This window comes from Phoenix dactylifera, chromosome 3, assembly GCF_051530095.1.
Source record: "Phoenix dactylifera cultivar Ajwa chromosome 3, Ajwa_hap1_PhDact_Kaust_v1.1, whole genome shotgun sequence".
Classification (NCBI taxonomy): Eukaryota; Viridiplantae; Streptophyta; class Magnoliopsida; order Arecales; family Arecaceae; genus Phoenix; species Phoenix dactylifera.
In genome coordinates this window covers 17,509,259-17,581,347 of record NC_143192.1, presented here as the reverse complement: position 1 = coordinate 17,581,347, position 72,089 = coordinate 17,509,259, and the positions used below count along the sequence as shown (strand labels likewise).

The 72,089-nt window shown below is 41.0% G+C and overlaps 2 protein-coding genes, 1 long non-coding RNA gene and 2 pseudogenes across 5 annotated transcripts; all 5 read left to right on the top strand.

Annotated features, from left to right (window-relative positions):
- Positions 1-23,804: 23,804 nt before the first annotated feature.
- LOC149767954 (BURP domain-containing protein 6 pseudogene) lies at positions 23,805-27,060 on the top strand (annotated as a pseudogene). Of its 2 annotated transcripts, XR_016400066.1 has the most exons (3): positions 23,805-25,396; positions 25,491-25,587; positions 26,149-27,060. The product of XR_016400066.1 is annotated as a BURP domain-containing protein 6 pseudogene, transcript variant X1 (transcript). The 2 variants fall into 2 exon arrangements; XR_016400067.1 differs by lacking the exon at positions 23,805-25,396 and having other exon boundaries at positions 25,430-25,587.
- Positions 27,061-31,944: 4,884 nt separating this feature from the next.
- Positions 31,945-34,272, top strand: LOC149767953 (uncharacterized). Its single transcript, XM_089929500.1, has one exon. The coding sequence runs from the start codon at positions 32,100-32,102 to the stop codon at positions 34,083-34,085; it is 1,986 nt and encodes a 661-aa protein (XP_089785626.1). The 5' UTR covers positions 31,945-32,099; the 3' UTR covers positions 34,086-34,272.
- Positions 34,273-37,680: 3,408 nt separating this feature from the next.
- Positions 37,681-39,751, top strand: LOC149767952 (uncharacterized). The gene is made up of 3 exons (XR_016399793.1): positions 37,681-38,437; positions 39,328-39,504; positions 39,578-39,751. It is a non-coding gene; the product is annotated as an uncharacterized LOC149767952 (long non-coding RNA).
- A 706-nt stretch (positions 39,752-40,457) lies between these two features.
- On the top strand, positions 40,458-42,322 carry LOC149767951 (putative protein S-acyltransferase 16; the record flags this gene model as incomplete). The annotated part of the gene is made up of 4 exons (XM_089929887.1): positions 40,458-40,481; positions 40,586-40,684; positions 40,765-40,860; positions 42,123-42,322. Coding segments are annotated over 4 exons (330 nt in total), but the record flags the coding sequence as incomplete, so codon positions are not given.
- Positions 42,323-55,602: 13,280 nt separating this feature from the next.
- Positions 55,603-57,178, top strand: LOC103699936 (BURP domain-containing protein 6 pseudogene; annotated as a pseudogene).
- The last annotated feature ends 14,911 nt before the right edge of the window (positions 57,179-72,089 follow it).

Here is a 72,089-nt window from a genome sequence, read left to right as displayed (position 1 = left end):
TGCGCGAAAGGGTTCCCCCTCAGGGATAGGAATCTCGTACTCCCTAAATAATAATGTGAAGACCATGCCGTAGGGTAGGGTGAGCCTAGGTCTGTCTAGTGGCTCACACATGTATCGATATATGAGTTTGGGGAAGTTGATTGGGGTGTCATGAAGCATATAGAATATGAGAGCTAGGTCTCTCTCAGATACAAAGTCAAATCTCCCGGTCTTAGGGAAGATGGACCTAGACAATATACTCAAGAGGATCCGCATCTCAATCGGTAGTGAGCTAGCGGATACCTCGTCTATGGGTGACTGGGGTGGATGCCCTAGAACGGCCGTAAGGGCCTCAACCCTGTCCTCAGGGTGTGTGGGAGCCACCCCTACTAGTGGAAGGTGGAGGATGTGGGCAATAAGATCCTCCGTAACGAACAGAGGGACACCGGCTACTGTGCCCTCGATACCCCCATCTCCCCGATGGACGGTACCGTAGAACTCTCTAATGAGCCCTGGATATGTGGGGAGATCTAAGGTGAGGAAGTACTCTAATCCCTGGGCCCTGAGTCTATCACCTATAGTGAACCCTTCCCGGGAGAGATAGTCGAAGTCGACATATCTCCCGGTGGTGACGGCCTTCCCGGCTAATGGCCTCGCGGGAACCGCCCTAGGCGGGGAACGAGCCGGAGGTTGTGGCCTCGCGGGATTGTGCCGAGCCTTGGAGTGCCGCTCGGGACCGGCCTCGGGTCGGGACCTCTTCCGGACTACGGTCTTACGCGGCATAATGACCTAAAATGGGAGGAAAACCTAATGAACGGTGAAGAACCGACGGGAAAGTCTTGGGGACGACCGGGGACGACCTAGAAAGGGAGGAAAACCCTAGGGGACGGTGAAGGGTCGACGGAAAAAGCCTTGTGGACGACCTAGGAGTCGGCTCTAGGGCTTGTGAACAGTGGCGGCTTGAGAAAGAAGTGTTTTCGAAACGACAAAGTTAGGGTTAAAAAGTCGGATCCCGACTGCGAGTCGACTCCACTGAGTCGCGAGTCGACTCGACCTCGAGTCGACTCCAGAATATGCGCGAGTCGACTCTCCTTATGCGCCTGTAGACCTCGAGTCGACTCCCGACTATATGTGAGTCGACTCCCCCTCAGCTGCCATCTCTGCGAGTCGACTCCCGCAAATGCGCGAGTCGACTCTCCCTCAGGAGCCGACTCTGAAACTTACTCGAGTCGTCTCTAACTTTGGCACGCACCTAAAAATCATGCTACATTCGTGCCAAATGAGGGAAAAACACTAAAGTATGATCTGATTTGATGATCAGTGAAAAGAAACTCTATTTTAACCACAATCTAATCATCAAAATCAATGAATCTAGTGGAAACTACCACTAGGATGGATCAATCACTCCTAATCCCCTCCTAAGCACACTAAACCTCTCTTCACTTAGGGGTTTTGTAAAAATATCTGCTAATTGATCATCAGTACAAACAAATTGGAGTGTCACATCACCATTCAATACATGATCTCTTATGAAATGATGTCTTATCTCAATGTGTTTAGTTCTTGAATGCTGAATTGGATTTTTAGTTAGATTAATGGCACTTGTATTATCACAATTAATGGAAATTTTATCTTGTTTAATGCCATAATCTTCTAGTTGTTGTTTAATCCACAAGATTTGAGCACAACAACTCCCGGCTGCAACATATTCAGCTTCAGCAGTAGACAATGCAACCGAGTTTTGTTTCTTGCTAAACCATGAGATAAGGTTTTCTCCTAGAAACTGACAAGACCCGCTGGTACTTTTTCTATCAAGCTTACATCCAGCGAAGTCTGAATCTGTGTATCCTATTAAGTTTAGGCTAAATTCTTTAGAGTACCATAATCTTATATTCATAGTTCCTATTAAGTATTTAAAAATTCTCTTAACTGCAACTAGATGTGATTCTTTAGGATTAGCCTGATATCTAGCACACATGCAAACGCTAAACATAATATCAGGTCTACTTGCAGTAAGATACAATAAGGATCCTATCATACCTCTATACAGTTTCTGATCTACAGATTTACCTGATTCATCTTGGTCTAATTTGCATGATGAGCTCATGGGGGTGCTGATTGACTTGTTTCCCTCCATATCAAACTTCTTGAGCATCTCCTTGATATATTTGGCTTGATTGATGAAGATGCCTCCTTCAGACTGTTTGATTTGAAGCCCGAGGAAGTAGTTCAGCTCTTCCATCATGCTCATCTCAAATTCACTCTGCATTAAATCAGCAAATTCTTCGCAGAGGCGATTGTTAGTAGCACCGAAAATGATATCATCAACATAAATCTGTACTAATAACATATCTTTGTTTTGCTTTTTCAGAAACAGTGTTGTATCTACATTTTCCCTAGAGAATTTATGTTCTAATAGGAATTTGCTAAGCCTCTCATACCATGCTCTAGGTGCTTGTTTTAAACCATAAAGTGCTTTGTTCAGTTTATATACATGATTAGGGTATTGATGATTTTCAAAACCAGGAGGTTGTTCTACATATACCTCCTCATTAATATACCCATTTAAAAATGCACTTTTTACATCCATTTGAAATAGTTTGAAGTCCTTAGAGCATGCATACGCTAATAATAATCTAATGGCCTCAAGTCTAGCTACTGGAGCAAAGGTTTCATCAAAATCTATACCTTCTTCTTGATTATAACCCTTTGCTACTAGTCTAGCCTTATTCCTTATAATAATTCCATTTTCATCAAATTTATTTTTATAAATCCATTTAGTACCTATAATTGGATATTCAGAAGGTCTCTCTACTAGATTCCATACCTTATTTCTAGTAAATTGGTTTAATTCTTCTTGCATTGCATTTATCCAATTTACATCATTTTCGGCTTCTTCTCTATGTTTGGGCTCAAAGTGTGAGACAAAAGCTAGATGGTTATTTAGATTTCTAAGGGATGCTCTAGTCCTAACCGGTTGAGATGGATCATCTAGAATTAGTTCCTTAGGATGCTCGTGAGCATACCTCCAAGCTTTAGTTAGCCCATGATCCGGGGGGGGGAGCGAAGGAAGGGGAGGAGGGAAAAGGGAAGAAGAGTCTCCTGCATTTCCATTTCTTTTTTTATATATAAAGTCTATTTTGTTTTTTTCATTTTTTTTTTATATTTTAGTAAGAGTAAGTTGACTTTTTAAATATCCTACAACACTAGGTTAAAGCAGTCTTTTCAACTCTAGCATTACTGGGCGAAGTATGGGACAAAGGCTATTCAAAAAAATTGTACACAAGCTTTTTTTAGGATATTTACTAGGGCTCCGTCAAGCTAAGTATACGAGCTCCTAGAGATTTGAGACTTAAAGCAGCTAGCTAGTTAGGAAAGCAGCATTAATACACCTTCAGATGAAGAAGGTTCCTCTTGAATTCAGCTAACAAAAAGAGGAACTCACTTCACTAAAGTCGACGGTTTCAATCAACTCGTCAGTCAGAGGTATAATGAAGCTAGTAGTCTATCTAGTAAGAGAATCAATAAAATGAAGTACTTGCTAGCCAGAAAGCCGATAGGGAAAGCCACAAACATACGCCTTTGGATAACTAATGCTTGCTCCACAATAGCCTCTTGGCTTGATGATGCTCCTTCACTCAACTTTTGATTATCATCTTGTAATGCCATTTCATCTATCTTTTCTTCAAGAATTTCAACATCATCATCAAAATTAACTTTCTTACTAGAGGAAAAATCACTAGAGTCATCAAATACAACATGTATAGATTCTTGTATAACTAACGTTCTTTTATTAAAGACTCTATAGGCTTTACTAGTTGTAGAATAACCTAAGAATATTCCCTCATCAGATTTAGAGTCAAATTTACATAGATTATCTTTCCCATTATTATGAACAAAACACCTACATCCAAAAACATGAAGGTAATTGACTTTTGGTTTTCTGTTTTTCCAAAGTTCATAAGGTGTTTTCTTTATGATGGGTCTCAATAGAACTCTATTTAATATATGACAAGAGGTATTAATGGCTTCTCCCCAAAAGTACTTAGGGAGGTTACTTTCACATAACATAGTTCTAGCCATTTCCTCTAGAGTTCTATTTTTCCTCTCCACAACTCCATTTTGTTGTGGTGTCCTAGGTGCAGAAAAATTATGGGTTATCCCCTTTTTACTACAAAACTCATCAAATGACAGATTTTCGAATTCGGTACCATGGTCACTTCTAATAGCTATTACAGAGGTATCTCTAGCATTGGTTACTTCTTTATAGAATTTCTTAAAAACAGAAAATGCTTGATCCTTATGTGCTAGGAACATGACCCATGTGTACCTAGAATAATCATCTACAATAACTAGACCATATTTATTTCCACCTAGGCTTGTTGTTCTAATTGGTCCGAATAGGTCCATGTGTAATAATTCTAGAGGTCTAGAGGTAGAGACACATTTTATGGATTTAAATGAGTTCCTAGATTGTTTGCCAAATTGACATGCTTCATATATTTTGTTCTTTTCAAATTTTAATTTTGGCAAACCTATCACGGAATCTCTTTTAACTAGTTTAGTTATTGTGTCCATGCTTGCATGACCTAACTTGCGGTGCCATAACCAACTAGCATCATTATCTTTAGTTTCATTAACAACTAAACATTGGTTATGTTTTGCAAGATCTTCAAGGTCTACAACATATACATTTCCACGTCTAATTCCTTTAAAAACTAAACTATTGTCATTAGGGTTTGTTATAATGCATAGTGATGGTTTAAACATAACATCATACCCTTTATCACATAGTTGACTAATGCTTAATAAGTTATGCTTTAGACCATCAACATATCTAACATTATCAATAAAAGTAGAAGGGGTGATTTGAACTTTACCAATACCAATGATGTGACCTTGGTTGTTGTCTCCAAAAGTCACAGCACCTCCCTTCTTAGCTTTAAGGGTGAAAAATTGATCCTTGTCACCCGTCATGTGCCTTGAGCAGCCACTATCCAAATACCAGCAGTTTTTGTTGACCTTGGCTGCAAGACACTCCTACACAAGCAGATTATATAATTTTAGGTATCCAAGTTTTCTTGGGTCCTTCATGGTTAGTCATGTTGGTTCCTTTTGGAACCCATACCCTTTTAATTTTCCTTTTTGTTTTACCTTTCCTAAAATTACACACATTTGCTTTATGACCTATAGTTCCACAACAAAAGCAGGTTATTTTCTTAGTTTTACTTTCCCCAGCTTTAACAAAGAAGTTACTAAGAAGTTTTTGTTTATTTCTTGGTTTATACCCTAAACCCGCTTTATTAAATACTGCTCGTTGACTATTGAGTATCATATTTAACTTTTCAGAACTACATGTAAATTTTTCAACCAAAGGTTTGTATTTGTTAAGTTCTTTGGTTAGTGTTTGATTTTCTGCCTTTAGATCATTTAGTTCTTTTGTGAGATCCTTGGTTAAGATTTGTTTATGGTTTTTAAGTTCTGAAAGTTCCTTAGTTAGTTTTTCATTATCCTTAGTTAAGGTATTAGTCTTTTGAGTTAAAAGTTGGTTGCTTGTCTTAAGGTCTATATTTTCTTTGGTGATTAAATCCTTATCCTTAACTAATGAATCATACTTACGGATATAAGTTTGGTTAGTTACTTTTAATTCTCTGTTTTTAACATTTATAGCCTTATATTCAATCATTAGTTCATTAAAAGCATCATAAAGCTCATCAAAAGTAAAATCTAAAGGTGATTCGAGCGTTACCTCATTTTCATTGGCCATGAAGCAGAAATTGGCCTTTTCCTCTTGTTTCTCATCCGATGAAGAGGATGATGAGTCCGAGTCGGATAGTGTCGTGACAAGAGCCTTCTTCTTCTTGTACTTGCTCCTCTTCTTCAGTAAAGGGCACTCAGCTCTTATGTGACCCGACTTCTTGCATTCGTAACACCCAATCCCCTCATTTTTCCTTTTCTTACCTTTGTCCTTGCGGTAGGAATTTGAGGGGCCTCTCCTTTGATGTTAGAACTTCTTATGGTTGATGAATTTTCTGAATTTGCGCACAAGAAGTGCCTCACCATCATCTTCCTCATGTTCTTCTTCTTCACTGCTGCTACTGCAAGATAAGTCCTTGTTAGATGAAGTAGATTTTAGAGCTATTACCTTTTTCTTATGGGAGGACTCTTCCTCGTTGTGTTGTTTCATGGTTAGCTCGTGCGTCATTAGGGATCCAAGAAGCTCCTCAAGTGGTAACTTGTTCAAGTCCTTGGCTTCTTGGATTGCCGTCACTTTAGCTTCCCATGACCTTGGTAGACACCGAAGGATTTTCCTGACAAGCTCACTATTAGTATAGTTCTTGCCAAGGCTTTTTAGGCCATTGACAATATCAGTAAACCTAGTGAACATGCATGTGATTGTTTCATTAGAATCCATTTTAAATAGTTCATATTTATGAACCAAAATATTTATTTTGGATTCTTTGACTTGATTCGTGCCCTCATGGGTCACTTCAAGTCTGTCCCAAATCTCTTTTGCAGAATTGCAAGTTGAGACCCTATTGAATTCATTTCTATCTAAGGCACAATAAAGCACATTCATAGCTTTAGAATTTAGTTGTGCCTTTCTCATGTCATGTTCATCCCAATCCTTTTCTAGTTTGGGTACCGTGACACCTTCTACATATATGGATGGGATGTATGGGCCATTTACTATAATGGTCCACATCTCATAGTCTTGGGCTTGGATGAATATTCTCATCCTAGCCTTCCAATATGAGTAGTCGGATCCATTAAAGAATGGGGGTCTTTGGGTGGACTGACCCTCAATGTGAGAAGATCCAAATGGAGTTGTCATTTCGATCTTTTACTCTTGGGTGGAAGAGTTTAGGCTCTGATACCACTTGTTGCCCAGATAGACAACCCAAGAGGGGGGGGGTGAATTGGGTTTTAAAATAATTTAGCTATTTAAAATGTTGTGAAGGACTAATTAAAACTATTGCAAGTTGTTTAATTAAATGATATGTGCTGTGAGTGATATGAGAGGAAGAAGAAGAGAGACAATCAATCACAAACACCAAGTTTTATAGTGGTTCGGAGCTAACCCTTGCTCCTACGTCCACTCCCCAAGTCTCACTTGGGAATTCACTATAACCCCTTTGGATTACAGCCGGTTGTTTTCCAAGCTCACAACCAAACTTGTTGTTTTACGAGCTCACAACGAACTCGGTCGGTTTTTCCAGGCTCACCGACTAGAACCACCCCGATTGTTTTCTCGGGATCACAATCGAACCCTTACACACGTTGGTTTTACACTCGGCTCACCAACCAACCTCAATACCCTTGATTCAATCCCCCGATTAAACCAAGCAGATACAAGTTGTAAATAAAATAGACAAACAGAAAACTAAGCTTCTCAAAAGTAGATGGAAAACAATATAATCTGAAAAGAGTTTAGAAGCCCTCAAACGCTTTTAAGTTGGAGAAGAGGAATGGCTTCTTAAACTTCGGGTCTCCTCTTGAATGTGTAGTCGACTTGAATGCAGGAGGAGGATTCTTTAATTGCTGGGAAGATGTAGGTGGATGCAGTTAATGCAGCTCTTCCCACTTGTTTCGTTGAAGAACAGGTTGCAGAGATTGAATGCTTGAATACTTGGAGTGGAATGGTTGTTCTCTGCTTTGCTACAGTCTTCTGTGGCTATTTAAACCAACCCCTACGGAAACTAGCCGTTAGACACCTTTTTTCTGCCTGTTCTGCACACTCTGCACAGCCTGACAATGTGTCCGTTGGTGGGTTGGAGTCGACTCGCGCGATCAGGAGTCGACTCGTCTGTAGTGGGAGTCGACTCATACTTTTCCGGAGTCGACTCGGCAACTGTTCCAGATTTGAATTAAAGTTGCCTTCGCTACTGGGAGTCGACTCGTCTTGACCCAGAGTCGACTCGCCAACTTCTGGAGCTGACTTGGCTTTCTCGGAGTCGGCTCATCCCATGGAGTCCGTGGATTTATTTTTGAATTTGGTCCACTCGAGTCGACTCGTCAATCCTGGGAGTCGGCTCGGCGCTCAGAGCCCAAACTCCCTATCTTCTGTCTTTTTGGCTCGTCCAGTCTTGGAGTCGACTCGAACTTCCTCGGAGTCGACTCGAACTTCCTCGGAGTCGACTCGAACTTCCTCGGAGTCGACTCGGCTCTCAGTTTCCGAAACTTGATCTTCTGCCTTTTTGATGTGAAGCTGCCTTGGAGTCGACTCTAGCTGTCTGGGAGTCGACTCGAATCTCAGAGGCAGTAACTTGGTCTTCTGTCTTCTTTGTGGTCGCGGAGTCTCGGAGTCGACTCGCGTATTGCGGGAGTCGACTCGAATCTCAGAGTCCGAAAAATGCTTTCTGTCTTTTTCCTTGTGTTCCTCTGAGAGTCGACTCTCACTATCTTTGGAGTCGACTTGCCAACCATCGGAGTCGACTCGCGTTCCACTGGAGTCGACTCCAATCTCAGACCCGAAAACTGCTCTCTGACTTTTCTGCCTGTGACTCCTTGGAGTCGACTCATACTTCTCCGGAGTCGACTCGGTAAACATTGGAGTCGACTCGCGCACTTCGGGAGTCGACTCGCTGACAGGTTTTGAATTGAAGCTTTCTGTTCGTCTGTCTGTTCTCAGTCGGAGTCGACTCGTACCGATCCGGAGTCGACTCGAGCCCGTGCCAGTGAACTTGATACGCTTGGAGTCGACTCGTGATACTCTGGAGTCGACTCGAGTCTCAGACTTTGGTTCAAGCTGACTTCTTAACTTATCCAAAATACTATGAACCAAGTCTAGAGACACTTAGAGAAGATTTTCACTGAAAACACTTAATTGAATTCATTAGTAAACAAGAAATATACTCAAATGCTTTGAGCTCATCAAAATCAAATAGGGTTTTAATCAATCACTCCACACTAATGTAAGCTTTTGAAAACTTATTAATGGAAACAACATCTTTAGATTTAGAAATTAATTTTTGGTTGTTTTCTTAGTTAACATGCATAGCAAATTTTGACCTTTCAGAAGATAATCTAAGTAAGCCAATGGCAAGGTCTTTTGAGATTAAGTACATACTAGCATGAGTTGATTTTATATGCCAAAGATGGTTTCTTTAATCTTGGTATTCATAGTGCATATATTCAAAGGCATACCAAGTACACATTTTTATATCTATGATCGATAAACAATAATTACATGGATAAAAACTCTCAATCAAGCATATAGAGAATTCATAGAGTTATTCTTAATAAATTGATTAATCATTTAGCAACTTATCCAATAGTGAGTAAAGCATACTATAAAATGAAGTGATTTGATTATATTTCCAAAAGTATTTTTTATATCACAAAATTGATCAATACTTGTAATTTATATTGTAATCAAATACTAAAGCAAAAATAATGATGAGATGCAAGGGTTACTGATTTCATTATTATTATTATTATTTTAATTACTTTTCATAAGTATATTTTAAGTTTCATTTTTTGACGTGTGTCTAGAACACCCATTTGTATGAAAGTTCTATTTGTTCTATGGGTATCTTGGCACACCTACATCTACATCCTCATATTTTTATTTTGGGTACCCAAGCTTGCTTGGGTCCTTGAGAGTTAGGACATATAGTTCCTTTTGGAACCCAAATTTGTTTAATTATAATAACTTTACCACTTGATTTAATTATGTTAGAACGATAGGTAAAGTTGTTATGCCCATTCTTTTCATGTTTGAAATAAGTTATCTTATTTAATGGTTTGCTTGGTGAATTGATAACCTTTTTCTCTAGAGATTTATTGTTAAGTAAAGGTGTCAAGCCAAGTTTTGATTTATCATAAGCAACATATTGACTTTCAAACATCATTTTTAATCTTTCTGAACTTACAGTGAATTTGTTAATAAAAGATTTTAATTGGTTAATTTCTTTACTTAAGTTTTGATTTTCTTTAATTAAACTTTGATTTTTTTGAATCAATTGTTCTAAATTTAACCTTAAGCTTTCAGAATTTAGTTTATCTTGTATTTCATCACTAGAATTTCTTTCTTTTGAAATTTTCAGATTTAGTTTCTTAAGATTTTTATTCTTTATAGCTAATTTTCTACATTTACCATACAAATCATGAAAAGCATTTAATAATTCATCATAAGGAAATTCTTCTTGAAAATCATTTGATGTAAAGGTAGATTCAGATTTTACCTTATCTTCTTGTGTCATGAAGCACAAGTTAGTTACCTCTTGTAGTTCTTTGGAGCTAATATCATCATTGTTGTTCCTAGCTTTCATTTTCTTGTTTGACTCTCCCTTGGTCAAGGCTTTCTTCCTTTTTATCTCTTTTTTTCTTTCATCTAGCTTCCTCTTCTTCTTTATCTTTAGGAAGCTTTTGAATTTTTTTGTTGTTCTTTCTTCCTCGAGTCGACTCGGGTTTACTTGGAGTCGACTCGACTAACTTGAGAGTCGACTCGAGATCTTCGAAAGACGTCTCGCTCTCAGAGGCCTAAAAGATGATTCTCTGTCTTTTGAACTGTTCTGCCTCGGAGTCGACTCGAGCCTTGTTGGAGTCGACTCGGCTAATTTGGGAGTCGACTCTGAAATACTTGGAGTCGACTCGTTCACAGGATCTTTAAAACTGAGTCTCTGCCTTTCAGACTGCTTTCCTCTAGGAGTCGACTTGGACAAACTGGGAGTCGACTCGACTGAGGTGGGAGATTCAACACCTTTTTCTGCAGTCTCATTGTTAGTATGTAATTGAAGCACATGTGAGCTAATCTGAGATTCATCATAAATATTTTCTAAAGTATCCCAGATCTCCTTAGCAGATAAGCATGCAGAAATCTTATGAAATATAGATTCATGGATAGCACAATATAGAATATTCATAGCATTAGCATTCAATTGTGCTAAGTCTTTTTCATTGACAGCTTGAGAGAGTGTGTGAGGGTCATTTATAATGATATTCCATATTTTATAATTTTGTGATTGAACAAAAATTTTCATTCTAACTTTCCATTGAATATAGTAAGTTCCATCAAAAGGTGGAGGTCTGTTTATGGAAAGTCCCTCGGCAAATAATGTATTATGTGGGGTTGTCATAATCTTTAGCTCTAGTCGGTTAAGACTATAATTAATAGAAGAGCACCTGCTCTGATACCACTTGTTGCCCAAGGTGACAACCCAAGAGGGGGGGTGAATTGGGTCTTTTAAAACTTTTCAACTACTTTTAATCTTTTAGAGTTAATTAAGCTAAGTTGTATGGATGCATAGTGGAATTTAAACTTAGCAAGAGTATGATTCTAATCTAATCAACTAATAACCAGCGGACTCAATAAAAGATTAGTCTAAGTTTGCCCAAGTATGCAATTCAATACAATGAGTCTTAATGCAGTTATATTGAATGAGACTTGATTAAGTAAATTGAATATGCTTGCAACTAAAGGATGCGCGGAGAAGAGTTAAGCAAGCAATTTATCTAAGTAAGTAAGTCAGTGAGGAAGTTAGATAACAAAGAGCATCACAGACACAACAAAAGTATAGTGGTTCGGTGCATCCCAGCACCTACATCCACTCCCCAAGACCTCTTGGGAATTTCACTATAATCCCTCAGATTACAACCGGTTGTTTTACAAGCTCACAACCCAACTTGTTGTTTTGCGAGATCACAACGAACTCGGTCGGTTTTCACAGGCTCACCGACTAGAACCAACCGATTGTTTTTCCGGGTTCACAATCAAACCCAGTTGGTTTTTCCAAAGGCTCACCAACCACAACCTTACAACGATTGTTTTCCGGGCTCACAATCAACCCAGTTGGTTTTTCCAAAGGCTCACCAACCACAACCTTACAACGTGGTTTTCCCTTTGGCTCACCAACAAACCTTAACCCTTTGATTCAATCCCTTGATTGAATCAAGTTACAAGATATTAGAACAAGAGTTTAAATCAAATACAAGCTTCTCAAATAAGCAAATATAGCAAATATAAACAAGTAAAGTAAAGAGAAGAAGCCCTCAACCAAATTTGTAGATGAAGGAACTCGGCTTCTTCTTTACTTGACCCTCTTCTGATTTTGCACGAAGTAGAGGATCACCGAGGCAGCACACAGTTGGAGAAGAAGCTTTGGGATTCACTTGGATGCTTTTCTTCTCTCTCTTTTACTTTGAATGGCCCTTTTGTGCTTTTGGGAGATTTCTCTTGTAATCTCTTTGAAATCTCTTTCCTAAATGTTCTCTCCCACTTCCATACTTCTCCCCTAGCTCTCCTCTTGATTTTATAGCTTTAGATGGCGTGGAAACAAAAATCTAGCCATTAGAGACAAAAATAGAGCCGTTGGAGTCAAGAAAAAACTAGCCGTTATGCCTCCCAGCGTGCTAGAGTCGACTCGGCTGAAGCAGGAGTCGACTCGGCTGAAGCAGGAGTCGACTTGGCTGAAATAGGAGTCGACTCGTGAATAGTAGTCTGCCGGCACTGTAGCTGGGAGTCGACTCCGCACTGTAGCGCTGAAGTTGGAGTCGACTCGAGCACTGTAGCGCTGAAAAACAACTCTCTGTCTTTTTGCCTGTTCTCAGTCGGAGTCGACTCGTAGAATCCCGGAGTCGACTCGAGCACTGTTCCTTGAAACTCCAGAGTGCCAGAGTCGACTCTGAACTTCCAGGAGTCGACTCGAGGACTATTCTTTTGAATCTTTCTTTGAATTTGCTCCTCCAATTTGAATCCTTTGAACTTGAAACTTGGGACAATGAAGTATAGCTTTCTTCCAACTCTTCTTGAGAGCTTTTGAGGCCTTCTTGTGTTTATCCAACTTGCTATGTTCCTTGCAAAACAAATTATCTTTCTTCTTGCAACACACACATTAGTATTTATACTTCAAGATTTTGTGATCATTAAAATCAATCTTTAAATCAATCTTTGGGTCATCAAGCCTTTAGAATATTTTATGCTGATGCCTTATACTATATGCAACAATCAAGAGATTTTTTTTTAATGTTTTATAACATGACATTAAATTTCATTGAATAGGTGATCAAGCAAATTATTTATTTTTTTTAAATTTTATGAGTTGAAGTTTGAAATTTGAATTCTGAAATTTGAAATTTGAAATTTTAGGTTTTTTCTTTTTTTTTGAATAATCACCCTTGATCTTTTCTTAAAGTTTTTTTTCTTAAATTTTCAATTAGCAACAAAGGTTAATGAGATATGATAACAATAAAATTCTAATTCTAAAAAAAAATAAATACAGAAAATTCAAAACAGAAAGCAGCAAGGTTTCGTATTAATCTAATGGTTTTAAAAGTTTCAGAATGTCAATCAGACCGTTTAGATGAAAGAAACACAGGTCCTGCACCTGACGACCAAATTTGAGTTCAATCCGAGTTTGATGCAGACTGTGCAGGGAATAAAAAAACAACAGTAAAGAATTTTTTTTTTTTGTTTTCGTAAGAAAAAGACTAACTACTAAAGTACTAATTAAATCTAAAATTATACTAATAAATCAGCCATTTTCCGGCAACGGCGCCAAAAACTTGACGCGCTCGCAAAATTGCTTTCGCGAAACTAATCTCCCAAGTATAGGAGAATCGCACAAGTAGTAAATTCTCGGAAGTCCGAGATCGAATCCTCAGGGAACGAAATATATATGAGATTATTTAGTATAATTTCAGATTAATTAATTCAATAAATTTGTGGACTAAGATGATGTTTTGCAAATAGGAAATAAATCAGTAAACAGAGAATTGAAGTTTGGAATCCCCTTTGATGATAATATTTTCAACAATTAAATTCTGCGATTCTTGATTAAAGATCAATCAGATAGAATAGTTCTAATCATGGAGTATATAATTTAAAAACATGAATTCAAGATCTAAGTATTTATCGTGCCGATACGTCTACGATAAATCAAACATCGAAACAATCCATGAATCAAGAAATATAAACCATAAAAGATCTATCTCATTAAATAAGCATGCAAGAATCAAAAACATATTAATAGATGTAAATCAAAGAGATCAATTGTTCAAAATTTACTTGAAAGAAAATAAGACATCAAAGGTTCCTCCATCACCCTTCACAAGATATCAGCCCTCCATTAAAATATAAGCCTTTCCCTCTCTTTTTCTTTTCTTTTCGGAAGAACAGGGCATCCCCTGTTTCTTCCTTCCTCTTTTTTTTTTCTTTCCTTCAATAGCCGGCTGAGGCTCTATTTTTCGAATGAGGGATGAGATCCCCCTCCAGCCGAGAGAGGTTCCTTCATATAGATCCCCAGAGCTCCTCCACCAGCGATGGATTTCCTCATGGCACGTGGAGAGGACGGACGGATGGGATGAATCCCGGAAGAAGAGGATGGATGCGGACTCTAAAAAGGGAGGAAGGCTGATCTCAGGAGGCAGCTGAGATACGGGATGCTGGGATGCGTTGCAGAGGGAGGAATGTGGACGAGATGCTTCAACTGGGATGCATGGATGGATGAACTCGGACGGGAGCTGGGATACGGGATACTGAAATCGGGAGATGCCGGGATCTTCGGACGCAGATGTGGCTGGAACGTGGAAGGGGCAGATGGATGCGGAGATGAGATCGCAAAATGCTAGAAAAGGCTGGATGAGGCTGTGGATGCGGGATCTTCGCGGATTGCCCGCGGATGCTGGGAGCTGATCACAGAAGCTGGGATCTCGGGAGAGCTGGAACGAGGATGCTCGGTGGTAGCTTGGGAGATCTGAACCGTGGATGGCTTGCGGAAGAAGCTCCATGGATGATGGATGGCTGGACTTGTGCACCGGAGCTGGGATGCGGACGCTGAGATCACAGACGCATGGATGGGCTCGCGGATGCCGTTGATCACTCGTGGGAGGATGGGTTGCACGCTGGATGTGGCTGCACCTAGTCGGCTAATGCTCCTTCTAGTGTGCAACTGGGACTGACCCCATGTGGTTGGCTGGTCACCTGTGGTGATGCATATTTTTGGACCCGATGCAAAATTTAACTTTGATTTACGATCACCTGCACCCTACAAAAATATAATATTAATACAGCACTTCTATCATTATTTGTTAGCAATAATACTAATTTAAGTGATGTGTAGATTGCACTTTTGTGCTCTCATCACTACTCATGCAAAGTTGACCTGCAGATGTGCAATTGCTCTTGTAGCGAGTGGCGAATCTTCCGCATGCTATGTAAGCATGCTTGTGCATGCATCGAGAAGGCTGGCAGATCATTATACTAATTCATTGACAATTGCTTCCAAGATGAATTGTATAGAGTAACATATGCCGAAGCAATCAGTCCAATTTCTGATATGGAGAAGCCCCAAAGTGCCTCTGAAGAGATTCACATTCTACCCCCTATCAGAAAGACACATTCCGGCATGTCTAAAAAGAAGAGAAGACCTTCGCAAGTGGAGTCAGTACGTGATATGAAATATGGACAATGCAGGAAGCTTGGGCACAACAGAAGGACTTGTAATGAGGTCATCAACTAAAGAATATGGAGATTATGAAGAATGTATCGAGATACCAAACTTGTATTTTTATCTTAGTCACAGCATATTAACTGGGAATCTCTTGTATTGATGTTAATGAAGTGCAATATGATATTGTATATGTTGATTTTTGGTTAGATTTTGATTTTGGTATTTGAAACTGGCATGCAGTTAAAAAATTGTTGAAAACATTTAATGATACACAGTTACCTGGTGAATATATATTGACACCTATTTAATCAACAGTTGGCACACCAGTTCACACCATCTCTCACATTTACAATCCTATGGCACGAAAAGGCACATAGTTGTAGTTGCCGTAGAAAAATATATATTGACGCCTAAAATCCTGTTTCCTGGCTTGCCTGCGACTTTAGCTGCTCTCTGAAATTATCTGAGGCTCTTAAGGGGTCGATTCCCTAAGTATTAGAGTCGACTCGATTTGTCTAGAGGTCGACTCGTGCCTGCATGAGGTCGACACTTAGGCTTAGCTGAGGTAAAGGCTGCTCTCTATTTTTGCTCTGTCCCACTTAAGGGGTTGACTCACCTTTCATCGGGGTCGACTCGAACTGTCCAGAGGTCGACTTGAAACTCCGTGAGTCAACACTTAGGCTTCGCTGATTTCGGCTACTCACTGTCTTTGCTCTGTGCCACTTAAGGGGTCGACTCGCCATTCACCGGGGTCGACTCGAACTGTCCTGAGGTCAACTCGAAACTCCATGAGGTCGACACTTAGGCTTCGCTAATTTCGGCTGCTCTCTATCTTTTCTCTGTGCCACTTAAGGGGTCGATTCGCTTTTCACTGGGGTCGACTCGAAATGCCAGAGTTCGACTTGAAACAGCATGGGGTCGACTCTAAGGCTCGCTTGTTTTCCGCTGCTTTCTGTCTTTGTCGTCAGATGCTTCTGGGGTCGACTCATGTATAAATAGGGTCGACTCGTGTTTCTCTCGAACACAATTAAGTTGTTCTGTGAATCTAGTTAAGTTGTCTGGGAACACAGTTAACTTATCTGGAAACACAGTTAACTTTTATGGGAACACAATTAAGTCGTCTGCGAACACAGTTAATAGAACTGTGCACATAGTTAAATGTTCTTCTAAAATTTGTTGTGGAAGTGGTTTGGATGAGTTACTAAAAGGAAAAATACGCTCAATCATGTTTGGGACATTCCAAAATCAAGCAATAAACACCTAATTTTGATGAATAGGAAGTTTGGGAAGGCATGAACACCATTACTCTACCCCGGAACATAGTTAGTTCAACTGTGCACACAGTAAGATATACTCTGCACACAGTTAAGTCGTCTACGAATATAGTTAATAAAACTGTGCACACAGTTAAATGTTCTTCTAAAATTTGTTGTGGAAATGGTTTGGATGAGTTACTAAAAGGGAGTAGATGCTCAATCATGTTTGAAGCATCCCAAAATCAAGCAGTAAATACCTAATTTTGATGAATAGAAAGTTTGGGAAGACATGAACACCGTTATTCTACCCTAGAATACAGTTAGTTCAACTGTGCACATAATAAGATATCCTCTGCTCACAGTTAACTCATCTGCGAATACAGTTAACTCGTCTGCGAACACAATTAATAGAACTGTGCACACAGTTAAATGTTCTTCTAAAATTTGTTGTGGAAGTGGTTTGGATGAGTTACTAAAAGGGAGTAGACGCTCAATCATGTTTGGAACATGCCAAAATCAAGCAGTAAAGACCTATTTTTGATAAATAGAAGGTTTGGGAAGACATGAACACCGTTACTCTACCTCGGAACATAGTTAGTTCAACTGTGCACACAGAAAGATATCCTCTGTACACAGTTAAGTCATCTGCGAACACAGTTAACTTGTCTGCAAATACAGTTAATAGAACTGTGCACACAATTAAATGTTCTTCTAAAATTTGTTGTGGAGGTGGTTTGGATGAGTTACTAAAAGGTAAAATACGCTCAATCATGTGTGGGACATCCCAAAATCAAGTAGTAAACACCTAATTTTGATGAATAAAAGGTTTGGGAAGTAACGAACACCGTTACTCTACCCCGAAACACAGTTAGTTCAACTGTGCACACGGTAAGATATTCTCTACACACAATTAAGTCATCTGTGAACACAGTTAACTCGTCTACGAACACAGTTAAATGTTCTTCTAAAATTTGTTGTGGAAGTGGTTTGGATGAGTTACTAAAGGGAAGTAGACGCTCAACCATGTTTGGAACATCCCAAAATCAAGCAGTAAACACCTAATTTTGATGACTAGGAAGTTTGGAAAGACATGAACACCGTTATTCTATCCTGGAACACAATTAGTTCAACTGTGCACACAGTAAGATATACTCTGCACACAGTTAAGTCGTTTGCGAACACAGTTAATAGAACTATGCACACAGTTAAATGTTCTTTTAAAATTTGTGGTAGAAGTGGTTTGGATGAGTTACTAAAAAGGAGTAGATGCTCAATCATGTTTGGGACATCCCAAAATCAAGCAGTAAACACCTAATTTTGATGAATAGAATATTTGGGAAGACATGAACACCGTTACTCTACCCCGAAACATAGTTAGTTCGACTGTGCACATAGTAAGATATACTCTGCACACAGTTAAGTCGTCTGCGAACACAATTAATAGAAATGTGCACACAGTTAAATGTTCTTTTAAAATTTGTTGTGGAAGTGGTTTTGATTTCTTAGAAGCTAAAGGTTTTACCATAGGTCTTAAGCTCAAAGCCATGGGGTGGGAAACCCTATGTTTCCTTAACATTTCAACCTACCCGAACTTGTTCGTGAATTCTATGCCAATCTGAAAACCAGAATTGCTAGCATTGAAAGTGTGGTAAACGGAACTCGGATTCTTCTAAACTCGGAAACCCTAAGAAGTCTTGTGAACATGCCAACCTCTGGTTCAACCCAAGATTATTTAGGACATAGAGAGTTGGGCCTTCAATTCCTTCTAGGTAGAGAAAATGTAAGTCAAATTGAGGATATTTTGGCCAACCGACTTAGTGTTAAAAATCAACTATTACATCACATTGTTAGCCGAATCCTCTTTCCCAAAACTGGTAGGTTTGATTTTGTTTCCGAAAGAGATATCCTTGTTATGCTCCACATTCTAAACACTAGCCCCCTAAGCTTACCTCACCTCATGATTAGACACATGGTAGAGTCTGCTTCTAGAGCTAAGGCATCCTTGCCGTATGGAATGATCTTAACCTTAGTCTTTGAGGAGTTTGGTGTAAATCTTGAAGGGGAGTCATCTACAACTCTTTCACGTTGGGATACTTACAATGACCGGTCTCTACATCGAATGGGTTTTCGTAAGAAAGACGGTCAATAGATAAGAAAAAATGAAGCAAAGACCACTGCAGAACATAGAGAAGAGGAGCCACCTGTAGAAAATGAAGAATCTTTTGATCCTCCCACTAAAGAACCAATTCCCCAACCTTAGCAGTCTACTGAGATTAGACTTAGTACTGAACAGTTTAGAGCACTAAGGGAAGATATTCTGTAAGAGTTAAGAAATTATAGGGATGTAGCTTCTACAGACTTGGTACCTTCCATCGCGACCATCTCTCAATTAGTCGCAGATATGAGGGCAGAATTGGTCAGTCTTCGATGTCTTGTTCAAGGACAATATCAGAGATTTGTGGACATAGAAGAGGAAACAAGAAAGCTTCAATAATCTGTCAGAAAGGACATCGAGAAACTGAATGAAAATGCAGAGGAAGTATGCAACAAACTTCTACAAGGACTTTATAAGAACAGTCAGACTGTAACTCAACTGAACAAGTCCTATCTCCAGTCTAATTCTGAAGTTGCACACTATCTCGAGAAAGTTTTTGAGGTACTAAGTCTTCTATTGGGGAGATAGCTAGGACCTTCTTCCAATTTCACAGCCCCTTGATTTCTTGTATCTTTAGAATCTTAGGATTTTTGTGTTGAAATCTTTAATAGATCTTAAGGACTCTCATTGTAATCTCTTTTTGTAATCTCTACAAGTGCAATGAAAAGTTCTATTTTTTTCCAGCATCGCTTGTCTCACTTATATTTCTTTGTTGGTACTTGTGTATTTGTAAGAAGGAGAAGATTGCTAAAAAAGGAAAAAAAATAATCTTAATTAAAATTTAAAACTTAATTAAGCTTATATTACGGAGTCGACCGCAAGTTGCCAGAGTGAAAGAAAACAAGAGCTATGAACAGCAGACGAGTTGACCCAAGGTACTCAAGAGTCGACTCTAGCTATTGTGGGGTCGATCTCATGCAGACACGAGTCGACCCCAGAAGCATCTCAGGGCAAATACAGAAATCAGCTGAAAACAATCGAGCTGTAGAGACGGCCCCTCGATCATTCGAGTCGACCTTCGGAGTCTTAGAGTCGACCCCAGTGAATGGCGAGTCGACCCCTTAAGTGGCACAGAGCAAAGATAGAGAGCAGCCAAAATCAGCCAAGCCTAAGTGCCGACCTCACGCAGACAGGAGTCGACTTCTGGACAGCTCGAGTCGACCCCAATACTAAGGGAGTCGACCCCTTAAGAGTCTTAGAGAAATTCAGAGAGTAGCTAAAGTCGTTGGTGTCCAAAGTCGACTCCGACATATATCAAGTCGACTCACTGCGAACACGAGTCGACCCCTGAATTTAGGAGTCGACCCCAGGCGACGGGTTGCACATGAACTAACTGTCGCTTTGCATGCCATAGGATGGTTACTGTGTGCCATGGTGCACCATATGTTGAAATCCCACAAAGATGGTCGCCTTCAACAGTGCACACAGTAACCATATGTTATTGTTTCCTAACTGAAATCCCAAAATGGAGCAAAATGGCATGCTGAGTTTTCTCAAACTCCGGTACGCTTTAGTTGCCAGACTTGTTGGTGCTCTTCATTGTTAGTTTAGTGCGGGTTGATAATGTTGCAGATTCTAGGTTGGTACAAATGGATTTTCCACCATTTGGAGATTGCATTTGATTTTAAACAAATTTCCAAACTGAATTACGTGAAATGAGGAACACACGTTCAATTGGCACACTTATAATAAGTCACGATGAACTCCTATTTAAGCAATGAGCATGACAAGAAGTTGAAAAATTTGCCAATCATCTGAACATAATAGGGAATAATGATATTATCTGTTAGAATGTTATATTACACAGAAGATGAAAATGACAATGTGATAATCATCCTTTACAACATAGTTACAATCATCTTTTACAACACATTTACAATCATGTTTTACAACATGGAGTCTACGCTCTCTTTCTACTTGACTTCGCTCCCGTACATTGACCAAAACCTATCAAACGCAACGCAGCCGGAATGTAATAGAATACTTCCTGCAGCCCAGCTCCTGTATAAAGAAGGATCCTTGAATTCTTCCTGCAATGGTCTCGAGCTGCCTCGGGTAAGTGCCTTTGCAAACATAAGCACTCGACACTATCAGTTCTTTGTTGTGCACATTGTCGAATTTCACGATACGTTAATTCAGGGATACGATATCCGACATAGTCATTTAGCCACATTCGCACAAAAGATGCTTGCAATAATGTGAAGAATGCAAAATTTTTAGAAGGAACCTATGATAAAAAAGAAAATCAGTAATATCATATTGTACAAGTGATACCAACATATCTAACAGCGTCATCCGCAACGTTAAAACTCCACAAGGAGTTGTAGGAATCGAAATGCTACTCCTTCAAGTCCAGAGAAAGTAGATACCAATGCCATCCCGTATTCATCAGAATGAATAGATATCTATACTTTTCAAGATCGGCACGACTGAATTCCCATAGCCATATTTGAATACTAGGCAGCAATGACTCTATGATTCTTTTCGTAACATCAGTGGTTATCCAGGAATACAGTGGTAGATGTTGAACCACAGCAGCCTGCATACAATTTATTTATTACGGCAGAGATGACACGCTGAATTTGAATCAACAAAGTAAAAAAAAATTCATGATGAGCAGTAAGTCAAAACTTGGATCTCGCAGCGCAAATATAAACATGGATGGTCAATAATCTCCGTATACACTCGAGGAAGAAGCTCCAAAATTTGAAAGTACACATTGATTACCTATACGTAATAAAACAACATAGCAGTGAATACTAAATTATATTCCTCCAGTAGAAGTGAGGTAGAAGCATACGTCACTGCATAGTGGCTTGTCATGTAGGAGCTGCACTAAGGCATAAGGGTTGCATGCAGGTTTGGTATAATCTTTGTCCTCCCATATTATATCCCTACATAATTCAAATGTTTAAGCTACTTTTAATGTGATAATTGTGAAGAACGGTAAGTTAATATAATTAACTTACCCAAACTGATGTTCTTCAAGAAAGAAATTAATAGCTTCTTCATAGTAAATAGGGAGTATACCTTCCCCCTTCCCATGATAGCTACGTTTCGATGCCACACTCTCAAGATCTACCACTTTAGTGGAAGGTACTAAATGCTAAGTTGAATAAATGGTGAAGACAACAATTTTTGTTAGAAAACTTAACTTTATAGACTTAGCAAATTCGATCAATATGGATACATAAACACATAAGGACGATACAACATTTCTATATCGCTCCCGGGGGGGAGGTTTCCTCCCTCGTTGGAGCTGATTTTTGGAGCTCCATTAATGCAGTAGTCAGTGGGTCGAATATGTTGGTTGACCGAGTGGGCGAATCCTCGATTTGAATAGTAATTCCCGTACTAACCTCACCAATTTGGGCAACTTTCACTTTTTTTTACCCTTTTAGAAGTCTTTGGAAGCTGTGATATGGCCTTCACTTTTTTCGATGGCTTCCACTTGCGTGCTCCCAGCTTCACGCGCTTGCATAAGGAGGAAACATATTTGGTCGGAGCTCCAGCTTTCTTCTTAGCTTCAGCATCGGTGGACCAAATAACCTGATAGGAAAATGCATTTGAAGATGATTTATACTACCATTCTAAAAGCATATACACTACGAACCAAATAATTACATACCTCCACCGAATCAGCACTATGATGCATATGATCTTTCTGAAGAGCAGCATCGTGAATAGGTTCAGCAGCTGTAGTATGCTCCTTCACGTAACCAATGAAGATCATATTTAATTCATACATCGATTCATACTTGAACTGATAGTTCATTTAAAAATTTGTAGGAAATTGCTTACCTCAGCGGAAACTGTAGCATGCTCCCCAGGTTTGTCATCCACCAGAATGCCCTTATCTCATAGGACCTTCTCTATTCTCGACACCCTCTTATCGATCAGTTCTATGCAGGTAGCGTCCTCCCCTTCGACATCCCCAATAGGATGAGGCTCTAGTAAACTAAAGCTATGTTGTAGCAAACACGTCTCAAGCACTGTGATACATGTTTGAATGCCCCGCAGTGGATGTCGATCACTATGGCTGGATGACGGAACCTAAAACAACACAATAATAAATGTGGTGTATGCATTTAACTAATTGTAGGCATACTTAACTGTGTGTAGACTTGAACTAAATGTGAGTTACTAGCAAGAATTCCATTAATGCGGATACATGATATGTGTGTGCCAAGTGGATGTGCCATATGGAGTTAACTATGTGCTGGCAAGTGAAAAGTGCGTGCCAAATCAAAAGTGCTTGTAAGTTTCAGAAATGCTATGTTACAGTAAGCTGATAATACCTGAGTTCTGACATGCACAGATTGTTGCAGTTCTTCATCCGTTTGCATCTCTATCAGCCAAACTAATTGTGGCCCTCCTTGCGAGAGAAGGTGCAACTCCTCCTCTCTAGGTTGTAGCTTCTCAATAACCTAAAGCGAGCGAACACTTAATTTTAGGAACAAGTTGAAATATTTGCAATGTAAGAAATCAACATTCAAACCTCAAATCGTTTTAAATTCTTTATAATATCGGCAATCATGTCCACCCTGCGAGGGAATGGGGTGTTGTTCCAGCGTACGAGACGTGGATGCATGAACGGTGGCCAGTGGCTTCCAACAATGCTGTTCGTATGCTCAACAGCCCATATCTGGCAAAAACCATTGTAAACATCAAATTACAAGTAAATATATATAGCGTAACAATGAAATTTTAAAAAAACATCTTTTGATGCTCACCGCTAGAGCGACCGTGCAGCCGTCCATGTATCTAGCAGATCCTTCGCCTGTGATGTTTCTAGTCTTCACACTATCGGCTAGACTAGGTATCTGCTGCCGAAGAAAAGAGAAAATGGCAAGACCCCAACACTATGAACCTAAGCAGTCTAAATCATCATCATATGAACATAATATCTTAGGAACATAGTAGTGTACGGTTGGGAAGAGGATAGTCCCAAAGAGATATAGAATCCATAATTTTGTAGAATCCTCCACATCTTGTCGTCTGCTCTTACCGACAAGGTATTGTAATCTATTTTTAATTACATCTCTATTGGCTTTTTGGTGGTCACTCTCAAAAAATCGGATGATGAGGTCAGACATGACCCTCCCCTTTCTATGCAGTTCCACCTCATTACCCATGGCACTCAAACCAAGGATTAGTGCCAAATCAATCCCTACAAAAGGCGCTAGAACCCTACCAAAACAAAAACTTTCCTCAACATTATCCTAAAAGGAGAGCAATGTATCCAACACAGGCCTACTCTGTTTTATATATGGTAGACCTAGCATGTGCCCAAAAGGAGTACCACTCACCCTATCCTTCTGTTCACGAGACATACACGGGATTAGGGTGACCATAAAACTTACAAAGTGGGCGAAGTAACACCTTCAATTCACCATATTATTCGGGCCAACAAAGGATTTTTTTGCCTGTACTCTGCTTTGGGGCCATCTAAGATATCTGCATCACAAATATAGTTAAAAATTATATTTTGAATAATATCAACTCAAAATAAATCTTTCCATAACAAATATCTCAAATATGCTACCACAACCTCTCAGTCCATTAATTCGGCAAATCCTAACCATTCCCACAAATATCTCAAATGCCCTACAATACTGCATATCATGTCCGTGTTCAAAAAAATTATTGGAGAAAGTATGCAGTGACAAACCTGTTGAAGGAATGCAGAGATGCCTTAGGAAAGGTTGGAGAGACCAATGTCCACCTAAGCTTCCGCTACAAACGAACAGGGCGGAGTCGGTTAGAAGGTCGACTCCGAGGCTGGATGGAAAATATCTTCTTGCTCCTCAAAATCGAGTCGGAAGGGTTCTCCCTTTCGAAAAGGCACACGACTTAACAGGAAAAAAGAGGAAGATCGAATACCTTTGGGTAGTGGTTTGCAGTTCTAGGGTTTGAAACCAGGGCGTAAAAATCAAGCGGAATCGGGCGAGATTTTTATGGATTTTTTTCCGTTCGAAGAGAGGATTAGGATACGAACTTTGGGAACGAAACGAGGGCTGGAATCGGTAAAGTTTGAATAGGGCTTGTTCAAATGAACAGAGAAGCATACGAGGAACGACGGAAGAGGATAAGGGTCAGGGGTATTTTGGTCTCCTTATGGTATTTCAAATGTCAATGAACCGCTTATTAAAAACACAGTCAAGAGGGACTATTCGTTATAGGCGGGTATAACTTTGGACCGCTAAGCAACTTTTCCTAAAATTTATCTCCATCTCAGCCTGTGGATGGGAAAAATAAGATGCAACAAATCATAATCGGACGATACTCTAGCAAGGCTTGTGACCTTGTCCAGACGTAAGTCCTCTGGATGCGATTATCCAAGGAAACCTTGCACTGCATGAGCGCTCTCCCGGCCCGTGCGGAAATGCCGTACAGCGCCCGTCTGACACAATATGTGGGTTCCGGCTGACGTAGCACATGGGCTGACTCCCGGCGCGTATCGACAATGGAAAGACCCCGCCGGCCGTCACGGAGAATCCACGCTCTACCCACCCCTGACGCGGTAAGTTGTTCATTTAATTGCTGGCACTGTGGTTGTCTCGGCTCTGCTGGTCCCCGGAGCAATGGGGCCTTTCCTCCTCGTTCTCTTCGCTGTAAGCACCAGCTAATTTCCCCTTCTTTGTGATTCTATCTATATCTTTGTCACTTTATCTTTAGATCTCTAACCCAGATGAGGATTTGTTTCAGCATGCAATTGGAGTAAGCCATGCCCATGCTGCTTCACCTGCGGAGGTCTACTGGCACGCAGTCCTGCCAAAAACACCCATGCCCGGTGCTATCCGTGGTCTCTCTCTCTCTCTCTCTCTCTCTCTCTCTCTCTCTCTCTCTTTCTCTCACACACACACACACATACTTCTACCAGTAGTGTTGTCAATGGAGTAAACCATCTGTCACTGCTTTTGCATGGTTCAGATAAGTGAAGGTTAAGCCTCGAATCTGATCTCAACATAGCTACAAGATGTGCCGAGATATGGATCCGGTTGACTTACATCCTGCTTTAATTTATAGAGCTTACATAATCGATTAATAAATCAATACAAATACTATTTCGAGTTATTTGTTTATTTATATTACGATTTAATCATTATATGGTTAGAAACCTGTAATTCTATCTATCAATTTGATGATAGTGTAACAATTATTCAAGATTAATTGAAGCTACAGGCATGCATGTAAGATTGTTAGGGGCCTCATGCTCTCAGCAATTCCTCCAACGAGCCATTTCATAAGCAGCTTGAGCTCATCTTAAAATCGACAAGCAGAGCTCAACCTTGCTTGAAAAGTAATTTGCCAAGGTAGAGCATGATTACATGCCTTATCAATAGCTTGTACTAACTGCGCGCAGATATATTGGCTGATAAGGAGGCACGCACAGCCGTGAATGTTAGCGAGGGAGGGCTCAGCTTTAATATCAGCAAGGGCAAGAACTTCGCGAGACTTGGTAATTCCTACATCTACAACTACAGGTCCCGCGCGAGCAACCAAAATAGAAGATCGCTTTGCAACTATCTTCTTCTTACAGAAGGACGTCTTGCATCCCGGGGCCAACAAGACCATCCATTTTATCCGGACCAGCTCTGGCGCCACCCTTCTTCCTCGTCGCATGGCTGACTCCATTCCCTTCTCATCCATCAAGCTCCCAGAAATGCTTGCCCGCCTCTCCATTAACCCCAACTCCACCGAAGCAGAATCCATGAAGAAGACGCTTCAGGACTGCGAGGCGCCTCCAGTTGATGGAGAGACCAAGTACTGCGCAACCTCCCTCGAGTCCATGGTGGATTTTAGCACGTCGACCCTTGGGACACGTAACATCCGGGCCTTGTCAACGACGTTGGATAACCATGCTACCCCGAAGCAAGTGTACACCATGTCCAAGGTGCAAAAGCTGGCTGGCTCTAAGTTCGTGTCTTGCCATGTTATGAATTATATATACGCTGTGTTTTACTGCCACTCACAAAGCACGGTAGCATACACATTGTCGATGGTGGGGAAGGATGGGACAAAGGTGGAGGCCGTGGCTGCATGCCACACTAATACGGCCGAATTCAACCCCCAGTACGTGGCTTTCCAGGTGCTTCATGTGAAGCCTGGGACTGTGCCAATCTGCCACTTCCTGCTCGAGAACGGCATTCTATGGAGTCCAAACAAATAGAGCGTGTTGTACTTAGAGGTGAAGCTTTGTTTGCCTCTTTATATATATATATATATATATACTGTGCGTGTGTTAATTCCTATGGTAAACAAGAATAAATTTTTATTTTGATCCGGTAGAGTTTCCATGCTCTCAGCAACATGTTAATTTTCCTAGATCCCTTTGAATTATATATTGTTTTATTGAACTACGGCATAACCTGAAATTAAATAGAAGAAAATCACTGTTGAAAGCCAATTTTCCCTGTCCGTACGTCGACCGTAAAATGAGGCAATAGGATGATCTCCAACCTCCAGTCTCCCTTGTTGTAAATGGCTCCTCTAAACCTCTTGCTCATGTAACTTAATCTCTGTTAATATTTTTTATTTTTAATAAAGTTTGGGGGAAGGGCCTCTAAAAAAACAAAAAGAAAGAAAGAAAGAAAGAAAGCTAATTTTCTCTGGAGACATCAATTGGCCACAAACTAATGAGAAGAATCTAAGTCTTAAAGAGATACGTGGAAGCTCCTCAGCCTTACAACATAATCACCCAACCTACTTCTCTGGGAGATATATGCTTGCTTTTTACAACTACGGTTCAAGGCACCTTAAAAAAACATACAGGAATCAAAGATAATAACAGTTTGACTTGGTATTTGGGTCCCATTTAAAATTAACAGTTTGACTGATGTTCTGTTAACTTATGGATTAAAGTATTGGATAAAAATAAATCTCAGAAAGATAAGCATAGGTTTTTCATACTATTAGGTGTGAGTATAATTTACCCATAATCTCAAGAAGATTTTTGTAATTTATTCTAAAGAAAATTAACTCCCTGCTTTTCTTTCATATCCATTGATTTTACAAGTTTGTCACATCTCCAACAGCAAACATCATTTATTTCATCCATTTTTCTCCTACGGGTGTTGACAAAAAAGGGAAAAAACAAAGAAAAAGAAGAAAGGAAAAGATTAATGCTTAAGCACACCTCCAAATATAACTTTTTTAGATATATGTTTGCTTTTAACAACTGTGGATGAATGTCTTTTGTAGCTGGATTTTGAGTCTCAAAGTCACTTGGAAAACATGCAACACTCAAAGATAATAAAGAAAACTATGGTTGAATGCCTCTCGATCAGTATACTAGGGCTTCGAACTTGAAGCATTGTAAAGGAGACAATCCAATCGATCCAGATTAGATTTGTATCCAGCCAGACCCATGTATCCATATTCAATCTGCCCAAATGAAGTTACTACAGATTTGGGTTCAAATTCGGGTCCAATTGGATTCGCAGTTCCAAACCTAACCCATTTGAGCTAAGATAGCTCAACACAACATCGAACACGTCAGCCAAAGCCGCTGAGTGGCGGGATCCGACGAGCACACTGGCAAGCTCTAGGAACTTACGGGGAAGGGAGGGATGGAGAGGGGAGAAAAGAGAGGGGCCCAATAGGCTCTCCTCGAAATTGGGGATGCCATCAAAATTGACTCTAATAGTGCCATTTCACATGGGCAACCATCTAAAAGGTTGGAGAGGATTGACTTAAGAGTGTTGGATCCAACTACCCAATTGGCAAATTAGATCCATCCGTTGCAGGACCCTTTCCCAAGAAAGATCAGTAGTACAATGTTCTCATGAGGAATACAAGTAGAAAATTCAAAGATAGGCATGGAGTCCAACACGACCTTGTGGTGGAATTTGCCCTCCACATACTTTTCATTCGGAAAAATGATAGAGATATCTTGTTTCCATGACTGCCGAGAGCATGAGTGGACTCTTGGTTACCTGAAAATCGATGATAGGCTAAAATGACAGTCGGAAATCAAACAATCATACAAGGGCCCTTGAGAATAAGTGCAGTAGAAAAATACATGAAGAGAATCTTGGACTTGGAGTGCAACACGCACTTATGCCGGACTTTGCCCTCGGCACACTTTTGACTCGAAAAAATGTTCCACATCACTTGCTTCCATCAGTGCTTTGAGCATCAGTGGACTCTTGGTTAGCTGAAGACTGGCGATTGGCTCAATTGTCGTCGGACAGCTAACTAATTTATACTTAGAAGTTTTCCTTCAACTTCACCCTGTTAGGTGAAGTGAAAACATTGCTGTCAGCTGTTTCTTCTTTTGATGGAAGAGGCATCATGTTTCTTCTCCGTTCTGTCCCCGTTCCTCGTTGTTTCAGAGCCTCTTCCTCCTTTCTACTCAGTGTGTGCTGCCAATCTTCTAGGTGGCCACTTCTTGCTTTTATTCTTCTGATGTAAACAAATAAAAGCCGGGTGGAATCACTTGACTGGAGGCATTCCATTGTGTATTGGGAGCCTGGTATCTCTTTTACCTGGACCTGTCAAATAATTCACTCACTGGCGAGATTCCTATAAGCTTAACGAAACTAAAAACCCTCAATTCTGATTCTCTTTCAAACAATGGGTCTTCTTCACATGGCATGCCCTTGGTCTATTGGAAAAATGCACAACGTAACCTGCTGTATAAACATTACATAAACTTCCCTCCAGCAGTGGATTTGAGCAATAATATGATGGATGGAACAGTCTGGAAGGAGATTGGCAACTTGAGACTTCTTCAGGTGCTTGACCTGAGCAACAACAACTTCACAGGTTCTATTCCTTATGAATTGTCAGGCCTTCGCAATTTAGAGACATTGGACTTGTCTTTCAATGATCTATCAGGGACAATACCTGCCTCCCTTGTCGACCTTACGTTTCTTTCTTCGTTCAATGTTGCTCATAACCACTTGCAGGGCCAAATTCCCATGGGAGGTCAGTTTTCAACCTTCTCGAGTTCGAGCTTTGAAGGGAATGCTGGTCTCTGTGGTGAATTTTACTTATTTTGTAACTCCACTTCAAAGCCTCCAGAGGAGGAGGAAAATGACGGAGAAGAAAGATATTTTGTTCTCCAAGGACTGCCTCTTGCAATGGGATTCATATCTGGCCTTCTCCTGATAGTAATCCTCGTTATTCTGCCGTTACTGAAACAGGGTTGATGGAAAATGATGATGACTCCCGAAGAAAGACTGCAGTCTATCTTGCCATTCTATGTAGTGAATGCCTAAATGGATTATATATACTTGTATTATTCTGTTTTGACACCTGATGAATGTGCTTAGTCATACTAGAACAGAGCCATGATTCCAATTGGAATGATTTTGATCCGCTACTATAATTTTGTGATTCTATCCGCATCTTTGTCTCTTTAGGTTACGTATAAATCTCTGGATTTGTTTCAGCATGCAATTGGAGTATGCCATGCTGCCAAACATGCCTATGCCCAGTCCTGTCCGTGGTCTCTCCCCCCCCCCCCCTTCTCTCTCTCTCTCTCTCCTCTCTCTCACATACTTCTCAAGGGGTTTTCAATAAAGTAAACCACCTGTGACTGTTGTGTTTGGTTCAGATAACTGATGGCTAAGCCTCAAATCTAATCTCAAAATAGTTGCAAGATGTGCTGAGAGAGGGATTTGGTTGACTTGCATCTTGCTTCATAAAGCTTGACAAAATTAATTGATAAATCAATACAATTACTACTTCGAGTTATTTGTTTATTATATAATGATTTAAATCATTATGTGGTTAGAAACCAGTAATTGTAGCCATCAAATTGATGTTAATACAACAATTAATCGAGATTAATTAAAACTATGTGCATGTAAGATTGTTAGGGGCCTCATGCTCTCACCAATTCTTCTGACGAGCCATTTCATAAGCAGCTTTGAGTTCATCTTAAAATCAACAAGAACAGCTCTACCTTGCTTGAATCGTAATTTGGGATGTTTGATTGAAGATGGGAGGATTGCCAGTCATGGTAGAGGTGGAAGATGATGATTCGGTGTTAAACATGGCAGAATCTAGAGAATCAATCATGTATGCTCTGATACCATGATAAGAGTGTAAATAGAGATACTAAAGGAGAAAAGTTTTCTTCCTATATTTTATGTGGTATGAAATGTGAGAATAATGGGCTAAAGTTGGCAGCCCAAGCCGACTTCAACCCAAGGACCTTTTGAAGAGCCAAAACAGAGAATCGCGATCATGTTCCTCTCTGACTTCTTCGGGCAAGACAAAATTTGAGGCACCGCGGCCGTTTCGCGGCATCCCCGTAGCCGTTTCTTTGCAACCTTGCAGCCGCTGATCATGCTCAGCTACCGCGGAAATCCTAGCAGTGAGCCATTCGAATTTTTTTTATAAATCTCTCCTTTTCTGCCATTGATCCACTGTTGAACCTTCTCCTTCCTCTCTCCCTCTCCTCCCTCCTCCACCTCTGGTGGCCGGTGTGCCACCTCGGTCGAGCGCCACCTCTTGGAAGCCTTGTTGTTCAGCTTGGTCTCTTCCGCAACTCCTTTCTTTGTCCGAGGCTGCCGTTGCTTCTGCAGCAAGAAGCACCGCCACCGTCGTTTGCCGATGAGTTTCCCCGCCTTCTTCATTGGCCGAGAAAGTTGCCTCTAAGGTAGGGGGGCCTTACTACATCCCCTTTCTTTCTTCTTCTCTACTTCTTCTGTGTTCACGCCCACTCCTCTATTCCGAGCCAAGTAGTTGGCCCTTTCTTGCCGGCCGCATCATCACGCCGCCAGTCATGCCTCTGCGAGCCGCTGGCCGGGCCACCGCCAAGCCATTGGTCACCCCTTCTTCCTTTGTTTCGGCCCCAAACTGAGGATGATCTTGGACCCTATTGGGCTGTGCCTATAGTGGGCTGAGTTTGGGCCTCAGTTATCCTATTGGGTCGGGCCCATTATGGGCCTGACTATGGGACATATTCACCTTGTTGGAGACTGTTCATCCATTGTAGGTCCACATGGTTGCTAAAGCCACTGGCCTTCTTTCCTCGTTCTAACCCTTCTCTCCCCTATTTCAGTAACACCACTGATCTCCTTCTCGGCCTCGCACTATTTTATACTAAGAAGTTTTCCTAAAAACTTCACCCCGTTAGTTGAAGTCAAAACATTGCTGTCAGCTGTTTCTTCTTTTCATGGAAGAAGCATCATATTTCTTCCGAGCTTATGCTTTTTGGTTGTGAAGTCTGAAATCTCCGTTCTGTCCCCGTTCCTCGTTGTTTCAGTGCCTCTTCTTCCTTTCTTCTCTGTGTGCGCTGCCAATCTTCTAGGTGGCCCGGTCTCGCTTGTTTTCATCTGATATAAATAAATAAAAAAAGGGATGGTTAACACCTCCCTTTCAATCAAGAAAAGAAACATCGATGGTAGTCAACTGTTACGGCTTCCCTGTTTGCTTTCGATGGCAAAGTCCGCTAGTCTTCCTTTTATCTTGGTTCCATGTGACCAAGGGAAACACCTACACGAGCTGACAACAAGAGCCATGAAAGGTCTCTGGCAGGTGCTTCCTATGTATCCTCTCTTTTGCGCCATTTTCTTTATATCTCTCTATTCCCAACCTTGTGCTTCCAATTCCAAAAATCTCAGCTGCAATTCTAATGATCTGAGAGAGCTAGAGGCTTTCTCAAATGGTCTTGATTCGAGGATCGATGGGTGGAAATTTCATGATGCTCCTGCTGCAAACTGTTGCAGTTGGCCTGGGGTGCGCTGTGCTTTGTTCTCAGTTTTTTCCTCGTCCTCAATAAATTCTACCAATCCATGCTTAAGGGTCGTCGGTTTGGATCTCGCAAGCAAGGATCTGAAAGGGCTTCTCCCGAATTCTGTGTCAGGTTTGGATCGGTTGAGCTTCCTCAACCTCTCCCATAACTCCCTACGAGGCACTGTCCCTCCAGAGTTGTTTCATTTACGGCGGATGGAGGTGCTGGACCTGAACAGCAACAACTTCACTGGTGAGCTAGGTAAGGGTATCAGTAACCTTACAAGCTTGTCCTACCTCGACGTCTCCTTCAACCGATTCACCGGATTCATTCCGGATTCATTTCATGGCCTTCAGAGGCTGGAGAGTTTCTCCGCTGAATCCAACCGTTTGGAAGGTCGATTACCCAATTCACTCTCATCTTGCTCGATGCTTGGTTTGCTTAATCTGAGAAATAATTCTCTTGATGGAAATATTGACCTTAATTTCGCTAGTTTGGTTCAACTAGTTGTTCTCAATCTCGGATCTAATCGTTTTTCCGGTCATATCCCGAAGAGCTTGTCTTCTTGCAGAGCTTTGCAGGTTCTAAACCTTGCTAGTAATAATCTCCATGGAAAAATTCCCAATAGTTTTAGGAACCTTCACGCTCTCTCCTATCTGTCAGTGTCCAAAAACAGTCTTTCCAATGTTTCAGTGGCATTGCAAACACTACAGGAGTGTCAGAATCTGACGGTCCTTATCCTTACAATGAATTTTTATGGAGAAGAGTTGCCTAATAACGGAATTCAAGGATTTCACAGTTTGCAAGCTCTGGTTGTAGCAGTTTGTGCTCTCACTGGTTCGATTCCCTCGTGGTTAGCGAATATCAAAGAGTTGAGTTTGCTAGATTTGTCTTGGAATCACTTCACTGGTGGCATTCCACTGTGTATTGGGAGCCTGGATTATCTCTTTTACCTGGACCTGTCAAATAACTCACTCACTGGCGAGATTCCTATGAGCTTAACGAAACTAAAAACCCTCAATTCTGATTCTCTTTCACACAATGGGTCTTCTTCTCATGGCATCCCCTTCTTCTCTTGGAAAAATCCAACACGTCTCCTGTGGTACAAACAATATATGAACTTCCCCCCAACAGTGGATTTGAGCAATAATATGATGGATGGAACAATCTGGAAGGAGATTGGCAACTTGAGGCTTCTTCAGGTGCTTGACCTGAGCAACAACAACTTCACAGGTTCTATTCCTGATGAATTGTCGGGCCTTCGGAATTTAGAGACATTGGACTTGTCTTTCAATGGTTTATCAGGGACAATACCTGCCTCCCTTGTCAACCTTACGTTTCTATCTTCGTTCAATGTTGCTCACAACCACTTGCAGGGCCAAATTCCCAAGGGAGGTCAGTTTTCAACCTTCTCGAGTTCGAGCTTCGAAGGGAATCCTGGTCTCTGTGGTGAATTTTTCTTAGTTTGCAACTCCACTTCAAAGCCTCCCGAGGAGGAGGAAAATGACAGAGAAGAAAGTAATTTTGTTCTCGAAGGACTGCCTCTTGCGATGGGATTCATATCTGGCTTTCTCCTGATAGTAATCCTCTTCAGCAAATTCTGCCGTTACTGAAACAGGGTTGATGGAAAATGATGATGACCCCCAAAGGGAGACTGTAGTGTATCTCGCCATTATATGTCGTGTTCTTGGATGTCTAAATGGATTATATATTCTTGTATTATTCTGTTTTGACACCTGATGAATGTGCAGAGTCATACTAGGACAGAGCCATGATTTCAATAGAGGGCCAATTTTGTTACTTAAGGAATGATTTTGAACAGCTACTATAATTTTGTTTTATTATAATAATATATTTCTTAAGAAAATAGAGTATAACCCGCTAACCGTGGTCTCCAACCTAATCATTAAATAGGTATCAAAATAGATATTTTAGTACGATCATATCATCAAAATCTGGTGAACTTAAATCTATTCATATTCTAAGATGTGCAGATCATGATTCATTAAGTAATTATTTAATCTGCATATCTTATCATGTAGTTTACAGGTATAAGTGATACTGTTCATTTTAGTGCCAACTTGATGCATAGGTTGGAGGCTACTAAAATAATTAATTTAGATTTTTAAGACTTTTATATAATTTAGATGTTGAATTTGGATAGCCTTTCATTGACTTTGAAGGCCGGCGGACCAATTTTCTGGTTTACCCAAGCACATAATAGTGACTTCAGGACTTTTTGGCATTTGTTTAATCTCAGTCTTTGGTTTTAGTGCCAACTACCACTGGCATCCCGTGGGCAAATCTTCTATAAACCCAATGGATGGCTTTAGCATCAGGTTGAACAATCCATGACAAAAAGAAGGTCATTTGATGAGCAACCAAGCAAGGGAAATTGGCTTGATATCTGAATACTCTATTGCTGCATTCGTTCCACATGCACCAACTTAAATTCTACGGATAACAAAGCATAGATACCTGTCACATGATTTGGATTCTGTAGCAATGACTGCCATGCTCCCCAAAGCTCTTTTGGAATAGGAGGAAGGTCAATGTTTTGTAGTAATTGGTTCCAAAATGATCTAGAGAAATAATGCCAAAGTAAGAGGTGATCTCTTGTTTTATGGTGTAGCAAATAAAGAGGACATGCCTCCAAGCCTTGTGTGAGAACCAGCCCAAAATGGGCCTGTCTGGAATTGAAGTTGGCAAGCCTAGCCAGCTTCAGTTCAAATTCACAAAAAAAAGAGAGATCAGCAAATCGAAACAGAAGAAAATGTGATCCTTCGCCCAATCCTCCGACTATTGTGATTAGGGCTATGGAGCCATGGTTAGTGACAACTTTGCGTTGCAGGTGCAAACAGTCGTCAGTCAGTGCCAACTGACGGCCAGCCCTATCTTCCCTTTATGCTGACTTTATCTCTCCAAAAACCATTTCAATCTTCTTCATATACTGCGATCGATGACCACCAACCTTTCTTTGCTTTTCTTCCTCTTCTCTAGTGGCTGATGTGTCATCTCGGCCGAGCACCACCACCCAAAACACTGTCTTCCCTCTCTAGAAACTCTCCATTGTCCTATTTTTCCTTTTTCGCGCCCAATTATGCTAGAGATATGAGTTTCTAAGGTCGAATGAATAAAACTAGTTGACATAGCCATAAGCATTTTTGGTCGGCTAGACTTTTTTTCCCCTCTATTTGTCGATGTGGGGTTTTACTCAGGGCTTTTGACATGAAAGGTTGTAATTTTGGCTCGCTGATGGGGTCATTGGGTGATTGAGCCGAATACGTGTCCTCCCATTCGAGCTTAGCTTTTACTTGGACTTCTCATCGACTCCAAGATCAAGAGAACGGAGGTTCAAATCATTTCTTGGTTGTCCCCATAGGATGAATGGGTTCTTTCATCAAGTTCCTTCCTTAACCTCATAGGCTCATGGAACAAATGTCCCAACTAATTCTGGGGCGTCCCCATAGGGGGCGTTTGGTAATCCCAACAGGATCACCACGGTAATCTAAGATCCTCGGTGATTCGAATGCTGGGGTGATTTGATCTCCAGTGATCTAAGATCAATGTGTTTGGTAGGCCATGGTCCAGTAATTAAAAATCTTCAGGTATCCATGAGTAACTTGTTTGGTATGGTACGAAGATCCAAAATCACTGACCATATAATACCACAAATACCCCTGATATATCTTAAATGGATTTTTTATATATTTTTAATTCTCATGAATCAAAAATGTAAGTCAATATGCTAATTCCTATAATAGCTCCATAATTTTATCACATATTCTACTTTTAGTAGCCCTTATCATATATTTATTAATCATATAAAATATATTATAATAAAATATTAATATTTTTATCAATATATTAATTATTAATATATTCTATAAAAATATATTTATTAATCCTATAAATTATTAATCTTATAAAAATATCTTATTTTTCATTATAGAATTAATATTTTAATTTATACTTATAATAGATTTTTTAATACTAATAATTATTTTGATTAGAAAAATAAGGTAAATAGGAGTAATATATTGAATATTTTCATTATATAAATATAAAATATAATAATATATTTCTACTATAATTTAAAATTATCCTTCAATAATAATATGATAATAATATGATTAGTAATATATTATAATATAATATATATCATTAATATAATATATAATATCAATATAATAATATATATATATATAACATTGACATAATATATTGATCACTACAAGAAATGTTGGTTTTTCCGACTGAATTTTCCCGACGCTAGGGGAAAGCGTCGGTAAAGTTTGGCTCAGCGCCAACCTTTGCCGACGCTTTGTATAAGCGTCGGGAAAATTCAGTCGTCATAGTCCATATTTAAAGAAAGTTGGTACTTTTGCCGACGCTTATGATAAGCGTTGGCAATTTAAAGAATAAACGACGCTTTTAAGCGTCGTCATAGTCCATGTATCCAACTGACGATGGGAAGCGTGGGAATTGGTTATAGGGCGACGCTATTACGCGTCATTGTTCTTCCAGACCTACAACGACGCTTATAAGCGTCGTCGAATCCCAGCACACCACCCTAACCAGCGACCGACCCCGATCGAGCCCTTATTTCTCCTCTCCGGCGCTGCTCGAGCTTCCATGTTGCTCCTCTCCGGCGCTGCCCTAGGTTCCATCTTGCTCCTCTCCGGCGCTATCATCACTTCCGTCTTGCTCCTCTCCGGTGCCGGCCGTCCGACTCCAACCCCTTCTCCTCCTCCCTCCTCTCCGGCGCCGACCGACCGACCCCAACCGAGGTATTTTTCTCCTCCTCCCTCCGCTCCCTTCTTCTCGCTTTTTCTCCTCCTTCTCCGCCTCCTTCTGCAAAGCTTCCGTGTTGCCGAACGACCGACCCCAACACCCCTTGGGCCTTTGAGAGGAAACAAAGGGGAAGCTGGTGAAGCTAATTTTAGGGTTTTTTGGGCCACGGTAAGGGTATCGTTTGCTTTCACTTCGCTGCTCCCCGCATTCCCATACCCAATCTCACCACCCTTCTTCCTCCCTTCTTTCAATCTTCGCAGGGTTACAGTGGATCGATCCAGAGGCGTCACCAATGGCTGGATTCCGAAGCTAATTACCACATCGGAGCTGTTGGGGTCAAATATCAGGTGCAAATTTCATAGATTTGATTTTTTACTTTCGCGGGATTATGCCAAATATTGCCACATCGGAGCTGTTGTTTTTTATCAATTTTAATGCTTTCTCCTGTGCCAGAAAAAGCTATTAGACTGGTTTAGTGTTGACAATGGATTTTGTTCTAAATTTTCTTATAGAATTGGGTTTTGGTTTGCTGGTATTTCTCGTGCTTTATCCAGTTCATATATTTTTACTTGATATACTAGATTAGTATCACCTGATGGTCTGAGATTAGTGTTGAAACTTCCAGGGAACAACATCTTCATACTTGTGGGGCTCAATATGCTGATAATGCGAGTCAATGCACAAATCCAATAATAACACCTAAAAGGCTAAAACCTTGACACCGGGCCCCTTCCTTGCAGAGCCATATGTAGCCTTCTTTATGCACAAATGTAATCTATAGTGGTTCTTTGCCACATTAAACATGTGTTACTCCTAAGCTTTCACTGGTACCTGTTTCTTTGTCCATCGCCTATTTTACCCAACAGGCAAGCTTTAATTGGTGGAATCGTGAATCCCTTTATCCCAATCTTGCCATGACCACCATGACATTGTCATGTTTGCTACCCCATCTGGCATGTATACGTTGGAGTGGTAACATGGCATTTACAGCTTTTCGCATCTATTGACTGATCTGTTTTAATAATTTATCCATTTTGTGAACATGCAGGTGAAGAGCTACTGGTTGAACTCTGATGGTGCAGATGTGGTCTTCCATATGATTGATAATTTTCTTATCTAGTCTTCTGATAAATTTTGCGGTTCTCAATTGGCAGGCCACAAACTCATTCTGGTGTGTAGAACACTGATGCAAGTACATTTATTCTAAAAATCTCGACCTTGTAGATAAATAATTGTCCTGTGTATTAGTTGCGCAATTTTGATTTGGTTATAATTCTTCATTCATACACCGCCTAGGGAATCTGGTAACAAGAAACTGTAGATTTTCTTAGTAGGTGGAATTATCTTGTAATAGAATTCATCATTTTATATCTTAGGAAGAAATTTCCTACAAGTGACTCCAGCTCCCCTGGCACCATGAATGAAAGCCATTTCATATTTTTTTATTTAATACCGCCATTGTCATGTGGACACTGTATGAGGCTTTAACCTAATTAGCATGGCGCTGGCAACTAAAATGTGGTATTGAAGGTGTGTGCTCTGTATTCATTTTATATCTTAGGAAGAAATTTCCTACAAGTGCCTCCAGCTCCCCTAGCATCATGAATGAAAGCCATTTCATGTTTTTTTATTTAATACCGCCATTGTCATGTGGACACTGTATGAGGCTTTAACCTAATTAGCATGGGGCTGGCAACTAAAATGTGGTATTGAAGGTGTGTGCTCTGTTTTCATGTGAGAATGGCAGCCGGATTACGTAGTCTTGCATTCATGCTGTTCGCAGGTTCTCTTTTGCATCCCTTGGTTTTTGGTAATGAAAGACCTTTTGCCTGAAGGGGAACTGGGGAAACAAAATATTTGCATTTTGAAAATCCAAAAAGAAAATGTAATTATTGAAAAGATTAGTATCACCTGATTAGGATGGATGTTGAATGAGAATGTAGTTTCTAATGGTAAGTAAAATTTATCATTTAACCAAGTATTATATTCTCTTTTATTAGCCCTTTATTTAGTATAAATTTATTATTTAACCAAATATTGATTCTTTTTTGTGCATACCAGGTAACAATATGCCCCGAGGGAGACGATTTAGAGATGTGGAGTTCCAGCATTCTCAGGTGGGATCTACTTCTGAGCAGTCCCTGCAGTCCCAGCAGCCATGTGAGCACCAGCAGCACGAGTCAGGATCTCAGCACGAGCCTCCTGCTGATTGTCCGGAGGATGAGCTCCGGATCCAGGGTAATTCGATTTAAAGTTCATATTTTATGTTCATATTTGTCCTCAACTTTTTAAGACTTTTTAATTTTAATAGATGGACAAGGGACGGTGAGGACGAGACGGGGACCCACTCAAGCAAAGGATGTGTGGAAGCTTCCTCCGGGTGAAAAGATCATCATCCGATGCAACGAATTGGGGCAGCCCATCAATAAAGCTGGAAGTCTTCTATCAAGCTTTTTAGGATCGGTTGCACGCAAGGGTCAGCTGTGTCCGCTCAACTATACGAAGTGGAATGACATGCTTCCTTCGTCTAAGGTTGAGCTTCTTAGACTTATACAGGTAATGAATTGAATTTATTCTTTTTAATTCGACACCTCCTGTATATTAATTTGCTTAGTATCATAATTTTATTTTAGATGTTTAATATTATTATAACATTCTGAATCTTGTTGTAGGATAAGTTTGTACTCCCTCCAGAGAGCCATGATTGGGTGCTAAAGTCCCTCAATCGCAAATGAAAAGAATATAAAGCAAAATTGAAGACGGACTTCAAGCGCGAGGGTACGACAGAGGAGGAGGTTGCTCGTGTGACTCCTCCTGATGTATACCCTCAGCAGTGGAGGGAGCTTGTTCACTACTGGTTTTCTGAAAGAGGACAGGTCACGTATATTGTTTCAATATTTTATATTATATTTATTATTAATATAGATTGCGAATATATACATTGAATCATATTATACTGTGTGCTTTTATTTTGGCAGACATATTCTAATATTGGCAGAGCTGCACGAGCATCTCAAGCAGTTCCTCATACTTCAGGCTCGAAGAGTTATGCGAGACGTAGAAATGAATTCGTCAGTTCTTTTGAAACTATTTGATATTTTACTAACATATAGCACGTATCATGATATATAGTTTGCCAATATACTTTCCGTATGTGTAGATGGTAGAGCATGGAAGGGAGCCTGGTGAGTAGTTACTCTAATAAAACAACATGTGTGAGTAACTTTCCTCTAAAAGAAAAAAAGAAGAAGATGACTCACTTTGATAGCATCATTCCTCAAGTCTGATTTTGACTTTCGGACATTTATCAACTTGACAGATCATTGGTGGAGCTTTACTGTTTCCCTTAACTCTGGCGTTAAGCGTCCTATTGGGTTGGCAGATTTACCTTATTTTGCAGAACAAGACCACAATTGAGGTTTGAGAAAATTTTCCACAATTAGCTAAGTACTTGATTTTAGAATATTTAGAAAACTTTGCTGTCTTCTTTTTTGGCAGTACCATGAAGGAGTCAGAGCCATGTGGCTGGAAGAAAAAGTAGGAAATATGTATAGACATCCATATGACCTTGGTGTCTATGAAAACCTTGTTTCAGTAAGAATAGTTTCTCTCTCTCCTCTTATCTTTCTTGTGTGTGTATCACTCATGCTTTTGTAATTTATGACCTGTGAATTACTGAGGACTAAGACAATTATTTTTTTGTTGTGGTAAATCTTGACTCTCTTTCTCAAGGTTGAGTTTGAGGTGGTGTTTGTTCAGTGAATCTATCCAGTCAAAACCAAAATGTTGCCACATCTGTTTTTCATATTACAAAATGATGATAAAACTTGTCTTTAGATAAAGTCCTACCATGGCATGACAATCAATAATCCCATGAAACCATGTTTTGTGGGTTGAACAATTTAATGCAGTTCTCCTCGGAAGAAAGAACATACCCTTAAAACTTGTCTTCACAACTCCCCTTTGCATCCTGACATTAATTTCCAATATCTTGCCGAAACTTCCTTTTGTAAAGATGTCAGTCATTATAAACTTCCTTGCTTCTCTAGTATGTTGGTAATCTTTGTTTTCGCAATTCTCTTGTTGATTCACTATAGTTTGTTTTATATTACAAGTCAGAGAGTTGATAATAGTCGGAGTAAGTTGTAGGTTTCGATATAAAGATTCATATTTAAGTTATTGTTAACTGCTTGTGCTCCTGTAACACAACATTCATCTGAAACCATCTGACTTTGTCCTTGCTTTCCCGAAGTCATCACCATGAAGACAAACCTTTTCAAAAGTGAAATGTCTGTCAGATGTCTGTTGGTATGGTGATAGCATAGACATTTTTCACTCGTATTAATCCCTGCTTGTCCTATCTTGGATATGTTCTATTGCTACTTTCAAGGTCAACATTATTTCAATCATATACTTTTGTTATTGTTGCTTAGCATCTACTTTATTTTATGGTTCTGTGAAGTTTACATTGGAGAAGAGGACGGTCACTCTTATGTGGATCTTTTCTAACTAAGATGTTGTGCACGCTAGATGACTTCTTTCCTTGTTTCTTTCACTCTTTAAACATTAAGGGTTCTGCTTCACTACAACTGCACTTGCTCTCAGTTCAGGCTAGTTAGCTTTCAAGGCATTTTGTATTTTGAGCTACAAGTTTATCATGGTTCCAATTGAAGGCTTAATTTTAAAGGGTAGCCATTGGTTGGTCCTTAAATCATGTGTCTTCTTTAAAGTGCGCAACACAAGTTTGTTTCATGTTTGACTGTTTATATATATGAGCTCAGGGGAGATCATGCACCTGGATATCTGATATCTGGTCATTACGCTATTGATTTACTTCAAATCAATTTTTCCTGCAGGTAGTAGGGCCTAACATCTTTTGTTGGTTATGCCCTGTATCAAAGTTCAAAGGCTCTGGTCTCCGATTTCCCACTGCATTTGACATTCCAATATCTACAACACTAACTTGACGTATCAGGTGGCAAAGATAAAGAGTAATTTGTCTATAGAAGATGGAAACCATGTAAATTTTTGTGGTTGAGCCTCGCTTGGGAGTGGCAATGATCCTAGTAATTTGTCTATAGAAGATGGAAACCATGTAAATATTCAGGTTGGCTGCTCTGCGACGCGATGATCCTAGTACTTTTGTTTTGAGCAACTGCTTCATACCGTCATGGTGTTAAGAACCAACCAACAATTATATGCTGTCTTGTAACACATCAGTTTTGAGGGTGTCAAAATCAGTTGAACAGGTCGACTGTTTTTAGCCTTTGTACATTGCAAAGACTGCAACGCTGATGAGGGTTATTAATAGGAACTGGCAATTGACAGGTTACTGGTTTGACCGGGGGAAAACACATGGTAGATTGTGTACTTAGGAATTTGACTTGTATGTTTTTAGAATGTTTTTGAAGTACAATGTAATCAAATATGATAATATGAATGTAATCAAAATTCTTGTTTGTGACACATATTTTGTTATATATGTGATTCAGTGTATTTGTTTCTATTGTTTTGTAAGAATTTAATGTATACAGAGTATTTAAAAATTATTTTTACAAATTTTTTTTTTTAAAAAAAAATTTAATGCCGACGCTTATAAGCGTCGGGAAAAGCAACAGGAATTAAACCTAATGGCACGCCTTTAACGACGCTTTTAAGCGTCGGCCTAAACCAGTAGTAACCAACCCTTTTTCCCGACGCTTATAAGCGTCGGAGACTGATAGAGGAAATGATGCTTAAAAGCGTCGGGAAAAGCAAGCCTTTAACGACGCTTTTAAGCGTCGGCCTAAACCCGTAGTAACCAACCCTTCTCCCCGGAGTCTGATAGAAGAAACGACGCTTAAAAGCGTCGGAAAAAGCAACCCCTCTCGCCGACGCTTATAAGCGTCGGAGTATGATAAAAGGAACGACGCTTAAAAGCGTCGGCATAGACCAACGACGCTTTTTTAACGCGTCGGGTTAAACCCGACCCACGCCCACCTGCCCGACGTCGGAGCCACGCTTTGCGAAGCGTGGGTGGGAATTCGCCGACGCTTATAAGCGTCGGTAGAGACAAAAAAAAGCGCCGGGAGTTATTCCTTCTTTTGTAGTGGATGGTATATTGATATATCAATTTTTTGGCTAAATTGAGGGGTAGTTTTGTCTTTAACTTTCAACCCAGGATCACTACCATGGAGTGATCTTGGATTCCTGACCTCAAAGACGAATATCCCATCATCGGGTTGGGTGGTGATTTGAGAAGTAGAGAATCACCGACACATAGGATCACCATGGTGCAACCAAATGCGGTGATCTCATCATCTCCACCCACATCATCCTTGATCCTGAAATGATCACCCCATACCAAACGCCCCCATAGGAGTACTTGAAGTTTGCCTCTCTAGATTTAGTTCCCTTGCCTCATGAGCTCATAGGTTAGGGGTCCCATGTATTTTTTAGTTGTCCCCTTTTCATAAAGGTTGGTGGTCCTGAGGGGTCGCATCTGACCAAAGATGCTCGACAATTTTCGAATAAAGTTATCAACTTGAAATACTTGAACAATATTACGAGAAAATATACTTTTTGTTGGTGGTTAAATTTACAAGGCATAACTATACGTCTTATTGGAAGTATGCTCGGAGATTAGCTGAATTTCATATTCGAGATATAGGTGTCTCGTCAAGATGCTAGGTGATATGTCCCCGAACAGATGACTTTGGTCACCTTGTATTGACCTTCCTAGTTTGAAGCTAACTTGCCTCGTTCTTTAGGCTATGCAACCTCAACCATTTTGAGCACAAGGTCTCTAGGTCAGAAAAACTTTTCTTTAATCCTAGAGTTGGAGTGTCGAGCCACTTTTTTCTGGTAGGTTTCCATCTAGATTCGAGCTTGCTCCCTTATCTTCTTATGTAAGTCCAGATTCGCTCGGAGGTTACTATGTTCCTCTGCTCATCAAAGGTGTCCACTTGATGAGATGGTAGGCTAATCTCTACAAGGATCACCACTTTTGTGCCAAATGTGTCACGCCCCGAGCCCGAGGCGCGGCAGACGCCGCACGCCCGCACGGCGGGCCGCACAGGCGTGCAAGGCATCGGATCATATCAAAGCAGATACAAATATTAAAAACTGATATAATTATTTAAATTGTTCAAAAGCAGACTTACAAAATTTCAAAATAGCATATGCCAACATAATTCAAATGTCCAAACTAAACTAACTAAAATGTCAATAACTGAAGAATCATCGGAAACTCTAACGCACTCCCCAATCCCGTGTGATCAAGCCTCTGGATCTGAAAAATGAAGAAAACAGAATAATGAGCTACACTAGCCCAGTAAGCAACAAAATATCCCAGAGTGGGGTCAGAGCATATCAGATCAAAATACAGGATAATATCTGGAATAAATCATAAATAACATTATTTGTTGTTTTCAAAACTTATTATCATTTTTCCAAAAACTCTTATACCAGAATCTCAACATAATAGGCTACGGCCACGTAACCCAGTGGCATGGGTTGCACAAGGTGCCAAACACCACTATTATCATGCACCGGTGGTACGGTGTCCAAATACCACTATTCTAATCACCGGTGGTACGGTGTCGAAACCGGTTCCTCACAGATTACAAGTCGACAGGGCCAACGTATAATCCCCATTGGCGGGGCCAGAACAGAACAGAACAGATCATAGCCATGCTGAGAATACATATATATAAAAACAGATTTCATAAATTTTCCAGTCATAGTTTACAGATTTCAAAGCATAATTTTCAGAAATTTAACATGCCAGACCCATTTTACTAAATACAAAACATATTTCAGAATTTAATCTATTTATCAAATAATTTAGAAATCACACTCGAAGTATTAAGTTACTTACCTCTTCTCGCTTGATTCCTACTTCAGGTAGACGGATCAAGTTCACCTGTTAAAATTTAATTAATTTCTTGTTAATTTCAGACTAAGCAAAATTCAAAATAATATTATTGGACATGGCCCAACAGGGCCCAGAGTTGGCCCATAATGGGCATGGCCTGATAGGGCCCATATCGGACACGGCCCAATGGGCCCGCATAGACTCGGCTAAATAGGGCCCCCAAGGTTAGCTTCTAATTGGTTCATTTATGCAACAAAATTTATTGCATGGACTAATACTTAATTATAGGGTACTGTTCTATAATAAAACTTTAGTGGAGGGACCAATCAAATATATTTGGGGAGCCTTATGTAATAATCTTTCTTATAGGGACCAAATATAAATTACAGAATACCCTTTGGTGAAATAATATACTGTCAAGGGCTTCACTGTAAAATTCCATTTATTGGCCAAACGGGTTCGGGTTTCGGGTTCTGGGTTTCGGGTTCAGGTTCTAGGCTTGGGTCTGAACTGGGCCCAAGTTGGGCCCACATGGGTACTGCCCTACTGGGCCCAACCGGACTGGACTGGGCCCAAGTTGGGCATGCAGGGGACTGGGCCCAAGTTGGGCCTGCAGGGGACTGGGCCCAACAAAGTGCCCACGGCCCACAATGGGCTTTCTTCCTTCCCCAAACCCCCCCCCCACGAACAGGGGAAGAAGGAGAGATGGGAGAGAGAGAGGATCGGCGGGGTGGCCGGCCTGGGTGGTCGGAGGCCGTCGTCCAGTCGACGGTCAGCCGGCCACGGTGGCAGCCGGTGGCTGCTGCGGCGGCCGGCGTTGAAGAAGAACCGAGAATGGTCTCGGTGTGGGCCGATGCAAAGGAGGAAAACATGCTATTTGGCATGGAATCAAGGCAAGAGAGGGCTTACCGACGGTGGCAGGGGCGATGGGAGGAAGATCTCGGCTGCCGGTGGCTCGATCCGGCAGTCAAGCGGCGGCGGCGGCACTTGGAATCGAGAGGAAGCAAATCTCCAAAACAGGGGAAGGCTTGCGGAGGGGATTCGGACGGCGATCGGGCGGCACCGACCACTCGAGAGGCAAGAGCCGGGGGAGGAGAGGGAGGAGAGGAAGAAGGGAGAGGAAGCGGAGGAGACGGATGAGAGGGAGGAGGGCTCGGAGGTGCTCTTACGAAGAGGAAGATGGGGGTTTTATTGCCCCATTTCAACGGCTCCCCGCCGCGATTTTCACGGCGGTGGAGCGAGATCAACGGCCGCTCTTGCGGCCGCGGGGTGGACGCGGACCCTCCGCGGTGCCGCCGCGGTGCAGCAGCGTCCTCGTGCCCGAAGAAGTCGGAGGGGATCGCGTCTGCGATCCCCTGTTCCGCCCCTTCCAAAAGAGGAAGACGGGGCTGAAGTCGGCTGGGGCTGCCGACTTCAGCCCGTATCTCACATTCTCTCCCCCTTAAAAAAATTTCGTCCTCGAAATTTAAGAGATCTATGCCTTTCAAATTTAGAAATACTCAGCCTATTGAGTAATATAAATCCAAGATCTCATTCTCCTCGATCAAAATCAGTGTGATAGATAGCTTTGGATCAACTATCAAAAATTTCAAGATTAACACTAGATAAGTGACTGAGTAAAATCTCATATTGAAATTATCATCTTGATGCATGTTCGCTCGAGGTTGGATCAGGATCGATTCACAACAGGATTGATTTAAAATTAGTTGTGTTTGGGATAGAACTTGAAATGAAATAGATCTCATACACTTATCATGGTAGTGTGCTGATCCCTCAAAGGATAATGACCAACTTTAGAGTCAAATCATTATATTGCTAAGAATATGATTCATAAAATGAACATGTACTAATGATCATTAGATAGCAACGATTTATCTCAAAAATGATTTGCATCAAATCACAAAAGCAGGTCTAAGAAGACAGTATTGATACCATGATTCAATATGCCACAAAGCTTTTAACTTAAACTTATAAATCATAAGATGAGAGCAATTAATGCATGGTTTATTCAGATACTTAACAAGTCAGACCATATTGGGTCAACAATCAACTAACCCGAGTCATGATACGTTCAAATTATCATCATTATTATTATTCTCTTAGCATACCCAAAAATAGCAAAGTCTATCCAAGAAATAACATAATCATATCAAGATTGACCTGAGAATCAATAGTATTCACTTTCCCTGATTAGCAAAATCTTTCATTATTGAACGACATAGTTTTTCATCATAACATATTACCAAAACACAATCAATGTTTTTGACCAGTTTAAATTGATTCAGTCCATCATACTTTCGCTGCGCAACTTGGATCAATATTCTCCAAAATTTCTTAATGATCCCAGATCATCAACATATTTTTTTTTTTATCCAAGTAAAATTCTATCCTTGCTTCCCAAGTATACTAGGTCATGATTAACCCTTAAGATAGTTGTCGTATTTGTACCATCATATAATCATCAAATTAGTAGGCAAGTCTCTACCTACTATCTGAACTGGACAAGTCTTGCAGACCTGATTACTAATCATCCTACTTCCAGCCGGAGTGCTAACATGCATATCATACTTAAACAGCATGCAAAGTAGGTCATATTTTCGCACAAATATCGATGACACAATGAATGTGTAGCACCAGAATCAATTAGTATATAAGCATAAACAGAAGCAACCGGTAGTGTACCTGACACCACAGTATTGGATGCTTGAGCATCGTGCTGAGTCAGTGCATAAATACGACCCTGTGTGTACGTTCTCCCTCCTATCTGCTGCTTAGAAGAAGAAGGCTGAGCTGACTGAGCCGGAGTAGGAGAAGCTTGCACTTGCTGGGTTCTTGTAGTTTGAGGCCTCTGAACTGATTGAGAGTCTCGCTGATTATAAGGGCACTCCTTTATCCTATGACCCTGTTGGCCACATCTGAAACATGCGCCAGATAATCGTCTACAGAGTTCTGTCTTATGGGCACCACCACATGCTTCACATTTAGACTGGTCTTGTTGAATAGTCTCTCCATAAGATCCTTGCTTTTCTGATTGCCCAGACCTATTACGAGATTTTGCTGTCCTACTAGAATTTTGTCCACTATGAGTATCATCATCTCTGCTCCTCTTCTTTTGTATTCTATCTTTTGAATCTTGTGTTTCCTTCCAGACAATTTCCATATTCTTGGCTCTATCTACCAGGTCATCATAGTTGGTTGAGTGCACTACGGCCAAACCCCGACGTAATTGAGGCTTCAATCCTTCTTCAAATCTCCTCATCCGGGACTCTGCATCTATGACGAGGGTGGGAGCAAACCGAGCTAATCTGTCAAACTCTACCTCATACTCATCCACGGTCATAGTTCCTTGAGACAGATTTAGAAATTCTCTCTCTAGCTCCCTAAGGCGACTTGAAGGGAAATACTTGGAGTAGAAGGCTGTGCGAAACCTCTGCCAGGTAAGTGCCTCCTGCTCGGGTGCCAATGTGCGCTCCACAGACATCCACCAATGATGAGCTCGATCCTGAAGCATATAGGTGGCAAATCTGACCTTCTCTTCATCGGTGCACTCCATTGCTCTGAAGACTTTCTCCATTTCCTCTATCCAGGCTTCGGCCTCTTGAGGACTAGTGGTGCCTTTAAAAACTGAAGGAGCCATTCTCTTGAATTCAGCTATACTCCTTCTTTGCTCCGGAGGATCAACGACTTGCTGGATTGGTTGCTGAGGTTGTTGCCTCTGTTGGCGTACTAACCCAATGACCTCCTCAATCAGTTCGAGCACCCGGGTTTGATTTCCGGCGGCAGTTTCTGGAGTTGATTGACCCTGGGGTCCTGAGCTATGCGATGCCTCGCCAGCTTGGTTGGTAGGGGCTCTTCCCCGAGAGCCCCTAACCATCCGATTAAGGCTACGGACACGACGAGGCGGCATTCTGATTCAGTAAAAATATATAGATGTTATAAAATCATCCAAACAGAATAATACGAAATAGTTAATAAAATAAATGAACATTATCCCCTTATCTGGTTCCTACCCATCTCTCAACCTTTCTGACGGATCCTACGAATCCTAAAACTTAGGCTCAATATAATTGTTTCAGTTACAATCCCTAGTGATCTTAAACCTGAGCTCTGATACCACCAAATCTGTCACGCCCCGAGCCCGAGGCGCGGCAGACGCCGCACGCCCGCACGGCGGGCCGCACAGGCGTGCAAGGCATCGGATCATATCAAAGCAGATACAAATATTAAAAACTGATATAATTATTTAAATTGTTCAAAAGCAGACTTACAAAATTTCAAAATAGCATATGCTAATATAATTCAAATGTCCAAACTAAACTAACTAAAATGTCAATAACTGAAGAATCATCGGAAACTCTAACGCACTCTCCAATCCCGTGTGATCAAGCCTCTGGATCTGAAAAATGAAGAAAACAGAATAATGAGCTACACTAGCCCAGTAAGCAACAAAATATCCCAGAGTGGGGTCAGAGCATATCAGATCAAAATACAGGATAATGTCTGGAATAAATCATAAATAACATCATTTGTTGTTTTCAAAACTTATTATCATTTTTCCAAAAACTCTTATACCAGAATCTCAACATAATAGGCTACGGCCACGTAACCCAGTGGCATGGATTGCACAAGGTGCCAAACACCACTATTATTATGCACCGGTGGTACGGTGTCCAAATACCACTATTCTAATCACCGGTGGTACGGTGTCGAAACCGGTTCCTCACAGATTACAAGTCGACAGGGCCAACGTATAATCCCCATTGGCGGGGCCAGAACAGAACAGAACAGATCATAGCCATGCTGAGAATACATATATATAAAAACAGATTTCATAAATTTTCCAGTCATAGTTTACGGATTTCAAAGCATAATTTTCAGAAATTTAACATGCCAGACCCATTTTACTAAATACAAAACATATTTCAGAATTTAATCTATTTATCAAATAATTTAGAAATCACACTCGAAGTATTAAGTTACTTACCTCTTCTCGCTTGATTCCTACTTCAGGTAGACGGATCAAGTTCACCTGTTAAAATTTAATTAATTTCTTGTTAATTTCAGACTAAGCAAAATTCAAAAATAATATTATTGGACATGGCCCAACAGGGCCCAGAGTTGGCCCATAATGGGCATGGCCTGATAGGGCCCATATCGGACACGGTCCAATGGGCCCGCATAGACTCGGCTAAATAGGGCCCCCAAGGTTAGCTTCTAATTGGTTCATTTATGCAACAAAATTTATTGCATGGACTAATACTTAATTACAGGGTACTGTTCTATAATAAAACTTTAGTGGAGGGACCAATCAAATATATTTGGGGAGCCTTATGTAATAATCTTTCTTATAGGGACCAAATATAAATTACAGAATACCCTTTGGTGAAATAATATACTGTCAAGGGCTTCACTGTAAAATTTCATTTATTGGCCAAACGGGTTCGGGTTTCGGGTTCTGGGTTTCGGGTTCAGGTTCTAGGCTTGGGTCTGAGCTGGGCCCAAGTTGGGCCCACATGGGTACTGCCTTACTGGGCCCAACCGGACTGGACTGGGCCCAAGTTGGGCATGCAGGGGACTGGGCCCAAGTTGGGCCTGCAGGGGACTGGGCCCAACAAAGTGCCCACGGCCCACAATGGGCTTTCTTCCTTCCCCAAACCCCCCCCCCCCACGAACAGGGGAAGAAGGAGAGATGGGAGAGAGAGAGGATCGGCGGGGTGGCCGGCCTGGGTGGTCGGAGGCCGTCGTCCAGTCGACGGTCAGCCGGCCACGGTGGCAGCCGGTGGCTGCTGCGGCGGCCGGCGTTGAAGAAGAACCGAGAATGGTCTCGGTGTGGGCCGATGCAAAGGAGGAAAACATGCTATTTGGCATGGAATCAAGGCAAGAGAGGGCTTACCGACGGTGGCAGGGGCGATGGGAGGAAGATCTCGGCTGCCGGTGGCTCGATCCGGCAGTCAAGCGGCGGCGGCGGCACTTGGAACCGAGAGGAAGCAAATCTCCAAAACAGGGGAAGGCTTGCGGAGGGGATTCGGACGGCGATCGGGCGGCACCGACCACTCGAGAGGCAAGAGCCGGGGGAGGAGAGGGAGGAGAGGAAGAAGGGAGAGGAAGCGGAGGAGACGGATGAGAGGGAGGAGGGCTCGGAGGTGCTCTTACGAAGAGGAAGATGGGGGTTTTATTGCCCCATTTCAACGGCTCCCCGCCGCGATTTTCACGGCGGTGGAGCGAGATCAACGGCCGCTCTTGCGGCCGCGGGGTGGACGCGGACCCTCCGCGGTGCCGCCGCGGTGCAGCAGCGTCCTCGTGCCCGAAGAAGTCGGAGGGGATCGCGTCTGCGATCCCCTGTTCCGCCCCTTCCAAAAGAGGAAGACGGGGCTGAAGTCGGCTGGGGCTGCCGACTTCAGCCCGTATCTCACAAAATGGAAGGCTGAAGGGTATTATTTCTCCTGTTGGAGTTCAATGCATAGTACGGTATGCCCAAAGGATAATGTACAACTCCTCTGCCCAAAATATTTTTGCTCGGTCCAGCCTCGTCTTCATACCCTGCAAGATAATTCTGTTAGTTACCTTGTCTTCCCCATTGGCCTATGGATGGCCAGCCGATCTAAACAAATGGTTGATGTAAAGCTCGACATAGAACTTTTTGAAGTGGAGGTCGTCAAACTATCAGTTGTTGTTGGTGATGATCATGCTAGGAAGCTTGTATCTACATACGATTGATTTCTAGACAAAATCTCTAGCATTCCTTTCTATTATCCAAGCTAAGGGATCAGACTCAAACCATTTGTTAAAGTAATCGATGGTGATGATCAAGAACTTCCTCTACCCGATTGTAGGTGGAAAGGGACCGAGAATATCCAACGTTCACTAGAAAAATGGCCAAGGGGTGCTAATTGGCATTAGTTGCACAGCTAGTTGTCATTGAATGCTCGCGTGTCTTTGGAACTTGTTGCACCTCTTCACAAAGATGGCTGCATCCTTCTACAAGGTCAGCTAGTAGTAGACTTATCATAGCACCTTATAGGCTAGCAATCTGCCCCATAGATGGTTTTACAGCAAATATTTTCATGAACTTCTTAGAGAGCATAGTTTGCCTTAGACGACAGGAGATACCTAAGGAGGGGCAGGGTAAAGGACCTTTTGTATAGCTTACCCTCCAAAAGGACATAGAGTGTTGCTTGATACTTCAGTCTTTAAGCTTCTTTTCTATCCTCAGGCAACTTTTCATCTTAGAGGTATCTAACAAGCAGATTTATCTAACTCAGCTCGAAGTCAGTTTATAACACTGAGCTTAGTTCTTCATCAATATTGGACTTCTTGAGCGCCTTCAAGAAGGTGATCTTGCTCAAGTCAAGGCACTTTGGGGTTCCCAATCTAGATCACAAATTTGTTGAAGGCTGAGGAGACATCCTTCACCTTAACCATGGCAAGACCTCTAGCTTTGTATTCTTCTCGGAATTGACCAACAATGAGCTGGAAATCGTTGCCCTTCAAGTGATGGACTCCGAGCTTCCTGGTGAGTTTGAGGCCATTACTCAGAGCCTTGTATTCAACTTTATTATTAGAGGCTTTGAAGTCTCAGAGCATAATCTACAAAAACTCCTTATGAGCTGGAAGGATTAGCCTGGTTCCAAGCTGGAGGATCGATCAACAAGAAGGATCCAAAAGTCCTCTAGCTCAACATTCTCTTGCTTGTCCTTGGCATCTACTTCCTTGAGAATAGGTTAAGCGGACCTAAATCTATTTAATAAATAAATAGACTAGATAGGTTGACCTGTTTATGATCCAAAACTATTTATGTTAAACCTAAATCTACTTAAAGTTGTTTGTTTGTTGGTCGGATTATAAATTGCTACCTCTATTGCTGTTAGTATCTAAGTGCCTCTTGGAGATTCTACCATGCTCCTATGCCTCTGCCTTGTTCATTGGGTGCACCATCAAAATAAATTTTCCACCTATAATATATTTCTAAAGAGGATCCAAACTTCTTCCTACAAGGCAAACAATATCTCTTCATCATGAATTTTTGTTTCTATCTGATATCAATAATCAAGGAGTGATCTGCTATTGCTTGCCTTTTTTGTATTTTGCGCTATATATGTGATGTCATGGTCAGACATATAAGACAAAGATATATAAGACATGCATGAGCTACATATGTAATAGCATAGTATCCATATTAACATAGTAATATGAGTCAGACATATAAAACATAGACTACAAGCAATGAATTAAAAAACTTTAAAAATAATTATTTTTTATAAAATTATTATTATAGCTAATAATTAATTGTTTCCAAAAAAATTATCTAATATGATCCAAAATTTTGATAGGCCATGATACTATATGAGTAAAAGTTTGACAATATACTACTCAATGTCACACAAGGTTATTGGAATATTAGGGAACTGAATTGCAGTATATAATGTACAGAAGGAGCGAAACTAGCTAGTTTTATCCTACTAATTAAGTGTTGGTCCCTAAAATCGAACTCTAAAAGTAAAGACTTTAGAATGGGCCCATAAAGGAGGCTCACAATAATTATGTTTTATGCTCTGTGTTACTCTTGCCCAATGACCCCCAATCCTTTTCAAAATTAAAAATTCGTGCAAAGAAAGTGCACAATGCTAGTCTACTATATATAACGAAAATTCTTGAAGTTAGTCATGCAAAGCCAGAATTTCAAGAGTGAAGCCTCTAGAATCCTAGATAACCTAATGGAGGAAGGAAGAAAAAAAATTGAGGCCCATGTCATTAAGAATCTCACAATAATTATATTTTTCCCCTTCCATCTCTTTCCTAGCAAGCCCTCACCGCATCTTTTCTAAAATAAAATATAATGAAAAGGGCTTTGTGGCGGCCTAAATTTGCACCTCCAAACCTGGAATCCCCTTTACTTATTTCCAATGAGCATCCTACTCCAAAACTTATGGAAAAATAAATAAATATTTATTTCTTTGATATTTTTCATGCACGATCTTTTGCTCTGGTTTTCAGAATTCTAAGGAAATTAAAATTTTCAACTTTCTTTTTTAATTAGAATTTTCACATATTCAAAACTCCTTTTTTTTTTATTGAAGCTAACAGATTAGATAGGTTGCGGGTAAAAATGGTGTTCTTCATCATTACTCATTATATATATATATATATAATTAGCAACAGGGAAACAATAGGAATAAACTAAAGAAAGGAGAAGGAGAAGAACGGAGAGGAGGAAGAGAAAGAAGGGGGAAGAGGGAGGAGCTCCGATGATGGCCGGGCCCAAGTGGTCGGAGGTCGACGCCCACCCGACCGCAGTGGCTGCCGGAGGCCGTTACGGTGGCCGGCGAGGAGGAAGTAACCGAGAACAATCTCGGTTTTTGTCCGAAACAGAGGACGAGGACACTCTCGGTTTGGCTGGAAATGTTAGAACTAGGGAAAGAAAAGCTCACCAGTGAGTCAGAGGTGGTGGATCTCGGCCGAGGGGATTAGTCCGACACGCTAGCGGTGGCGGCAACGGCGTTGCTTCCGACGAAGAGAGGGAGGTGATCTTGGAACAGAGCAATGGAGAAAAGTCAGGACGGCTCTAGGCCAGGGTGGCGCGCCGGCCACTGGAGGAGGAGAAGGAGGGAGGGGAGGGAGGAGAGAGCTCGGAGATGTTGGCTTGGAGGCGGATCAATTAGAGATGAGAGATTTATAGAGAATGTTCAAACGGCTCACCGTCGCGATTCCCACGGCGGTTGAGCGTGATTGGCGGCCGCTCAAGCAACCGCGGGCAGCCGCGGAACGGCCGTGGGGCGGCCCCGGCGCCTCCACTCCCATTGCGCCGAAGAAGCCGGAGAGGATCGCGATCGCGATCCTCTGCTCTAGCTTCTTCACAAGGGGCCTTGAGCTGAAGTCGGTTGGCGCTGCCGGCTTCAGCCCATTATTCACACAACGATGTATTGCCTATACTAATATTCAGTTTCTTTTTTTGTCTGTGATTCCAAGCCATCTTCGAGATTATATCAATGACGGCTATAAATAGTAACTTTTTCTGCATGGTGGTTGATTTTTTGGTGTTCTGTTTCTCTATATTGCCATTAGAAGTTTTTCTACAGAGTTAACAGTGAGCATGTTAGATAAAATTTATCTCCATCTCAGCTTGTGGAAGGGAAAAATAAGAAGCAAGAAATCATAATCGGACTATACTCTAGCAAAGCTTGTGACCTTGTCCAGACGTAAGTCCTCTGGATGCGATTATCCAAGAAAACCTTGCACTGCATGAGCGCTCTCCCGGCCCGTGCGGAAATGCCGTACAGCGCCCGTCTGACACAATATGTGGGTTCCGGCTGACGTAGCACACGGCCGCGGCGTGGGGACTGAGTCCTGGCACATGGGCTGACTCCCGGCACGTATCGACAATGGAAAGACCCCGCCGGCCGTCACGGAGAATCCACGCTCTACCCACCCCTGACGCGGTAAGTTGTTCATTTAATTGCTGGCACTGTGGTTGTCTCGGCTCTGCTGGTCCCCGGAGCAATGGGGCCTTTCCTCCTCGTTCTCTTCGCTGTAACCACCAGCTAATTTCCCCTTCTTTGTGATTCTATCTATATCTTTGTCACTTTATCTTTAGATCTCTAACCCAGATGAGGATTTGTTTCAGCATGCAATTGGAGTAAGCCATGCCCATGCTGCTTCACCTGCGGAGGTCTACTGGCACGCAGTCCTGCCAAAAACACCCATGCCCGGTGCTATCCGTGGTCTCTCTCTCTCTCTTTCTCTCTCTCACACACACACATACTTCTAGCAGTAGTGTTGTCAATAGAGTAAACCATCTGTCACTGCTTTTGCATGGTTCAGATAAGTGAAGGTTAAGCCTCGAATCTGATCTCAACATAGTTACAAGATGTGCCGAGATATGGATCGGCCGGTTGACTTACATCCTGCTTTAATTTATAGAGCTTACATAATCGATTAATAAATCAATACAAATACTATTTCGAGTTATTTGTTTATTTATATTACGATTTAAACATTATATGGTTAGAAACCTGTAATTCTATCTATCAATTTGATGCTAGTGTAACAATTATTCAATATTAATTGAAACTACAGGCATGTAAGATTGTTAGGGGCCTCATGCTCTCAGCAATTCCTCCAACGAACCATTTCATAAGCAGCTTGAGCTCATCTTAAAATCGACAAGCAGAGCTCAACCTTGCTTGAAAAGTAATTTGCCAAGGTAGAGCATGATTACATGCCTTATCAATAGCTTGTACTAACTGCGCGCAGATATATTGGCTGATAAGGAGGCACGCACAGCCGTGAATGTTAGCGAGGGAGGGCTCAGCTTTAATATCAGCAAGGGCAAGAACTTCGCGAGACTTGGTAATTCCTACATCTACAACTACAGGTCCCGCGCGAGCAACCAAAATAGAAGATCGCTTTGCAACTATCTTCTTCTTACAGAAGGACGTCTTGCATCCCGGGGCCAACAAGACCATCCATTTTATCCGGACCAGCTCTGGCGCCACCCTTCTTCCTCGTCGCATGGCTGACTCCATTCCCTTCTCATCCATCAAGCTCCCAGAAATGCTTGCCCGCCTCTCCATTAACCCCAACTCCACCGAAGCAGAATCCATGAAGAAGACGCTTCAGGACTGCGAGGCGCCTCCAGTTGATGGAGAGACCAAGTACTGCGCAACCTCCCTCGAGTCCATGGTGGATTTTAGCACGTCGACCCTTGGGACACGTAACATCCGGGCCTTGTCAACGACGTTGGATAACCATGCTACCCCGAAGCAAGTGTACACCATGTCCAAGGTGCAAAAGCTGGCTGGCTCTAAGTTCGTGTCTTGCCATGTTATGAATTATATATACGCTGTGTTTTACTGCCACTCACAAAGCACGGTAGCATACACATTGTCGATGGTGGGGAAGGATGGGACAAAGGTGGAGGCCGTGGCTGCATGCCACACTAATACGGCCGAATTCAACCCCCAGTACGTGGCTTTCCAGGTGCTTCATGTGAAGCCTGGGACTGTGCCAATCTGCCACTTCCTGCTCGAGAACGGCATTCTATGGAGTCCAAACAAATAGAGCGTGTTGTACTTAGAGGTGAAGCTTTGTTTGCCTCTTTATATATATATATATATATATATATATATATATATACTGTGCGTGTGTTAATTCCTATGGTAAACAAGAATAAATTTTTATTTTGATCCGGTAGAGTTTCCATGCTCCCAGCAACATGTTAATTTTCCTAGATCCCTTGGGATTATATATTGTTTTATTGAACTACGGCATAACCTGAAATTAAATAGAAGAAAATCACTGTTGAAAGCCAATTTTTCCTGACCGTCGACCGTGAAATGAGGCAAACCTCCCTTGCTGTAAATGGCAAAAATCATTGTAAACATCAAATTACAAGTAAATATATATATCGTAACAATAAAATTTAAAAAAAAACATCTTTTGATGCTCACCACTAGAGCGACCGTGCAGCCGTCCATATATCTAACAGATCCTTCGCCTGTGATGTTTCTAGTCTTCACACTATCGGCTAGACTAGGTATCTGCTGCCGAAGAAAAGAGAAAACGGCAAGACCCCAACACTATGAACCTAAGCAGTCTAAATCATCATCATATGAACATAATATCTTAGGAACATAGTAGTGTACGGTTGGGAAGAGGATAGTCCAAAAGAGATATAGAACCCATAATTTTGTAGAATCCTCCACATCTTGTCGCCTGCTCTTATCGACAAGGTATTGTAATCTATTTTTAATTGCATTTCTATTGGCTTTTTGGTGGTCACCCTCAAAAAATCAGATGATGAGGTCAGACATAACCCTCCCCTTCCTATGCAGTTCCACCTCATTACCCGTGGCACTCAAACCAAGGATTAGTGCCAAATCAATCCCTACAAAAGGCGCTAGAACCCTACCAAACCAAAAACTTTCCTCAACATTATCCCAAAAGGACAGCAATGTATCCAACACAGGCCTACTCTGTTTTATATATGGTAGACATAGCATGTACCCAAAAGGAGTGCCACTCACCCTATCCTTCTGTTCACGAGACATACACGGGATTAGGGTGACCATAAAACTTACAAAGTGGGCGAAGTAACACCTACAATTCACCATATTATTCGGGCCAACAAAGGATTTTTTGCCTGTACTATGCTTTGGGGCCATCTAAGATATCTGCATCACAAATATAATTAAAAATTATATTTTGAATAATATCAACTCAAAATAAATTTTCCTAAAAACTATAACAAAAAACACAATTAGCATGGAATAGACATATTTTTTCATAACAAATATCTCAAATGTGCTACCACAACCTCTTTGTCCGTTAATTCGACAAATCCTAACTATTCCCACAAATATCTCAAATGCCCTACAATACTGCATATCATGTTCGTGTTCAAAAAAATTATTGGAAAAAGTATGCAGTGACAAACCTGTTAAAGGAATGCAGAGATGCCTTAGGAAAGGTTGGAGAGACCAATGTCCACCTAAGCTTCCGCTACAAACGAACAGGGCAGAGTCGGTTCGAAGATCGACTCCGAGGGTGGACGGAAAATATCTCCTAGCTCCTCAAAATCGAGTCGGAAGGGTTCTCCTTTTCGAAAAGGCACACGGCTTAACAGGAAAAAATAGGAAGATCGAATACCGTTGGGTAGTGGTTTGCAGTTCTAGGGTTTGAAACCAGGGCGGAAAAATAAAGCGGAATCGGGTGAGATTTTTATGGATTTTTTTCCGTTCGAAGAGAGGATTAGGATACGAACTTTGGGGACGAAACGAAGGCTGGAATCGGTAAAGTTTGAATAGGGCTCGTTCAAATGAACAGAGAAGCATACGAGGAACGACCGAAGAGGATAAGGGTCAGGGGTATTTTGGTCTCCTTATGGCATTTTAAATGTCAATGAACCGCTTATTAAAAACACAGTCAACAGGAACTATTCGTTATAGGGTGGTATAACTTTGGACCGCTAAGCAACTTTCCCTAAAATTTATCTCCATCTCAGCCTGTGGATGGGAAAAATAAGATGCAACAAATCATAATCGGACGATACTCTAGCAAGGCTTGTGACCTTGTCCAGACGTAAGTCCTCTGGATGCGATTATCCAAGAAAACCTTGCACTGCATGAGCGCTCTCCCGGCCCGTGCGGAAATGCCGTACAGCGCCCGTCTGACACAATATGTGGGTTCCGGCTGACGTAGCACACGGCCGCGGCGTGGGGACTGAGTCCTGGCACATGGGCTGACTCCCGGCACGTATCGACAATGGAAAGACCCCGCCGGCCGTCACGGAGAATCCACGCTCTACCCACCCCTGACGCGGTAAGTTGTTCATTTAATTGCTGGCACTGTGGTTGACTCGGCTCTGCTGGTCCGCGGAGCAATGGGGCCTTTCCTCCTCGTTCTCTTCGCTGTAAGCACCAGCTAATTTCCCCTTCTTTGTGATTCTATCTATATCTTTGTCACTTTATCTTTAGATCTCTAACCCAGACGAGGATTTGTTTCAGCATGCAATTGGAGTTAGCCATGTTGTCACGCCCCGAACCCAGCACCCGGGTCCGGTACGCGACCGGCCGCATGAGTCCTAGAGCAGTGCTCTAAAGATCATGCAAGGCCTATGATTAACAAAAATTCCAATAAATCCACAATTAATTTAGTAATTCAAATAGATAAATCCGACATGTCCAAATAAACAAATTAGTTCAATTACAAGATCTTTAAATGTTTATCGACATCAAAAAATGATAAACAAACAAACAAACTAATGACTCTGGTACTCGCACTCTGCGCCCATCCCATCCAAATCTATGCATCCTGCAACTCTAATAAAAAAGAAGAAGAGGGGGTGAGCTTTACAGCCCAGTAAGAGTCCCTACACATCCACACCAACACAATAATAATATAGATTTGAAAATCACGACAAATCGATGCACATTTCATGAAATCATGTACAGTTTCCAAAAGACTTAAATAATCAATATAAGTATGTACTTCAAACATCAATGCCAGTCCAGCCACACAAGAATGATATAGCATATGATAGCTCATAAATCTTCATTACTGTTTTCAATGCATTTTCTTTTCATTCTATATTAACTTGATCCAGATCAATTATCTTTCCGACTTTGGGCTACATCCCGGTCACGTTTCTGGCCCGTGACGGGGCAATCGATAGTATCACATTTTCGGCCTGTGACGGGGCAATCGATAGTATCATATTTCCAGCCTGTGATGGGGCAATCAATAATATCACATTTCCAGCCTGTGACGGGGCAATCGATAGTATCACATTTCCAGCCTGTGATGGGGCAATCAAAACTAACGAGATAAGCCCAAAGTTCCTACTCATTTAACCAATTCACATACACACATCAATTCTTTTTTCCATCTTATATCCGGCCAAGACTAACCAATGTCACGTTTCCGGCCCGTGATAGGGCAATCAATATAACATGGTTAGTCCATCCACCATATCATTAGTCCAATTATGTAAATGTAAGCTATGCTCAAGTATGTATCCATCATACTATCAATTTGTGGAGTGATTGATTAAAACCCTATTTGATTTTGATGAGCTCAAAGCATTTGAGTATATCTTTTGTTTACTAATGAATTCAATCGAGTGTTTCAGTGAAAATCTTGTCTAAGTGTTTCTAGATTTGGTTCAAGATATTTTGGATAAGTTAAGAAGTCAGTTTGAACCAAAGTCTGAGACTCGAGTCGACTCCGGGATATTACGAGTCGACTCCAAGCGTATCAGAAGCACTGGCACAGGCTCGAGTCGACTCTGGTACACTACGAGTCGACTCCGACTGAGAACAGACAGATGAATAGAAAGACACAATTCAAAACCTGTCAGCGAGTCGACTCCTGAAGTGCGCGAGTCGACTCCACTGCTTACCGAGTCGACTCCGGAGTAATATGAGTCGACTCCAAGGAGTTACAGACAGAAAAGTCAGAGAGCGATTTTCGACCCTGAGAGCCGAGTCGACTCCTGAGGAACACGAGTCGACTCCGATGGCTGGTAGGTCGACTCCAAAGAAAACAAGAGTCGACTCTCAGTGGTACACAAGGCAAAAGTCAGAGAGCAGTTTTCGGACACTGAGATTCGAGTCGACTCCCGCAATGCTCGAGTCGACTCCGAGACAGCGCGACCCCAAAAAGACAGAAGACCGAATTATTATCTCTGAGAGCCGAGTCGACTCCAAGACAGCTCGAGTCGACTCCAAGTCAGCGCTACACCAAAAAGGCAGAAGGGTGTGTTTCGGAAACTGAGAGCCGAGTCGACTTCGGAACAGTTCGAGTCGACTCCAAGACTGGACGAGCCAAAAGACAGAAGATAGAGAGTTCGGGCTCTGAGCGCCGAGTCGACTCCCAGGATTGTCGAGTCGACTCGAGTGGACCAAGTTGAAAAATAGATCTACGGATTTAATGGGATGAGCCGACTCCGAAAATGCCAAGTCAGCTCCAGATGTTGGCGAGTCGACTCCGGGTTAAGTCGAGTCGACTCCCAGTCGAGGAGGTCACTTTAATTCAAATCCGAAACAGTTGCCGAGCCGACTCCAGAAAAGCATGAGTCGACTCCCGCTACAGCCGAGTCGACTCCAGATCGCGCGAGTCGACTCCGACCCCAACGGACACATTGTCAGGATGTGCAGAGTGTGCAGAACGGGCAGAAAAATGTGTCTAACGGCTAGTTTCCGTGGGGAATGGCTTAAATAGCCACAGAGGACTGTAGCAAAGCAGAGAAGCACTATTCCACTCAAAGAAATCAAGCATCCTTTCTCGGCAAACTGGTTTTCAACAGAAAAGAAGGAAGAGCGCCATAAACTCCATCCAACTACCTCTTCCCAGCATTTAAAGAAGTCTCCTCCTGCCTTCAAGTCGACCAGACGTTCAAGAGGAGACCCAAAAGTTCAAGAAGCCCTACTCTACTCCAACTCAAACGTGTTTGAGGGCTCTTAACTTCTCTCTAGTTTATATTGTTGTTTATCTTCTTTTTAGAAGCTCTGTTTTTCCGTTTGTCTTTGTTCTTTCCATCTTGTCTTTGCTTGATTCAATCAGGGGATTGAATCAAGAGTGTAGAGGTTGGTTGGTGAGCCGAGGGTAAACCAACGTGTAAGGGTTCGATTGTGATCCCGGGAAAACAATCGGGGAGGTTTTAGTCGGTGAGCCTGGGAAAACCGACCGAGTTCGATGTGAGCTCGTAAAACAACAAGTTTGGTTGTGAGTGTTGACCCCCTAATGGATTTTGATGAATACAAAATACTAGAGTATAATACCATTTATCTTAACAATTTAATTGATGATTTCATGTGTTTTATTAAGAATATTGTTAAGAAATGTCTAGGCAAGTTCCCATAATTTTTATGGATTTATTGAAGAATTTTTGAGATGAAGAAAACAGATCAGGGACAGCCGAGACGTCTCCTGATAGTCTCAGAGACGTCTCTGGCACAAACAGGAAAAACTGGCACACTTGGAGACGTCCCCGGCACCTGGCGAGGCGTCTCGCAGGGTCGGAGTCGACTCTCTCAGTAGCGGAGTCGACTCTCTCAGTGGCGGCAGAAAGGCCGATTTCAAGTGATACGCGCGAGCCGTCCCCACAGTACGCGGAGTCGTCCCCGCAAGTAAAAAGCTGAGTTTCCGAGTCGTCCCCGGTGTAGCGGAGTCGGCTCTCTCAGGGTTTTCCAGAGAATGTCTTTTTCGATGACAAAGCAGCGGAGACGTCCCCTGAAAGAGCGGAGTCGACTCTCTCAGAGAATTCCAGAAGACATGTTTTTCAGAGATAAAGAAGCGGAGTCGTCCCCGAGGCAGCGGAGTCGTCCCCATGCAAAAAGCACAAACAAGCCGAGACGTCCCCGTAAAGTGCCGAGACGACCCTCTCAGAAAAACAGAAAAATAAGGATTCAAACCATTCATCAGCGGAGTCGTCCCCGTAAAGCGCAGAGTCGACCCCAAACAACGTCAAAAGTAAAATCTTGTAGCCGAGACGTCTCTCGTTGAAGCGGAGACGTCTCCGGAGCGCCTGGGACGCGACTGACAACTTTTGCAGGTTTGGTTTGAATTTCAAATCTCTTTTACTTTATCTCTAACGGCTATATTTGCTTTTTGGGCTATAAAAGGGACCTCTTAAGTGCTTCTCAACAACTTCTTACCAACCCAAAGCAAGATCATTCAAGAGAGAAGAAAGAAAAAGAGGTTCAAGGGAGTTAGTGCATTCAAGTGAAGAAATCAAGTGCTTTCAAGTTTTCCAACTGATTTCGTGCTCATCCACTCTCTTCCGCTCGGCATTCAAAGCTCACACTCAAGACTACGCGATCCACATCGGAAGAATCATCATTTCCCACGCTTCCAACGGCAAAAGGATTCTTCCGGATTTTATTGCTTATCATTGTCATATTTGCTTATTTAGAGCTTTCCAATCTTTTGTAAAACTCTTTCAATGTTGTGCTTGTTCCAGTCAAGGGACTTGGAACAAGGGAAAGGCGTCCCAAGCCTAAGTGAAATTGGGGGTTATAGGGTTTGTTGTTAGCCCGGTGTAAAACAACGAGTTGGGTAGTGCACTCGCAAAACTACCGGACTGTAATCTTGGATTATAGTGGAAATTCCCAAAGGTGCTTTGGGGAGTGGATGTAGGAGCAGTGGAAGCTCCGAACCACTATAAAACCTTGTGTTTGCGATTGACCTTTCTCATTCCTCTTTCTTTACTTTAGTTCATACATTTGTGTGTTTTATTTTTAATTAGGCGAAAAGTTTTAAAACACCCAATTCACCCCCCTCTTGGGTGACCATCTCTGGGCAACAAGTGGTATCAGAGCAGGTGCTCTGTGTATTTCTTGAAGACCTAACCGTCTTAGCCAAAGATCTAGATGGGAACACCCTTTAACAATGTTCCTGCTGAGAGGCAGGCAACCAATAGACCTCCACTCTTCAATGGGACAAATTATACCTATTGGAAAACTAGAATGAGGATCTTCATTCAAGCACAAGACTATGCCTTGTGGAGGGTTATAGTCAAGGGACCACAAGAACCATCACACATGGTTAATGGCATTCAAGTTCCCAAACCTGAGGAGGATTGGGATGAGAATGATGATAGGATGGCTCAACTCAATTCTAGAGCCATGAACTCATTATTTTGTTCTCTAGATGTAAATGAGTTTAATAGAGTCTCCACATGTAGTTCCGCTAAGGAAATATGGGATAGGCTTGAAGTTACCCACGAGGGTACAAATCAAGTCAAAGAGTCCAAAGTGAACATTCTAGTTCACAAATATGAGTTGTTTAAGATGGAACCCAATGAAACCATCACATGCATGTTTACACGTTTTACCGATATAATTAATGGTCTAAAGAGTTTGGGTAAATCTTATACTAATCCGGAACTTGTAAGTAAAATTCTCAGGTCTTTGCCGAAAGCATGGGAAGCAAAGGTCACGGCGATCGTAGAAGCCAAAGACCTCAACACCTTGGGACTAGAACAACTTTTGGGCTCATTGATGACGCATGAGCTCACGATGAAGCAACATGAAGATGATTTGCCAAAAAAGAAGACAATTGCACTCAAGGCTACTTCGAGTGTGTGTGAAGAAGAAAGTAGTGAGAGTGAGGAAGAAAGTGAGGACGAGGACTTGGGTTTGATAGTTAGGAAGTTTAAAAAATTCATGAGGAAAAAGAAACCCTTCCCAAGGAAAAAGTTTGGAGGGAGAAATGATTGGGAAAAAGAAAGAGACCCAATCATATGCTATGATTGCAAGAGACCGGGACACATTCGTTCCGAATGCCCTCAACAAAAGAAGTATTTTGGAAAGAAGAAGAAGAAGGCATTGAAGGCAACATGGGATGATAGTGACACATCATCTTCCGAGGAAGAGAAGGAAGAGACCGCCAATTTGTGCTTCATGGCGTTCGAAGACAACGAGGTATGTCAAAACCCAACTATAAATTTTATTTTAGAAGAATTATATGAAGCTTTTCAAGAACTTATGGGTGATTGTAGTATGTTAGGAGCAAAGAATAAAGAATTAAAAGCCTCCAATCAAAAACTGAAGGAAGATATTGAAAACCTATTAATTGAAAAGGAGAGCATTAAAAATATTAACACTATTGACCTAGAAATCAAAAATTCAAAACTTAGCATTGAAAATGAAAAGGCAAAAACACTAATTAAGGAATTAAATCTAAAAGTAAAATTCCTACTCGATAATAATACCTCACTCGCACAAAATGTTGAATCTCTTAAAAAAGATAAGGAAGAACTAGTTAAAGAAAATTTAAATCTTAAGAATGAGGTACATAAGTACAAACCAATTGTTGAAAAATTCACACAAAGCTCTGAAAAATTAAATCTTATTCTTTCAAATCAAAGAGCTGTTTTTAATAAAGTCGGATTAGGATATAAAACTAACAAGCAACAAAAATATCTAAAGAATTTCTTTGTGAAAGCAAAAGATGTCAAAACTGAAAAACCTACATGCTTTCATTGTGGAAAGAATGGACATAAAGCCTACTCTTGTATTCAAAGAAAGATCCAAACTAACAAGAATACATTTGTAAAAGCTAAAAACATAACTAAAGTATGGGTGCCTAAGGGAACCAACTACACTAACCATGAAGGACCCAAGAAAACTTGGGTACCTAAGAGCTTCACATGATCATTTTGCAGGTATGCCTTGCAGCCGGAAACAAAAAGAGAATGTGGTATCTTGATAGTGGTTGCTCAAGGCATATGACCGGTGACAAGAGTCTCTTCGTCACCTTGAAATCAAAAGAAGGAGGAGTAGTCACATTCGGAGACAATGCTAAAGGTCAAATCATTGGTGTTGGTAAAATCTCCATATCACCCTCCTCATTTATTGATAATGTATTGTTAGTTAATGGACTAAAACATAATTTATTAAGTATAAGTCAATTTTGTGACAAGGGCTTTAAAGTGTCATTTGAATCATCACTATGCATAATTAGTAGTCCAATTGACAATGAGATCATACTCACAGGACATAGGCATGGAAATGTTTACATGGTAGATCTTGATGATCTCACCATGAAGGATGGCCAATGTCTTGTAGCCATGAATCCCAAAGTCAATGAGACTAGTTGGTTATGGCATCGTAGGTTAGGGCATGCTAGCATGGATTTAATCTCTAAATTAATTACAAAGGATCTAGTCAAAGGACTACCAAAAATAGATTTTGAAAAGAATAAAATTTGTGCTGCATGTCAATTAGGAAAACAAACAAGAAGTTCTTTCAAGTCTAAGAACATAGTATCAACATCAAAACCCTTAGAACTAATTCACATGGATTTGTTTGGACCCACTAAAACTGCTAGTCTAGGGGGTAAGAAATTTGGTCTTGTAATTGTTGATGATTTTTCACGTTTTACATGGGTTTCATTTCTTGCACACAAAGATGAGTCCTTTCCCGCTTTTATCAAGTTTCATAACAGGGTTTCGAATGAACTCAATCTTAAACTAAAAGCAATTAGGAGTGATCATGGTACCGAGTTTGAAAATCAGTATTTTGAAAAATTTTGTGAAGAAAATGGTATCAATCACAATTTCTCGGCACCTAGGACACCCCAACAAAATGGGGTGGTAGAAAGGAAGAATCGCACACTAACAGATATGGCTCGTACCATGTTGTGCGAATCGGATCTACCAAAGTATTTTTGGACTGAAGCAATAAATACTTCATGTCATATTTTAAATCGTGCTTTAGTTAGATCCATCTTAAAGAAGACACCTTATGAGTTGATAAAAAGTAAGAAACCAAATATAAGTTATTTTCATGTTTTCGGTTGTCGATGCTTTATTTTAAACAATGGAAAGGACAATCTAAGCAAATTTAGTGCTAAATCAGATGAGGGGATCTTCTTAGGTTATTCCTCATCTAGTAGAGCATACAGGGTCTTCAACAAGAGAACTCTTGTTGTTGAAGAATCCATTCATGTTGTTTTTGATGAAGCTAACGGAGATTCTTCTAGAAAAGAAGAAGATGGTGATGTAGGTATACTTGAAGACCGAATGAAGGAATTCTCCATACAAGACAAACAACATGAGGATGAGATCAAAGAAGATACAATTCAGCAAGATGAAGAAGATCAACCTCCATCAAGAAATCAAGATCTTCCTAAGGAATGGAGGTATGCACATGGTCATCCAAAGGATCTAATCCTTGGTGATCCTTCACAAGGTATAAGAACTAGATCCTCTCTAAGAAATACTAGTAATTATCTTGCTTTCGTTTCACAAATAGAGCCTAAATCACTAGAAGAAGCCGAAAAAGATGATAATTGGATGAATGCTATGCAAGAGGAATTAAACCAATTTGAAAGAAATGAAGTTTGGACCCTAATGAAAAGACCCCCTAATGTTTCAATCATAGGCACCAAGTGGGTGTATAGAAATAAACTAGATGAAGATGGAATAGTCATAAGAAACAAAGCTAGACTAGTTGCCAAAGGTTATAATCAGGAGGAAGGAATAGACTTTGATGAAACTTTTGCTCCTGTTGCTAGATTAGAAGCTATTAGACTACTTTTGGCATATGCATGCTTCATGGATTTTAAACTCTATCAAATGGATGTAAAAAATGCATTTTTAAATGGTTATATAATGGAGGAAGTTTATGTAGGACAACCTCCAGGCTTTGAAAACCACTTACATCCAGATTACGTTTATAAATTGCATAAAGCATTGTATGGACTTAAGCAAGCTCCTAGGGCATGGTATGAAAGATTAAGTAATTTCCTAATTGAAAATAAATTTAAGAGAGGAAATGTAGACAAAACCCTCTTCATTAAAAGAAAAGGAAATGACTTATTGCTTGTGCAAATTTATGTGGATGATATAATTTTTGGTGCTACTAATGATAGTCTTTGTCAAGAGTTTGCCAAGCTTATGCAGGGAGTATTTGAAATGAGCATGATGGGTGAGCTCAACTTCTTCCTTGGGCTACAAATAAAACAATCAGAGGAAGGCATCTTCATCAGTCAGTCCAAATACATCAAGAAAATGTTGGAAAAATTCAAGATGAAGGATGCAAAGAAAATCAGCACACCCATGGGCTCAAGTTGCAAGCTTGACAAAGATGAAAAAGGTAAAAGTATAGACTGCAAATTGTACAGAGGTATGATAGGCTCTTTACTTTACCTTACTGCTAGTAGACCAGATATATTATTCAGTGTTTGCATGTGTGCTAGATACCAAGCATGTCCTAAGGAATCACACTTGCAAGCTGTTAAAAGAATTTTTAGATATCTAGTAGGGACATCTAATGTAGGCTTATGGTATTCAAAACAATCTGACATAAATTTAATTGCTTATTCCAATGCTGATTTTGCCGGGTGCAAACTCGACAGAAAAAGCACAAGTGGCACATGTCAATTCTTGGGTGCTAATTTGGTTTCTTGGTTTAGCAAGAAACAAAATTCAGTTGCCTTGTCCACAGCTGAGGCTGAGTACATTGCAGCTGGAAGCTGTTGTGCCCAAGTTCTTTGTTAAGCAACAACTTGAAGACTTCGGTATCAAAATGGATAATATACCAATTAAATGTGATAATACAAGTGCAATTAATTTAACAAAGAATCCTGTCCAACACTCTAAATCAAAGCATATAGAGATTAGGCATCATTTTATTAGGGATCATGTGCTGAAAAATGATGTGATGATTGAATATGTATGTACTGAAAATCAATTGGCCGATATCTTTACAAAGCCCCTTTGTAAAGATAGATTCAACTTCCTAAGGAATGCTTTGAGCTTGTATGATCCTAGCAAATAAATTGAACTTGTATTGCATTGCCTTGCTACTCAAACTAGTAATCCACCTCAAGGTCAACATAAGTGAAAGCATGAATCCATCTAAGCTAAATGACGAACTGTTTGACTTTTCGGAGGATGGTTACCCTCCCTTGGACTCTTCATGGAGACATTTTCAGAGCCTATTTCATAGGCATTCGAAATTTGGTCAAACATTCCTCATTTCAACATTAATAATTCAAAAATCATTATTAAACCTCTATAGGATGTATTATTAAGGGGGAGGATCACAAACAAACTCATTCTATATTCACCAAAAGAAATCATATTGATTAGTGTGATTAAATGAAACAAATTGGGAAAAGATAAAAAATCAGTCTGAAATTTTTCAGTGCCGGAGACGTCTCTGGCAAATCGCAGAGACGTCCCCCCGGCGAGACGTCTCGCCTTAGTCGCGGAGACGTCTCGGGGACCGAACGAGGGTTTTTAAAATAGGTCGAAACAGCTCGAGCCGACCTGAGCTATCCCTTTCATCCCCGACAAAAACAAAAACCCTAGCCTCCATTTTCTCTCCAACACAAACCCTAGCCTCTTTCTCCTCATTTCCCTAGGTTTTCCATTCAATGGCACCTAAAAGAGCTAGGAGGACTGGTGGGAGGCGTCCTAGGGCAGCGGCCGATGGTGAGGAACGGAGGGAAGAACCTTCCGCGCCGTCTCCTCCGGTTGCTCCGCCAACCGCGACCATATCCTGTGCGAATCGCACAGTAACCACTGGGAGGTACATAGATTTTCATTTCCTAGATAGTGAGGGGTTCTCTATTGGAGAGAGACTCCGTGCCCAAGGGTGGGAATACTTTTGTACCCTCAATACCTCGATCTACCCCGGCCTTGTTAGAGAAATGTTTAGTAATATGGCTTTAGGGGACTTAGGGTACACTGCATATGTCCGGGGGACATTAGTAGAAATTAATGAGGATATTCTATCCACTGTTTTGCAAATTCCTAAGGATGGTGAGGCTCCGACCTCACATCCTCAAAGGAAAATAGCCCTAAACTTACTTCTAGGAAGAGAGGACTGCGGCCCTCTTGATGTAGTGAACTCACAAGACCTAAATGCCGAGATGAGATTACTTTTGAGTATTGTCAACCGGGTCTTGTTTCCTAAAACCGGTCGCTTCGATTTTGTTTCGGAGCGAGATTTAGTTATCATGCACCATATCCTACTAGGGATTCCTCTAAACCTCCCTAGACTCATGTTAAACTACATTGCTCTATGTCATAGGTATTCTAGGTTTAGTATACCCTATGGCATGATCTTTACCCTAGTATTTAAACACTTTAAGGTTCACATTCCCGAAAATGAACCTGCAAAACCCTTGAGAAACACCGACTACTATAATGAGGGCACAATGCGAAGAATGGAGTTTCAAAAGGTAGATGGGTCTTGGGTCAAGGTACCAAAAAGAAAAGCTCAAACCCTAGAGCCTGAGATCCCACATCAGGAGTCTGACCACCACTCTCCTCCACCTAGCCACATGGATTTTCCTGATATACCCTCCAGCTCAGCTGGACCTTCCACATCCATGCCACCACCTCCTCCAGTCAGTGGGCCCTCCTTCCTATCAGAAGACCAGATGCGCACCTTAGCATCTGTCATTTGCCAGCAGATGAGGGAGGAAATGAGATCCATGATCTCTACTGAGTTGGCCCCCATCAGAGCTTCACATGAAGGGCTTCTACAAGAGCTGAAGGAAATTAGAGCTCAGATAGAAGCTACAACGCAAGAAATAGTTGGTGTGGGTGCCACCCAAACCTTCAGATCAATTGAGCTAAAGGACAGCTTGAAGACCATTTCAAAGAGTCTTAAAGAGTTGACAAGCCCAGGAGGCAATGTGGGCACCTTGGTTGCCCAACTTAGAGGAAGAATTGAAATGGCAACCATAGAATTTGAAGCACTTGTGGCAGCCTTCCATAAGTCACAGGGAGATCAGTTTAAGACCCTAATGGATTCAATCAATGCATTTATAGATGCAGCTTGTAGGGCTTATGAGCAACGTCGCCGATGAGGGACTTTTTGTAGACATCTAGGGATCTTCTTTTTGTAAACCCTAGGCTATTTTGAAACACTTTTTGTATTAGAAATCAATACTTGTTGATTTCTTCTTTTAACTATGTACTGACTTCAAAGGTTTACAATGATACATGAATACAATTTCTTTTGAAACTTTGTGTACATTGCTAACTCTGTGTATGTGATTCTGTGATTGTGTATATGATTCTGTGATTGTGTATATGATTCTGTGATTGTGTATGTGATCTAGTGATGTGCCATAAAAATCTCATAGCATGCCTTAAGTGGTAAAATTTAACACAACTTATCAATGCATATGACACAGGGGGAGCACATCTTGTGATAACTATGATTAACAAAAAGAGGAGTCTGAAATGAATACCAAAACAAAGGGGGAGTGATATGAATTACTAAATTCATTAATAGAAATAACTTGGACAGGGAGAGCACAACTTAAATATCCTTGAGTGGTTCATGGAAATATGCTGAATTTTACTAGGAAGTATGCTTTTAAGCACCTAAGGATAATTTGTCCCCTTCATTGTTGATGACAAAAAGGGGGAGTAGATATAATAGAACTTAACTTAATTATGAAATGCAAAAAGGGGGAGTAGAACCAATATGGATATTGGATACAGTGGAATGCAAAATACGAAATTCATACTCCAAAGTTGAATTAGAAAAGATAAAATTGAAGAATATTGGCTTTAAGATAATTGCCCTTCTGGAAAAGAAAGGGAGAGTCAAAAAGAACTTAGCCTTCAATTATCTTTAGCATCAATATTTCATTTTAACTTGATTCAAATTCAGTTGATATGCTAAAATTGCTTAAGAGATATTAAGATCAATCTTATGCATAAGAATAGAACTGAAAGTTGACTATTTTGAATTATGCACATTGTATCTAACTCTAATCAAAATATTATACTTGTACATCTGATCAAATACTGTGTATATGTTTAAAATTCGAATTTTGCATATACTCAGTGTTTTGTCATCATCAAAAAGGGAGAGATTGTTGACCCCCTAATGGATTTTGATGAATACAAAATACTAGAGTATAATACCATTTATCTTAACAATTTAATTGAGGATTTCATGTGTTTTATTAAGAATATTGTTAAGAAATGTCTAGGCAA

Coding starts and splice junctions, on each gene's coding strand:
- LOC149767953 (XM_089929500.1), top strand. CDS start 32,100: ATGGTTAACACCTCCCTTTCAATCAAGAAAAGAAACATCGATGGTAGT.